A 72,089-nucleotide genomic window follows, 5' to 3' on the forward strand; every position below is an offset into this window, starting at 1 on the left:
AAATCAGCTTGAGAATGAAGCCAAAACCTAGAGAATTACAAAGAAATTAAGCCAGGATCCTGATGATTCATGAACTGTTGGATTAGGCTTTACCTAAGCCTAGACTTTTTAGTTACATGAATTAATAAATTGCCTTTATTATTTAAGCTCATGTATTACTTTCCAATAGAAGCTTCCTAACTGATACACTGTTGTCACCTTAAAATTCATGTAAATTATGCTTTTTTGATAGATTGAAGTTGTGATTCATCTTTGCCACTTCCTCTCTGTCTAATATGCTAAAGATACCAAGCAGATGAAGACTACAGTGGCGTGTATGTCTCTGTGTGTGTATTTTCCCAGATGATCAACTCCAACAATAGTCGTCATCCCTATCATCACAGCGGATGGGGCCATCATATGTAAATCAAACTCAGATGACCGAAGTTTACAGCAACACTTGAAATTTAGTGTCTCAGAAGCATTTCATTTCAGCCCCATAAAAGTTATGGTATGCTGATTAAACACCGACTGGAAGCTAAAAGAGTGCTTACTTGAGGTTTATAGGGATGGAAAGGATGCATTCTGTTGCCACCTAATTTTGTTTTCTAAATATTCTTGCCCAAAGGCAGCTGAATTCACGTATTTCATGTGTTTTAGGGGAGGGGGTGTGGATACTCTTTTTTTATAATAGTATTTTCTGCCAATAATAAAACATGAGGAAGAAAAAATCACAATAAAAGAAACCATATTCTTTTTCCAAAGAAAACATTTGTCGTCTTCAGTTTCTTCACTTCTGTATTTGAAGGGAAAAAAGTAATTCATTCCCTCTGGTAAACATTTTCATGTGGGAGTATCCCAGTTTTCCCCTTTGTAATTTCAGTCCAGAGCTTTGAATGTTTTGTACTTAGCTCCGTCTCCCTCCTCAACTCTCTGAGAAGACAAAGGACGAGAGCCGCCTGAATAGATTTTCAATTAAAAGAAAAAAAAGGAAAGAACTAAGAAGCTGTCTCAGCAGAGGAACGAGGTGTGTCCATAGCTCTTTCTGTGGGGCTGCTCCCTACACGGAAAGCAGGAATAAGGGAAGGACCAAGAAGGCAGGACCAGAAGCCGAGAATGACAGAGAGCAAGCTTTGAGGATAGGAGACTGAGTGGCTGCTGGGAATCTCAGGTGCTAAGGAAGCGCTGTACATGGAGAATTTTAGAGGAATTGCCATGGACCAATCTGTAAGGGTTTGAGTTGCTCCAGAACTGAACCCTGGGTTTCTCAGTTCTATAGGCAATAAATACATCCTTTGGTGACTTCTTTCTTACTTCCAACATTTTATTATGAACTTTTTCAAACATATAGACAAGTTGAAAGAATTGTGGAGTGTACACCCATACACCCACCATGCAGATTCTACAATTAACAGTTTGCTATATTTGCTATCCATTTATCTATCCTTCTATCCATTCATCCATCCATCTTTTTTAGTACATTTTAAGGTAAGTTGCAGACATCAGTATACTTTACTCTTAAACATATCATCATGCTTGTCATTAATTAGAGTTCAGGTTTCGATTACAGTATTTTTTCCCTAGGCAAAATTCACATAGAGTGGATTGCATGAGTTTTAAGTGTACTATTCAATGAGTTTTAACAAATGTACATGCCTGTAAAAGGAAAACCCCTGTTGAGACATAGAACATTATCATGGTGATTTCTTTCTAACATGAACTATCAAGAGTATTATTTCTCTGCTCCATTATTTTATTCAATGAATATTTTCTGAGCTCCTCTATGGTTCAGGTATTGTGCTAAGTGTTGGAGATAGAGAGGTAAATGAGATATAGCCCTTCATGGGAGCTGACTGTTTAGAGAAAGAGATCCCTGTACTTTAATTAGTTGTTTAATTAATTAAACTAGATAGTCACAGTTGCTGTGAAAATCTGTTCACACAGAGGAGAGGTTAGCCAGTGCACCTGAAGTGGGGTCAAAAAGGGCTTCATGCCAGGTATTCTGAAAGATGAGAAGGAAGTCCCCAGGTGGCTGGAGACTAGAGTCTGAAGCAGCCTGAGATGTATGACCTTGCACAGGGTCTGGCATGGCTGAGTTCCAGGATGAGGGGGATGAGAAGAGGTTGGAGACACAGTAAGGGCCAGGTACAAGAAGGCCTCAAATGTCCTGCTAAGAGTTAAGTTATAATCCAGAAAGTGAGAGGAAGCTGAAGAGGGATCTGCCAGACATGTGAGCCAAGGTGCTCTGATAAAAATCTACTCCACTTGGACCTTGAGAGAGACAAAGAGAGGGACCACCATGGAGGCTCTGGAGAAGGAAAGACAAACATTTTGGGATCAGATGTTCAATTATAAAAATTTAATCCATAATCCAGGCAGCTAGATCCTGAAGGTCATGGATGATTAGCTGGCTGCCAGCCAGAACATGTCTTCCATGCATTGTCAGAAACAGGAAAGGAGCCCCGGAGAAGTCTGGCCTCCAGCTGTTCCTCAACTCACATTACCAGAGAGCATTGTAGACTTAAGAGAACTGAAGTAGTCTGAGCTGGGAAACCCTACATTCCAACAAGATACAGTCATGTATCACTTGCCAACAGTGATGCATTCTGAGCAATGCATCATTAAGCAATTTTGTCACTGTGTGAACATCATAGAGTGCACTTACACACACCTAGATGGTTTAGCCTACTACACACTTAGGCTCTATGGTAAAGCCTATTGCTCCTAGGCTACAAACCTGTACAGCACATTACTGTATTGAATATTGCAGGCAATTGTAACACAATGGTAAGTATTTGTGTATCTAAACATAGCTAAACATAGAAAAAGTACAGTAAAATTATAGTATTATAGTCTTACGAGGCCAACATCATATATGTGGTTCGCCATTGACCAAAACGTCGTTATGTGGTGGAGAACTGTATTTTTTAATGTAGTCAGTTGCATTTCAATCACCTAATAATGTTATGGAACAACTCCTTTAAAAAGTGTTGTGAAGGGTCTTGCCAGACTCTATCAAGAGATAAATCTTATGGCTGAAAGAGTTCAGTCACCTTTGTTTATACTGAGAGAAAACTAAATGATCACACAAACACAAGGTCTGTGTAGGCACGTGTGAGTATAAGCATACGAACTCACAGGCATGTGCACACACACTTGCTACAATCAAGGCTGAATCTTCTTGTGTTCCAATGTCTCCCAGGTAAGAAATGTGAAATGATCCAGGGTAAAGCGTCAAATTCTCTTTCGACAGGATGGAAAATTAGTGTGCTGTTGTAGTAAAATCAAGAGTGGACCATGAAATCAATAGCTGTAAAATCCAGTAGAATACTGCTAAGTTAAAAAATAAAAATAGCCAGGGCCTCTCCATTGGTGGGGATGCCTTCCAAACTCCTAATAGATTTGATTTGTGATAAAGGTTGAAGGTATGAGTCACACAGTAAACAATATCAATAAAAAACAAGGCAAGAAGAGTGAATAAAGAAAGGAAGAGAGAGGCTTAATGAAGAACAAAGAAGAAATAATCTCAGAAGATATCGGGTCTTCATTTTTTCCTGGCCTTTTAACAGAGCTACAGTTTTGTAAATCAGATGGAATGATCTTGCTTTAACGGCCAAGCAGAGAATGATCAAAAAGGGTGAAAGTACTGATTTTTAGGACTTAATATCCTACACAGTGAAAAGCTGTCCTATCAGAAGTGTTCCTCTCTTTTCCTTCCCTCTCTTCCCCCACCCAACTTCCTCTCTTTGTCCATGCCACCCCCATTTTTTATCTTTTTATCTGTCTCTGTTTTAACTTTGAGATCCTCGCTGAACTCTGATGGGAGTGACAACAACTCCCTAGGTACTTGAAGAACTCTGAGAAATTGCTTCATGTTTACACCTCATTAAAACAGAGACCAGTCTTCATCAAGAACAAAATTCAAGCCCAGAGTGATGGCTCACGCCTGTTATCCCAATGCTTTGGGAGGCCAAGACAGGAGGATTGCTTGAACCCAAGAGTTCAAGACCAGCCTGGGAAACATAGGGAGACCTTCTCTACAAAAACTTTTAAAAATTGTCTGGGTGTGGTGGCATGTGCCTGTAGTCCTAGCTACTTGGGAGGCCGAGGTGGGAGGATCCCTTGAGCCCAGGCATTTGAAATTACAGGGAGCTGTAATTATGCCACTGAAGTACAGCTTGGGTGACAAAGCAAGACCTTGTCTCTAAACAAAACAAAACAAAAGAACCAAAAGGAAGCAAAAAAATTTTTTTTTTTTTTTTTTGAGACGGAGTCTTGCTCTGTCACCCAGGCTGGAGTGCAGTGGCGCGATCTCGGCTCACTGCAACCTCCGCCTCCCGGGTTCACGCCATTCTCCTGCCTCAGCCTCTCCGAGTAGCTGGGACTACAGGCACCCGCCACCACGCCCGGCTAATTTTTTGTATTTTTGGTAGAGACGGGGTTTCACCGTGGTCTCGATCTCCTGACCTCGTGATCCGCCCGCCTCGGCCTCCCAAAGTGCTGGGATTACAAGCGTGAGCCACCGCGCCCGGCAGGAAGCAAAAAATTTTAATATTCACGCACCTCTTTTATTAGCCGTGGAGTTTTCAGGTAAAAAATACATGTTTAATTAGCTTAAGTATATTTGATTGGTCCAGGTACACGTGTACAGGACTCAACCTGTCCTCTGCTCCCCTTGCTTCTCAACTGTGTGCTGACTTCTCTTTTTGGCTGTTGTCTCCAGATAGAATCTACAGCATCTCTAGCCTCACCTTCACATTCTGGGGACTGACAAGGAGCTTTTTGTCCCCAATCATTTAAAAATCAGTTAAGGTCACATAACTGAGCCCCTTTAGGCTAACTTGGTTTATATTCTCATCCCTAAATAAAATATGCTGATAGGCCAGGACTGGATCATATGACCACCCGGCAGTTGAAGAATGGAGTAAATCACATGGTTTGAGGGTTGGGTAACAGGTGTCCCCAAGGAAAATGGAAAGGTTATTGTTAGGATAGGAGGGAGTGGATTGGAGGCAGGCAAAGACAAGAGATGTGCACTAGGTTTCTGAAAACTCAAGGTTTGTGTCTCAGTCGGCCTGGGATGCTATAACAAAATACCATAGACTGCATGACTTACACAACAGAAATGTATTTCTTATAGTTTGGAAGCTGAAAAGTCCAAGGTCAGAGTGCCAGCATAGTTGACTTCTGGTGAAGGCCCACTTCCTAGTTTGTAGATGGCCATCTTCTCTTGTATCCTCACATGGTAGAGAGCAGAAAGAGAGGGGAAGCTAGTTCTCTGGGCTCTCTTGTTATAAGGGCACTAATCCCATTATGAGGTCTCCAACCTCTCTCCTGAAGGCCTCATCTCCAAACACCATCACATTGGAGATTGGGGTTTCTATGTATGAATTTTTGAGAGACACAAACATTCAAGCCATAGCAACTTGAAACACTAGTAAAAGCAGAACCCAAGAAACAGGCAGACACCACACCTGTATCTATACTGGTTAAAGTGGAGAAGGAGAGCATAGATCCTCCGGTCTCCACTGAGAACCACTGCTCTTGCAATGCTTCTTCCTGACATTTTATCTCCCTGCCCCATCATTTATACAAAGTGACCAAAGCCTCCTTGATGGTATCAGGAGAAGAACAGTGCTGAGAAAGACAGAATGACAAAGTACACCCATGACGTCTGGCCTCAAGCTTTGTTCTCAGTCTTGTTTCACAACTATTCTCTGACAAATTCATATTCTAGCACACCAAACTTTCGTTAACATGGCATACATGTTACCTCTTCCTGGAATTTTCTATTTCCTTTTCTTAATTTGTTGTAAGCCTTCTAATCCCTCAAGATGTGGCTCAAATGCCACCTCTTCGCTGAATCCCCAGTTCAGACGAATCCCTCCTTTGTGATTTCCCATGAATTCTGCTCAGACCTCTATTTACAAGCATTCTATTCACTCAAATGCCAACCCTGGAAAGTTCTTTGGTAATCAGTACAGTAATACCCTTCTTCTGAACAGAAATTCTGCAGGATATTAATAGGTATTTTGACTAAAAGGAATTCTGTGATCAAAAAAATATTTGGGCAACACAGGGTTGAAAAATGTTAAGCTTTCTTTAGTACAAGATTTCTCCTAGTCTTTAGTATGCATGTGTGTGTTGTAAATCTATAAGAAGAGGCTTTGGTAAGGAGCATTTTCCACATTTTTTGTTTGTTTTATTTTATTTTTAATTGATGGATAACAATTGTATATATGTATGGGGTTCAAAGTGATATTTCGATACATGTATACATTGTGGCATGATCAAATCAGAATAATTACATATTCATCACCTCAAATATTTATCATTTCTTTGTGATGAAAACATTGAAAATCCTCCTTTAGCCATTTTGAAATACATAATACATTATTATTAACTGTGCAATAGAACACCAGAACTTATACCTCTTATCTAACTGAAGTTCCATACCTGTTGATGAATGTCTCCCCTTTTCCCATCCACCCCACTTCCCTCATCTGCCTCTGGTAACCACCATTCTACTCTCTGTTTCTTTGAATTCAGCTTTTTTTAGATTCCATATATAACTGAGATCCTATGGTCTTTGCCTCTCTGTGCCTGGCTTATTTCATTTAATATAATGTTCTATGGGCAAAGAACTTGAATGGACATTTCTCAAAAGAAGACATACAAATGAACAACAGACATATTATAACAGTGTTCAACATCTCTAATTATCAAAGAAATGCAAATTAAAACCATAATGAACTATCATCTCACATCTGTTAGATTGGCTATATTGAAAACAAGGAATGATAACAAATGTTGGTAGAGATGTGGAGCAAAAGGAACCCTTATGCACTACTGGTGGTATTGTAAATTAGTATGACCATTTTGGGACATGTTATGGAGGTTTCTCAAAAAACTAAAAACTAAAAGTGGAATTACCACAAGAGCCAGCAATCCCACTACTGCATATATATTTAAAGAAAAGGAAATCAGCTGAAGGGATGTCTGCACTCCCATGTTCATTGCAGCATTATTCATAATAGCCAAGATATGTAAACAACCTAACTCCGTCAATGGAAGAATGAATTTTTAAAATGTAGAATATACATAAAATGGAATTCTATTCAGCCTTAAGAAAAAAACAGGAAATTTCCCACATTTGTTTAAGCAAAGGATTCTATTTGAGAAAACACCTAGAAAAGCCATTATTTCTACAGAATATACTATGAGAAAAGCTGACCTAGCCTAGTTCCTTTTATAAATGAATAAACCGATTCTCACAGAGTTTTAATGACCTGGTCAACCCATAGCTCGTCAATACTGGGGCCAGGATCACAAGACACATCTCTCATTTCCAAGTGTCAAGCCGTTGCCTTTACACTGCATCCTCGCAGGTGCACTGTAGGCTTCCAGAGCTGTTCATTCTCCATAGGAAAGATCAGGGTCGGCCCTGTGGCTGGAAGCTGGGGCGGACGCTCCAGGCAACCCTCATTCTAAGGCAGTAATACATAGTAAGCTCCCAAACATTACTAGTGAGAGTCAGGACCATGGACAACATTAAATATTGCCTTAGGTTGGGGTCCCCAGAGGTAGGAACAAAAGGATTTGAGTTCTGATAGTTTATTTGGGAAGTGATCCCAGTGTAGAGATGTGGAAAAGTGAGACTAGGAGGGGAAAGCAGCCAATATAGGATTTATTTATGTGAAGGTAAGTAAATGGAGTTGAATTACATAGGGTCATCTGTGTAAACAATATACAGCACACCTCAAAGATGTCTTGTCCAATGATCAAGGAACCAAACTATTTATCCACCAATTCTCATTCATCATTGGCTGAAGACTGTTTCCACAGGTGTTAACTCCCCAGCACCTCTGTCCTGCCCTGCAGCAGACTAGGCATGTTCCTGTGGTCACGGGCTGGGTACTGACAGCATCGATTAAGTACCCTGGGAAAATGCTCTGTACGTAACAGGTACCTGGGATCAGGTGCATTGTCTCACTCAGCACTGGCCTCATTAAGTCCATTGCCAAAGCTATGAGGATGCCTCTAAGACTTCTAAGTACAGGGCTGAGGCCACACTTATCATGAGCTTCCAACCAATGACTGAATGTGGTAGAGCTACTAAGGCAGGCCCATACACTGGAGATCTCATAGCTAACTTTAGCTCCAGGACTCACTGCTGGCCTAGCCAAACTTACACTGCATAGCAGTCTATAATACTTCCACCTTTCCTTCCCTCTCTTTTGTACTCAGGATGAACTTACATTGCGGTCTCATGGCACTCCTTGACATTCCCAACTCCTTCCCCATGTTCTCTCATGCAGGGGTTCCTTTAATCCCACATTTTAATCCCATGTTGGCCATCTCCTTCTCTGAAACACACATCCACCAAAACTCCCTGGTGATAGCCATTGGAGCTCCACTGCAGCATCAGGGAAGGCAACTTCCATACTGTATATTATTCATGAAATCCTTTTTTCACAAAGAATGGAAAATAATATTTCAATGGCCAGGAGAGGGTTACATGAGTTCAACTGTGATTCTCTCTTTCTGCAGCAAACTTTTAGCATTACTTCTCTTTTACTCCAAGACTAAATTTCTCAGTTGTCTTATTAACACCCTAGCATATGTTGGTGAGGATGTGGAGCAACTGGCATTCCCATACAATAATGGTAGGAATGTAAAATGGTTTAACTATTTTGAAAAAAGTTTGGTAATTTCTCGAAAAGTTAAACATACATCTATCAACGGATCCAGCAGCTGTACTCCCAGGTATTTATCCAAGAGAAATGTAAGTGTATATCCACATAAAGACCTGTATACAAATGTTCTTCCTATCCCAGCTAACCTGCCACACACACATACCACTTCCAGACCTACTTTCGCCAACAACACAGAGCAAATGTCAGGTGGTCCATCAGGCAGCGGGTGTGAAATGTTTAGAAATAGCGTTTAATATTAGCCTTAATGAAGAGCAACAAAAATAATTTGGAAGGAATTGTTATTGCAAAACTGAACTCAGTGAAACTTTGATAATTTGATTAATTAGTCATAAAGCCAGGCAGACTCTATGGCAAATCTGGATTCTAGAATGTGCTTAAAGAAATTTAATTGTAGTGCTTCCTGAGTTTCAGTACCCACTAAAATCTTAGCTATAAGGAGATACCTATTATAAGTTATACCCAGCCCCAATTGCTTAGTACAGTTAAAGGTACTTTGAATTTTTGATTTGAAATTGTTACTCATTACAGAAAAATCTCCTTAACTTTTGAGTAACAGTTTGCAATTTTCAGGGACAGAAATTCTGTGGTTTTTATCCAACAAGTGCCACATATCTTTGTCACTGTCATTATAAGCCCAGTTTGAATGAGGGAGAAGATTTTTTTTGGTGGTCAGTCAGGCAGCCCAGTCCTTGCAGAAGGTTCTCAATGTGCTGAGCAAGGCCTTCTGGAAAAGGCTCCCTTGGGCACTTATGTGTATAAGAGTTAGAAACAGTCAATTGTCCTAAAATAAAATGCCAGATTCCGTTCTTTCTGAAGGCCATGAGAGTTCATCCTGAGACTACCTTCTAATCAGGTGTTCTTTCCTTGGCTTTTTTCTCTTTTTACTCAGTCCTATGGAAACCTAAGCCAGACTCACTCTCCTGCTTGCTCGATCCTAGAGAGTTGGAGCCTGAGGCTGCTCCATGCTGTGAGTATTCTGTCTACAGTTAAGGTGTTGGCTGGGTCTACAGTCATATCAAGGCTTAACTGGGGGAAGATGGTGCTTCAAAATTCACTCCTGTGGCTATTCACAGACCTTGACACATAGGCCTCTCCATAGGACTACTTGAAACATGGCAACTTGCTTCCACCAAAGTGGGAACTCTGAGAGAAAGCAAGAGAACCAGAAAGCCAGAAATCTTTTTGTAACCTAATCTCAGAAGTGATATCCCATCACTTCTGCTGGATTATATTGGTTGGAGCAAGTCACTAAGTCCAGCTAACACACAAGGAGAGAGGATTATACAAAGGCAAAAAATATCAGGATGCAGAAGTCATTGGAGGCCATTTTAGAGGCTATCTACCACTGTCTGCCCTCTGGCAGATGGGACTGGCATCGCCTCACTTTTATGGACATTTCTGTTCAAGAAGGAGGAATACGGAAAGCACAAAAAAGTGACTAGTCTGTAGCAGTTATAAAATCTAGCCAACCAAATGCTGGAAGTTCCTTAAATAATTGTCCATGGTTCTTGGCTCTGTCCTTTGGGCTCTTGATTTTGCTCTCTGAGTTACCCTGCCTTTGTCATGAATGGTAGCATGCCTTTGCAGCTGAGTACTTTTCTCAGCTTGGCTCCTTCCAGTAGAATTTTGAGGGTCCCACAACCTCTTTTCCTTTTGTACCGATCTATCCTTTTCATTATAAGCTGGCAGTGTTATGCTGATTAGTTCACTCAAAAACTTTGTTAACCATCATGAATTTCACTGGGCTTCATCAAAATCAAGAACCCTGCTCTTTGAACGATACAGTTAAGAGAAAGAATATAAGCCACAAGCAGAGAGGAAATATTTGAAATCATACATCTGATAAAGGACTTGCAGCCAGAATATATGAAGAAATCTCAACTCTCAATAATAAAAAACCAATTTAAAAATGGACAAAAAATGTGAACAGATACTTCACCAAAGAAGATATACAGATGACAAATAAACACATGGAAAAAGCTAACCATTATTAGTTATTAGGTAAGTACAAATTAAAACACTGGGATGCTACTACCCACATATTAAAATGTCTAAAATTAAAATGGCTGAGCATAGCAAGTGTTGGTGAGAACGTGAAGCATAAAATGATGGTGGGACATGGTTCAACCACTTTGGAAAAAGTAAAAGTCTGGCAGTTTCTCAAACCCTTAAACATACACCTATCATAAGATTTAGCCATTGCAAAACCCCTAGATATTTACCCAAGAGAAATGAAAGCATATATCCACACAAAGACTTTTACACAAATGTTTACAGAAACATTATTTTAACAACAAAAAAGTGTGAACAACCCAAATACCCATCAACAGGTGAATGGATAAACAATTGGTGGTATATCCACACAGTGGAATACCACTAAACAATAAGAAAAGCGCTATTGATACACATACAAGAATCTTAAAATAATTAGGCTGAATGAAGAAAGCAAGGCAAAAAAAGAATGCACATTATATGATTCCACTTACATATAATACTAGAAAATGCAAATTTATAGTGACATAAAGCCAATGAATAGTTGCTTGGTGACAGTGGGAAAAGGAAGGGGAATGATGGCAGGAAAGGATTACAGTAGGGTTCCAGGACACTTTTGGAGGTGATGGATATATTTATTTTTTTGACTGAGTGATTGATAGTTTCATGAGCCTGGAATTTCCTTGCTGAACTTTGCTGGCCTCAAGGGAGGCACAGATGACTTGGAACTTGAGACTTGATAGAGCTCTCAGAAACCATGTATCTAGTTCTCTGCTTGATGCTGGATTCATCTCCACAGCAGCCACCTCTTTGTCCTCCAGCCTGTTCCCTCCTCTCTGCCAAGGCCAACCCATGTCCAGAATAGAAGCTTAGCAGTTGTTTAAATGTATTGTTCTCTCCCATAGAAGCTTTAGGCTTTTTCTCAATCACAGTGATTTTTGTAACATTTCACTAATTCAATTGGGTATTTGGCAAGAAAATCATCTACTTTAACCTTAAGCCAGTTCAACTGTGGGCAAGTGTTAATTTCTGTAAGCTTTTGGACTCTAAATTCATAGATCCCTTTGGGAAACTAGTGGAAGGCATATTCCACTAGCGTATAATAAATGGGAGTAGGATTATGGAACTTAACTGTCTTGGCAGGACACAGTCAGATGGACTGGTGGAGGAGGAATTATCTAAATTCCCTCCTTGAGCAGGACCAAGCCTTCTGGGAGCAGTACATAAGAAAGCTGCATGAAGGGCTTGAGGACATGAGGGGTTTGCCCCTGTGCAATGTTCCTTATTCATTTTTCAGGCTTAGGGAGAGATGAGATGACATAAGAGTAAACAGTTTGGATTTTGGAGTCAAATCATCTGGATTTGCATCCCAGCGCTGACTTGGCAGTATTATATCACATTAGTAATTGTTATTGTCACAAATTTTCTTTTAGGCTTGGGTGAGGCCCCAACTTCGCACTGTTAATATGTTGCAATAATTAGTTAGGGGAGCTGCCAGATGACAGTGCTGGTTCCATGACTGACAGATTAAATTTCAAGCTTTTTGCAGGACCTGTCATGCCTGGAAGACCACTAGAGAAACTTTTGTTTGCCCCAGGTAGTCTCCACACCTGCTGCCAGGCAGCTGGACCCAAAACTCTAATTGGTATATAACAATCACAGCTACTGTCATGGAAAATGAGAGGGAAAAGCAAGTCTTGTGACTAATCCAAATCACACTCCAAAAGATCTCCTGTAGGTTGCCAGCCCCCACGTGCAGGTTCCAGGTCTGAATTTTCTCTATAATCCAACACCAAGCAGAGCACTCGGCATACAAAGGTGCAATATGCACTGGACGTGGGTAAGTCCCATCTTCTCCCATACTTTGGGCGCTGCCTCAGGCCACAGATAACAAGTGCCATTTACTGTGTGGCACTGTGCCAAATGTTTTCAAAACAAGTTACAGAAAATTTTTTAAGCCAGTTGCAATCTTTCAGTTCCCCAGATGATCCTCCATTAAATGGATCTGGAAAGTAGGTGGCAGCAAACAAAGTCTTACCTGACAGCAGAGACCACACATACATCCCACCCTATGCTGCCTCAAGCATGCTTGAAAATGCAAGATGCAAAAAAGTCCCCTCATCTGCCTCCTTCATTCTCAAGGAAGTTGGAAGGTATACACCTTCTTTTTCTGGCCCCTAAAGTGCTCAGGATAAGGGAGCCACTGTCCCCCATATCCAGCCCCACCCTGGCATCCTGCAGAAACTACTGGAAAACCCACTCTAGGCTCTGAAGTCAGGCCTAACTCCATTTTGCATCATGGGCAAGAAAGCAATGGCGTGCAAGAGCCAGCTCAAATGGGCTGAGGAGAGTTGATTGTGTGCATCTCATCTCAACTCCTAAGAGTGGCTCAAAACTAGCCATATGGGAATATTTACACCAAGGGAATTGGTGAACACTACAAATCAGGGCTTTTCCTTTTCCCCTGGAGAGATGATTCTTACACATTTGCCAGCATGCCACTGTTTTGAAGATATAAACTCTTACCATTCTGAGACAATGCTCTCATCAGTGTGCAAACATTTTATACTGCTTTGAAAACTAGGAACATGTCAGATGGATTCATATGCTGCCTTTGGGAACACAAACCTTTCAATTGCCTTGCTTTAAGTATTACAGCTGTCATCTTTGAATTTTTCATTTACCAGTAGAACCTTTAATCTACCTATAAAATATGATTCACATAATGAATCCAGGTATTTCACCCAGTACTAAAATCCAAAAGCAATTAGCCTTTTTGTTTATTTCGCATGGGAGTTAGACTAAAAGCTAAATGAACATGCAAAAAAGAGCCAGGCATTGGTCCAAATGTCTGAATGATGTACTAATTAAATTGTGTAACAACACTGCTATCTTTATACATACACTTTATTACAGGTTGGGGAATCAGCTCGGGCCTTCCAAGTCAGCCTCTGAGAGAGCACTTCTTTAAAACTAGAGGACTGGTACAGGGTATACCTTTGTAAAGAAGATACAGCTATAATTCAGAGAGAACAGATAAGACTTTGGATGAGATTGAAAAAGCTTCGTTAATTTTTCTCCTCTCTCTGCTATGATATGATCTTAATCTGAGATAAGAGTTAAAAAGTCTGCTTATTCATGTATTCACAAAATAAATATGATGAAACTTGGGGTAGATGCTGGGGATAATATAAAATTAACAAGACCTGGCCCAGGCCCTCTAAAGTCCCCAGATAGCTCCAGCCTGGCAGGGAAGTGAAAGTTTATGAGGAAGATGGCCCTAAATGTGACCTAGGATTCACAGGTTCCTCATGGGTCCAGGGAGGTATTGTTAACATTGCCAGGGAATGGGGATGGGGTTACTGAAGTGCACTTGAGTGGATCTCTCATTTTGTTCATCCTAATCTATAGGCTCCCATGAAGAGTTAATGAAATATACATTGTTGATGTAGTCTGTTTGCAAAACTCCTGCTGTTTGCCACAAGGAAAAACAAGAAAGAATAGTAATAGCAATAACATGCACTGAGGTTTTCCAGATGCCAGGCATGGTTTCAAGAACTTTACTTGTCCTGACACATGTAATCTTCATGGCAACACTAAGATGACTAGATGAGCAAAGTGACTTTCACAAGTGATAGAGTTGGGATTTGAATCCAAGGGTCTGGTATGCCCCATCATACATCATCTTTCTGGGACTGCACAGCTAAGTGCAAGTATGCCATCCCAGGTCTCACCCTAGTTATCATTGCCTCATCTCTGTATATTTATTTTCTTTAAGGAGACTGTCCAGTGTAGCTACCAAGAGGAAGGGCACATCGATAAATAACATGAGCCTTGGAGTCAGTCATGAGTCCTCCTCCCAGCCACATCACTGACTAAGCTGTGACCTCTAGACAAGTTGTCTCTACAGTCTCAGCTGCCACCACTGCCCATCTCAGGTCATGAAATCCAAGCCCCCCTGAGCCACTCACAGTTTCCCTAATCATCAGGCCCTGCTTGATATCCAAACCTATGCAGGTTGTTTCTTCTCCCAAACAGAATCCCTTCCCCACAACCATCACCACCCTGCCCCACTTGATCACAGCTGCTCACTCTTGGATATCTCTTCCCTCCAGGAAGCCCTCCCTGACCCCTCAATACTGGGTAGCCTCCATGCTTGGGTGCCTGGAGGACCCTGCCCTCATGCCCAGGTTAGCATTTATCATTTTTCACATGTTAGGTGTAACTGCCTGTGAGTCTCATCCCATGGTCCTGCACTTACTAATTAGGAGAACCTCAGAACCACCTAGACAGTCTTCAATATTGCCTCTCAAACCCACCCTAGAAACTCTAATTCAGAAGATGCTAACAGTGACCCAGAATGCTGGATCTTTAAAAAGCTCCCAGGGGATTCTGATGTGCACCCAATTCAGTGCTTACCTGACTATAAAGTACCCTGGATTATACACTTTTAAAGGCTGGGGTTGTGCATTTGCCCACAGGTGTATACCCACAGCTGAATACATAATTTAGCCCAGAGTAAGAGTCTGTTAGTATGTGTTAGTTGACTTACTGAATGTGTGAAGTTAATCACTCTCACATATCCTCAGTACTTTAATTTGTAAAATGGTATTATAACATCCTTCTAGGATCATTCTCATGACTACCTATAATAAAGAAAAGATGAAGGAGGAAATTACAATAAAGGAATTCCTCATTCTAGTATTAAAGATCCTCTCTACTATCTGTTATCATGAAAACCCTCTTTAATGAGGCTCATGTTATATTTATATATATATTATATATATTAATGAGGCTCATGTTATCATGTGTGCTTCAGAAAGAAGAAACAATCCTTTGTTTAAGTAATCCATATGGTCATTCCACACTCTATATGCTACATTGCAGGAAAAATAATGAAGTCATTTCAGGTATATTCCTCAAATGACCCAGCTCCTCTTTAACACGGTATGCACCTGGAAGATTTTATTTCAAGTTCATGAGAGCATATAATCCTGTCTTTGTCCTTCCCAGTTGGCCACCCACTTTGCCAGGATCAGCAGCCACTTACCAAAGGACAGTCCCTGTCTGCTCAGAGGTTTTACCCACTTTCCACAGACCTTCTTTAAATTCACTCAATGTGACATGTTTGGGAGCCAACACTTTTGAGATGCACAGCACTTTAATTGTCCCCCTAGAGGAGAAAGAGCCAGCACATTTCCAAGTTCTCTCTCCTTGTCAGGAAACAGACCTAGCTTGAGAAGCAGAAGTTTTCACTCTCTCAGAAGAGCCCTGGGCAGTCTGTTCTAGCCACTCCTGGAGCCCCCTTACTGCCCTGTGAAAAGCTGGACCTTCTGGTCAGCCTGATCTGATGTGGTCTGGTGTGCATGAGGTTCCTACACATTCTCTTACAAGACCCTAGGAAGTAAACATGAAAGACACAATCAAGGCAGATTATTCCCATCCTTTTCAGGACACTGTCCTAGATGCTTGGCAGAACTGGCAAAAAGCAAGTTCTACAAAAGAAAATCATGAATGCTCTGGGCTGCCACATGTGCCTCAGGAACCCAGGGTAGAGCTGGAAGCTTAGGGAAAATGAAGGGATCACTGATACGTCCTCAAACATCCCCAGCCTGGGACACAAAAATAAGGTCTTCACGTTACAATGACTCTGAGAGCCCATCCTGCAGAGTGTTGGACATTCAAATTTTGACTAGGCTGCCTCAAGCCCCAAGTATTTTCAGGGATCCCCAAGAAGGACTCACATGTTCCCTATATCTGTCTCTGTGCTTGTCTGTTGCCTATGGCAGATGACATTACTCTAAACCACTGGTTTTCTTCAACTCTGCTAGTTCATTGCAATGTCTATTTGGTGGCTTCTCCAGCCATCTCAACTCCCCTTGCCCCAGTTCCATTCAAGAAGTGACACAAGCTTCTCCACTACTATTGGAAGAGCTCACTAGGACAAATCTGCCTCAGGGGTCCTGACCACATCTCACACATCAGGCACTACAACAGTCACCCAGAGGGATCTCTTGGCCTCTCCTCACCTCTGAGGTGAGCACCCCACTCTCCCTATCCCCAAGACAGACCATGATCTCCCTTTCCCAATCCAAGCTCTTGACAAAATCCCAGTGGAGGACCAGCTGTTCCCTTAAGGAGAAGGCTCACACATAGCCCAGACAAGCCAGTTTTCCTCCAAAAGCAATGCCTGCTCTAGGTTAATCCACTGAAAGTAAATTTGAAAATTTGTGCTGAAGGGATTAGCAGGACCCAGGAGGCTATTGGGAGCCATGACCCAATGTCTTCAGACTCTACAACCTGCCCTCAGCTTTCTAGCTCTCTGCGTTATCTCTTACCACCCTCACCCACCCATTCTGTCCTGCAGCCTCTGCCCTCTCAGGATCAGCAGCCTGTGCTGGGCTGGCCACTAAGTCACCCCTGCTAACTCTCTCCAAAAAAAGAGCCCCTCCTTCTGCCCCAACTGCCTCCAGCTGTAGCAGCACAGAATGGGACGGACACAAATGGAAGAAATATTGCTTAAAACACTGTTAAGAGGACAAAATGGGGCTAGGTGCAGTGGCTCATGCCTGCAATCTCAGCACTTTGGGAGGCCAAGGGAGAAGGATTACTTGGAGCCAGGAGTTCAAGACCAGCCTGGGCAACATAGCAAGACTCTGTCTCTACAGAGAAACTAAAAATTAGCTGAGCATGGTGGCACACAGCTGGAGTCCCAGCTACTCAGGAGGCTAAGGCAGGAGGATCACTTGAGTCCAGGAGTTAGAGGCTGCAATGAGCTATGATCACGCCACTGCGCTATAGCCTGGGCAACAAAGCAAGACCGTATCTCTCCAAAATAAAAAACAAAAACCTGCAAGTTAAGACTACAGAATTTTTCCAAAACTATTAAAACCATCTCAAATTGCTGTAAACTTTATAGTAAAAAGTCCTTGTAAATCAGTACATTTATCACTTGGTAAATTTAGTGAATTGGTCATTTGACGAAATTTGCAAAACAACCTATAAACGTTAAAATGTTGTCAATAGGGAAAACTATTTATATAATAGAATAACATATAAGTGTAACCTAAGAAAAATTTATAGAAAACTCAAAAAATTTAATTATGTTCAAGAAAACTATGCATTTATTCAACAATATCACTGTATATCTCTTATGAGCCAAGCCCTATTCTAGGCACTTGGGAAACATCAGTGAACAAAGATTTTTGCATCAATAGAATAATAAGCATATCAGTGTTATTGCGTGTCAAAAGACAAAGAGTACAACAGGAAAACAGAAATGTATAGCAAGATGAGGGAATCGGAAATGCAGGAGGAGAAATGGCAATTAGTTGGATAATTCAGGAAGACTATATTGACTGAAGGTATTCAACAAAAACATTGAAATTGTTCATTGACAATATTCAGGGAAAAAAATCACATTCATTAAAAAAATTGAAGAAAAATAATTCCCAAAATAAGTTTAAAAGACAAATCAATATACTTGGTAGATTCAACAAACTAGCCCTTCTTGCATTTGTGTAATAAAAATGACCCATTCTGGAGATTTTTCCCAAATGAACTCAAAGAAGGAGCTGATGACTCTACCTCTAGAACAAAATTGCCTGCAACTTCCAAAGGCATTTCTCTTACTAAGGGAAAAAAAGGTGAATTGTGCTATACCAGCACCCAACTGCACCCATGAAATGCCAGTGAGCATTCCAAGTCACTAATGGGTGCTCAGGAAGAGTTGGGGTGGTCCTTAGTGTGGACCCTGAAAAACAAGCAGGTTCACATGAGCAAAGAGGAAGGGAAGCCAGATAAGGAGCTCTGAGAAACAGAACTCCAGCTTATGCTTTCTTATACGAGGCCCAGCACAAAGGAATTGCTCAATGTAAGTTTATTGAATAAATGAATGGTAACAGAGGTGTTCCGCACAGGGGAAGGAAAGGAGGGAATGGGTGTGCTCTGCCTATGGCACAGAGAGAACACTGGCCTGGCTGCAGTAGAAGCAGGTATGTTGAACAGTGGGGAACAAGACTTGGACAGGTAAGCCTGATTCTACCAGCTAGAAACCAGAGACGGAACAAGAGAGAGAGAGAGAAGCGGATCTTCTTCATCTAGGGGCTGCAGATTCCTAGAGCAGGGTTTACTAGGAATCTTATCAGAATGTAGATTCTGATGTACCAGGTTTAGGTTAGGGCCTGAGATTCCACATGTTTGAAAAGCTCCCAGGTGATGCTGTTGCTGCTGGATCACAGTTGGAGGAGCAAGTCTCTAGAGAGTCCATGACAGGCTTTAAAGCCGTGTGACCCCACTAAAATCATGCACAAAATGTTGTATTCTATACACATATCCATTTTTCTGTAGAGAGGGACCATAGTTTTCATTAGATTCCCATAAGGGGTCAGTTATGGGTTAAATTGCATCCCCTCAAAAAGATGTGTTGAAGTCCTAACCCCCAGTGTCTATGAATGTGACCTTATTTGAAAACAGATCCTTATTTGGATCTTTGCAGATACAAAGACCCAAATTAAGTTAAAATGAGGTCATTGAGGTGAGCACTAGTCCAGTATGACTCTTGTCATAATAAAGGGGGAAATTTTCGACACAGACATATAGAGAGAATGGCATGTGATAAGGGTGGCTGAGTTTGATACAGCTGCAAGCCAAGGAACACCAATTCTGGTGACTGCCAGCAAATTGCCAGAAGATATGAAGAGGCAAGAATTCTCCCTTACGGGTTTCAGAGAGAGCATGGCCCTGCAGCACCATGACCTCAGGCTTCTGGCCTCCAGAACTGCGAGACAATAAATTTCTGTTCTTTAAAGCCACCAAATCTGTAGTACATTATTACAGGCGCCCTAAAACAGAATCTAAAACATGAATCTAAACAGAATGAATCTAAAACAGAATCTAAAACATGCACACACACACACACACACACAGAGACGCACACTTTTAAGAATTATCATAAAAATATAAGGAGTCTTATAAGAATATAAGTGTGCAATGGCTCACACCTGTAATCCCAGCACTTTGGGAGGCCGAGGCGGGTGGATCACCTGAGGTCAGGAGTTCGAGACCAGCCTGGCCAACATGGTGAAACCCTACCTCTACTAAAAATACAAAAAAGTAGCCGGGTGCAGTGGCAGCGCACACCTGTAATCCCAGCTACTCAGGAGGCTGAGGCAGGAGAATTGCTTGAACCCAGGAGGCAAAGGCTGCAGTGAGCCAAGATCGTACCATCGCACTCCAGCCTAGGTGACAGAGCAAGACTCTGTCTCCAAAAAAAATAATATAAGAAGTAATTGATGATTTGGAGACCAAGGTTCACAGCTGTCACTGTCAACATGAAACCGCTATGCCTCCACTTGAATTTCTTCCTCTCTTGAACCCGAAAAATGGCTTCTTTCCTAGTCAAAGCTCTTTCTCTGGGACCTTCAGGTTGTCTATCCCATTCGGCCTCTAGCAAGAGACACATTCTTTCTGGACTTCCGGACCCAAGGAAGGAACTTCTTTCGAGCTCCTTTCTTCTTGCCATAGAAGGTGGAGAAACTGAAATATGGCTTTTCTTTCTCCCCCAGGTTCCCCTGTGCCATTCTTTCTTTCTTCATCTTAGTCCACACAATCTGATTCCTCTTATTTATTCTTCTGATGCTGCTGCTATGAGGAGAAAGGCAGCCTTTTCTCTTTTGATGAGCAGACTTACAACCTTGACCTATTTATTTTTCTTGTTATACTGCTTCCTATGCCTTACCCAGATGCCAGATTCTCTGTATTGGGAGCCAAGACTCAGGTAACTTGCTGCATTTTTAGGGATTGCCCCTGCTGCCAGGACATTCCCTGTCCTCCGCTGGTGTCTGAGCTTTTAGGAACTCTGTTCCCTACATCTGTCATCAAGGTGGCCACAGATCCCATCACAATTCTCATTTTGTGCACAGGGAGAAAAGAAAGCAGAAGGAGAACTAGTATTTACTGAGCATCCAGTTCTTAGTTTCATATACATTTTCCCTCTGAATTCTCATATACACAATTACATATTCAAAGTGAGAATCAGTATCATTACATCACTGATCCCATCTTCCAAATCAGTACACAAAGTTACAGGGCTCTCAAGGAGCAGAACCAAGAGCCTAATCCTGTACTGTCTGCCTCCTAAACCCACGCTCTCCCTACCACTCTAGGCTGCCTGCCTGAGGCTGAGCAAAACAGTTAAATTAGGAAAATAAAAGCAGTCAAGCTCAATTCTGTCATTCCAGAATGTTGTCTTTAAGACAAATATTTTAGTGTCATGCAAACACAAGCACCATCTGTCTGTGTACATGCTATCTGTCTGATCCACTTACTCTATCTGACGCAAAAACCACCACCATCAGCTATTCAACAGACAAAACAACCAAAGAGGCACTTTCCACTGGTTGTTATGGACACAGTCATGGCTTTAGCTTCTCCACAATAATCCTCAACTCTGAATTTGCAACACCCCAGGGTATTTTCAGTCACTGTAAGGGATTTTGAAAGATTCTCAAAAATTCTCAAAACCAAATTAGTGTCAATATACTTTAAGAAATAAAGAGGCTCTGCACTCGACTTTTCAGAAGGCAAGGAGAAGGCTATATTGTGAAGCCCAGTAATGGTGAGAGGCTGTTAAAATGAGTACAAGGAGGAAGGCAAGTCTGTGTCCTGTTTCTTCACTTGGGCAGCCCTTTCCCCCAAGAAACAGATGAAAATGTCATTCTTGCTTATAAATAAGGATGAAGATCTTGATGTTCATATAGAATGTTTAGGGGAAAAAACCAGAAGCCTACAAAGATTTGTGGGTGAAAGGTAAAAGGACATGGAGCTAATTTTGTTTGGAGAAAGGAAAACTGGAAAGCAGGCATTATTATTATTATTGTTGTTGTCGTTGTTATTATTATTATTATTATTATTATTTGAGACGGAGTCTCACTCTGTCACCCAGGCTGGAGTGCAGTGGCATGATCTCGGCTCACTGCAACCTCCACCTCCCGGGTTCAAGCAATTCTCCTGTCTCAGCCTCCCAAGTAGTTGGGATTACAGGCACACACCATGACACCTGGCTAATTTTTGTATTTTTAGTAGAGACAGGGTTTCACCATATTGGTCAGACTGGTCTCAAACTCCTGACCTCAGATGATCCACCTGCCTTGGCCTCCCAAAGTGCTGGGATTACAGGCTTAAGCCACTGCACCTGGCCGAATTTGTTATTCTATATTTGAATAATGTAACATTCAAATATATTCAAAAGTGACACATGGCAGCACTGAAGCCCCCACTTTTGTTTCTCTTGCCTGTGGCAGACATCACTCACTGATCACAGCACTCTTTAGCACTGAGCCAGAGCTGAGCCTCAGAAGCCTTCTCAACACAACTCACTAGGGAAGCATGTGAAATCTGTTGGCCATATCCCCGACACAGAGCGGGCCACCAGTCAGGATACTGATATACACTGCCACATTATGAAAAACAAACATGATGGCAGAACAAGTACCCAATCTATCTCTCTGCCCCTTCCCTCAGCTTGTTTTTAACCTTCTAATTTTCCTTTTTCAGAGTTTCTACACAAACCTATCTTTTTCAAGGTGTTCTAAATCTGTGTTCATTTTTATCACTGGGCATCCACCCACCCACTCTCCCTTCTCATGGGTATATGACAGCTAAAGACTCATTTATAAGAACTGATTTTAGCCTGGGAGTCTGAAGACCTCACTTTAAATCTACCACATCTCAGCTGTTTTGACTTTAGGTGAATTAAATTACCTCTTAGAGTGCATTCTCTCATCTACAAAAAGAGGATATTTGCAGCAACTTCTTCATATGGTGATTATCAATATCAAGTGAAATAACATTAAAGACTTTGTACATTACATGGAATGCAATGGATATCCAACAAATGTTAGATTAATCTGAGGAAACAGAAAGTCTAGATATTTTAAGACAAATTCTCTACCAGAGAATTGAAGAAGGGCCCCAATCTACCATATTACAGCTATTTAACACTCTCTCTTGGAACGCAGAGTCCTCTGGGACCTCCCTGTTCTTTGAGATTTATGTAAAATTAACCTGAGCCCCACCCTGCAAAGCCACAACCTTTGGAAGTCCTACGCACTTCCTACGGCCTCAGTGGATTCTAGGGGCTCATGATCTCAGGATCTCCCCTCCCTCCCGGGCTCTTATGCCCTCACATGTAGAATCTGCTCAGTATCTCTTCAGCCCAGATACAAAGCTTAGATCCTTCCTCATCCGCCACAAAAGCGTGTGTGTGTGTGTGTGTGTGTGTGTGTGTGACTGTGTGTATGTATATGTTCCACAAAAAGTTTCTGGGAACAGCGGAGCCCTTCGGTCTTCCAGGTTATCACTTACCTGGCTGCAGCCCCCAATAATGTGGTTATCCATCTCCAGCCTCTGCTAACATTCTGCCTATCCTAGAGCACTTAAGCAACCTCCTGCCAACTGTTTCTCATGTGCCACCCTTATCTGGTTCACAGTGGACACTCACACCTTTTTGTTCTTTTAGGTTCCAGGATACATGTGCAGAACGTGCAGGTTTGTTACATAGGTAAACATGTGCCATGGTGGTTTGCTGCACCAATCAACCCATCAGCTAGGTATTAAGCCCCACATGCATCAGCTATTAGTCCTGATGCTCTGCCTCCCCCTCCCCCTCCCCACAGGCCCCAGCAGTGTGACACTCACACCTTTTTAACCCTGACTATCCATGGGAGTGAAGCTGATCCCAACGTGCAGTTCAGCCAGCCCGAACTTTTTCAATTTCTTTTACATTTCTCAGATGTAGACTGAGAAATTTGAAGCTCGGGCCACTATCCTCCCCAAGCCCCACTCCCACCCACCTCCAATTACAAGAAGCTTCCTTGAAATCCAGTCTCTCTTGAAATGAAGGGGTTCTATTTCCAAAAAAAAAAAAAGAAGAAATGGCTTCATCAATATCGTTGGTTCCACAAGCTCTTCCTGAACTTTACCACACCCTTATCAAGAAATACAGACATTTCCTCTCTTTGAAATTAGGCAAACCTTTGTGATGGCCTTGACCAAAAAAAAACCTGATAGAAGTGACATTGCATGATTTCTAAGACTGGGTCATAAAAGGCTACATGGCTGCCTACTAGCTGTCGCTCGCCAGGATTCTCAACCTTGGCATCCAGCCACCATGTTGTAAGGAAGCCCAGGCTACATGGAGAGGCCATGTGTAGGTGCTCCAGCTGACAGGCCCAGCTAAGATCCACGTCAACTGCTAGCATCAACAGCCAGACTTGTGAGTAAGCAAGATATGATTCCAGCCCTTTCTTCAAGTTGCCCCAACAGATGCCAAGTGGAAAAGAAAAGAGCAATCCCTGCCAAGCCCAGCTCCAACTACAAATTCATGAGCAAAACAAATGTCCTTGTTTTAAGCCACTCAGTTTTCAAATGGTTTATTTTGCAACATTAAAAAACCAGACAAAGTTTACCCATCAGCTGCTAGAGATTATATAAATGTTGACACCCTACACTTCTATACTAATTGGTTAGTCACCAACCAGTCCTGAAAGTTAGGAGTCAGTTCTCAGGCACCAAAACATATTCCAGCCCCTGAAATCCAAGGGCCAGAACTGCAGTTCATGAATTCATTATCTGACCCATGCTAGTTGGGATTAACCCAACCCTTAAAAACCAGATAAGAGTGGCCCCCATGCCCTCTGTTCTATACAAACTACCTTCTCAGAGTCCTTTCTGGCTCCATGCTCCTGTTTTTGCTGAATTAGTTCTATCAGTGGGTAATTTCTATGACTAGCATGTGCTGGTAGAGAATAGAAGTCAACATCTTTCTCTGATATTTGCAAGACTATTCACACAAGTCTTAGTCTGAGAATCAGACATTACTGGATGTCTGAGCAAACTAAAGTGATTTATACTACAGAACTAGATATTAGACTTCAGACATCCCTATTCCTTTCAGCCACCCATCATGGCCACCCCATCCCATAGTAAGACCTGAATATCTCCAGATTTTTGTCTTTCCCCTCTCACCTTCAACATTCCCCCCCCCCCCACGCTCTCTTTCCCTGTTGCCCCTAAGAATTCCATGTCCAAACATAGCACTTTTCCTTCTGTTGTATAGGTCAGTAGCTCTCAACTTTGACCATGTATTAGGATCACTTGATGAGTCAGTTGAACGCAGATCACTGGGTCCCACCTCAGTATTCTTTTTATTTAGGGTCTAGGATGGTACCTGAGAAGCTGTATTTCTAACAAGTTATTGGATAATGCTGATGCTACTGGTCTGAAGACCACACTTTAAGAACCACTGGTGTAGATTCCCCTTCTCTCTAGCCTTTAATTTCAAACTTGTCCCAGGTCTACCTTTGCTCATCAGCTGATCAGAAAAGTGCATCCATTCAGTTAGTGGCCTAAAGGATGCTTGATAGCATTCAGAAATCATTTCTGCTCTCAAAGACAGTTACAGTTTTAATTATGATGAGGTCCCCCCTCCGGTTAGTTAGTCTGACTGGTCCAAAGCTGGTTCTACCAATCACTAGTTGTATATCTATGGACCACAGTATTTAACTTCTTTGAGACTAGTTTTCTCATCTGTAAAACTGCAGATGATAATGCTTACTCCTTAAGATTGTATGAGCATTAATGGAGTTAATGTATATAAAGTACTAACCTGTTTCTGGGCATACAAAAAAGATACTCCACGTTAGTTATTACTTATTTGTTCCAGAAATCATGACCAAACCCCTGCAGTATTTCAGGAACTTGCTAGGCATTGGCATGAGGGATGAAGAAGTTGAGGCCCCTTATTATTAGGAAACCACATAATAGGAGAGAGGAGGGGCAGTAAACAGACACAAGTTGTCAGGTTTATGCCAGAGATGAGTTCTTGAAGCCCTCTCATAATTCAAGACTAATTGCTCTTAGAAATAAATGTAAAATGGAGGCTGCAATCTAAGGGCACATAAATCCACCAACATTATAGAAAAATGTGCTCTAATGCTGCTTTTTATTTTCTTAGCATTAGCTCTAATATTTTGCAGAAGGCTTGTTATTACATTAATAGCATATCATAGCAGTTGCTAGGTCTCCCTTGTAGTACTTTATCACCTCTAACTTCCATTCCAAAGTTATTGATTTTTCTGAAGTGTTTTTCATCACTTGTGCAAACGTTATCATCTAATAAATGCTTAGATGGCTTTGTTAAATTATAAGAAATTAATGTTAAAATAACAGGACAACAACTACCAAATTTCACTCACAGGAGTTCAAGCGCCTTTGAAAACAACAGAAGGGTCACAAAAAATGCTGACCCCAACAAAGACCAACAGAGATCCAATTTGACAGCTAAAGTGGCGCCGCCATGTGGCAGCAGCAAAAATATTTGCAATGTGCTGGGCCCTCCAGTCTGTGATGGCTATTTTGGTTTTGGTTGTTCCACTTTTCATTTTGGAGGAGCTACACTACTTCACATTTTGTGCTTAAAATGAAAATTTGTGTTTTTATGTTACACTGTTTCAAATCCATCAATCAGATTCCCATGAAATGTCTGTGCTCTGTAATCACAGTGGTCTGATAGAGACACGGTTGGAGACATTAAGAGAGTTGAGGAGAGATCAACCCTGGCAGGATCTGCTCCCGGCATGGGCAATTCCATCCTCTCTTCCTGCAGCCGCTCCCTTATGGGTGGGCTCATGTTTGCTGCCTCTGTTACTCTCATAAGGCAGGAACCCTTCCTGCCCAAACAAAAGCAATGATCCCAGGAGGTACCTCTTGTCATGGACTGCAGTCGCAGCCAAGATCTAGCTCCTGATGGCTGAGACAGTCCATCCCACAGGAATTCATGGAAATCAGAGAAAAACATGCATCCTTTCAAACACTTAAAGGAACAGCAAAAAAATATTTAAAGTGGCTACCCCTTTTCTGGTTAAAATATAGCCAGCATGACTTGCTTTTAAAAGAATGAAATATTTGTGTACGTTTTGGATGAAAGTTTAGGATTATGATCTGGAATATTGTCAATTATTTAGTAACTAAAATTAGAACAAGTCAAGCAGGACTCCAGAAGTTACATTTTAGAGGAGTTAGTAGCTGCCTTTCCATTGATGCTTTATATTTTTCTTTTTTATTATTATTATACTTTAAGTTCTAGGATACATGTGCACAACGTGCAGGTTTGATACATAGGTATACGTGTGCCATGGTGGTTTGCTGCACCCATCAACTCATCATTTACATTAGGTATTTCTCCTAATGCTATCCCTCCCCCAGCCCCAGCCCCACACCCCCTACAGGCCCTGGTGTGTAAAGTTCCCCGCCCTGTGTCCAAGTGATCTCATTGTTCAATTCCCAACTATGAGTGAAAAAATGTGGTGTTTGGTTTTCTGTCCTTGTGATAGTTTGCTGAGAATGATGGTTTCCAGCTTCATCCACATCCCTGCAAAGGACATGAACTCATCCTTTTTTACAGCTTCATAGTATTCCATGATGTATATGTGCCACATTTTGTTAATCCAGTCTATCATTGATGGACATTTGGGTTGGTTCTAAGTCTTTGCTATTGTGAATAGTGCCACAATAAACATACGTGTGCATGTGTCTTTATAGGAGCATGATTTATAATCCTTTGGGTATATACCCAGTAATGGGATTGCTAGGTCAAAAAGTAATTCTAGTTCTAGATCCTTGAGGAATTGACACACTGTCTTCCACAATAGTTGAACAAATTTACACTCCCACCAACAGTGCAAAAGCATTGCTATTTCTCCACGTCCTTTCTAGCATCTGTTGTTTCCTGACTTTTTAATGATCACCATTCTAACTGGCATGAGATGGTATCTCATTTTGGTTTTGATTTGCATTTCTCTGATGACCAGTGATGATGAGCATTTTTTCATGCACCTGTTGGCTGCATAGATGTCTTCTTTGGAGAAGTGTCTGTTCATATCCTTTGCCCACTTTTTGATGGGGTTGTTTTTTCTTGTAAATTTGTTTGAGTTCTTTGTAGATTCTGGATATTAATTAACCCTTTGTCAGATGGGTAGATTGCAAAAATTTTCTCCCATTCTGTAGGTTGCCTATTCAATCTGATGGTAGTTTATTTTGCCATGCAGAAGGTCTTCAGTTTAATCAGATCCCATTTGTCTATTTTGGCTTTTCTTGCCATTGCTTCTGGTGTTTTAGACATGAAGTCCTTGCCCATGCTTATGTCCTGAATGGTATTGCCTAGGTTTTCTTCTAGGGTTTTTATGGTTTTAGGTCTAATATTTAAGTATTTAATCCATCTCGAATTAATGTTTGTATAAGGTGTAAGGAAGGGATCCAGTTTCAGCTTTCTACTTATGGCTAGCCAGTTTTCCCAGCACCATTTATTAAATAGGGAATCCTTTCCCCATTTCTTGTTTTTGTCAGGTTTGTCAAAGATCAGATGGTTGTAGACGTGTGGTGTTATTTCTGAGGCCTCTGTTCTGTTCCATCAGTCTATATCTCTGTTTTGGTACCAGTACCATGCTGGTTTGGTTACTGTAGCCTTGTGGTATAGTTTGAAGTCAGGTAGCGTGATGTGTCCAGCTTTGTTCTTTTGGCTTAGGATTGACTTGGCGGTGCGGGCTCTTTTTTGGTTCCATATGAACTTTAAAGTAGTTTTTTCCAATTCTGTGAAGAAAGTCATTGGTAGCTTGATGGGGATGGCATTGAATCTATAAATTACCTTTGGCAGTATGGCCATTTTCACAATATTGATTCTTCCTATCCATGAGCATAGAATATTCTTCCATTTGTTTGTGTCTTATTTTGTTGAGCAGTGGTTTGTAGTTCTCCTTGAAGAGGTCCTTCACATCCCTTGTAAGTTGTATTCCTAGATAATTTATTCCCTTTGTAGCAATTGTGAATGGGAGTTCACTCATGATTTGGCTCTCTGTTTGTCTGTTATTGGTGTATAAGAATGCTTGTGATTTTCCACATTGATTTTGTATCCTGAGACTTTGCTGAAGTTGCTTATCAGCTTAAGGAGATTTTGGACTGAGACTATGGGGTTTTCTAAATATTCCATCATGTCATCAGCAAACAGGGACAACTTGACTTCCTCTTTTCCTAATTGAATACATTTTATTTTTCTCTTGCCTGATTGCCCTGGCCAGAACTTCCAACACGACATTGAATAGGAGTGGTGAGAGAGGGCATCCTTGTCTTATACTGGTTTTCAAAGGAAATGCTTCCAGTTTTTGCCCATTCAGTATGAAACTGGCTGTGGGTTTGTCATAAATAGCTCTTATTATTTTGAGATATGTTCCAACAGTAGTTTATTGAGAGTTTTTAGAAGGAAGGGCTGTTGAATTTTGTTGAAGGCCTTTTCTGCGTCTATTAAGATAATCGTGTGGTTTTTGTCATTGGTTCTGTTTATGTGATGGGTTAAGTTTATTGGTTTGCGTATGTTGAACCAGCCTTGCATCCCAGGGATGAAGCCGACTTGATTGTGGTGGATAAGCTTTTTGATGTGCTGCTGGATTCGGTTTGCCAGTATTTTATTGAGGGTTTTCACATCAATGTTCATCAGGGATATTGGTCTAAAATTCTCTTTTTCAGTTGTGTTTCTGCCAGGCTTTGGTATCAGGATGATTTTGGCTTCATAAAATGAGTTAGGGAGGATTCCCTCTTTTTCTATTGATTGGAATAGCTTCAGAAGGAATGGTACCAGCTCCTCCTTGTACCTCTGGCATAATTCAGCTGTGAATCCGTCTGGTCCTGGACTTTTTTTGGTTGATAGGCTATTAATTATTGCCTCAATTTCAGAGCCTGTTATTGGCCTATTCAAAGATTCAACTTCTTCCTGGTTTAGTCTTGGGAGGGTGTATGTGTCCAGGAAGTTATCCATTTCTTCTAGATTTTCTAGTTTATTTGCGTAGAGGTGTTTATAGTATTCTTTGATGGTAGTGTATATTTCTGTGGGATCAGTGGTGATATCCCCTTTATCATTTTTTATTGTGTCTATTTGATTCTTCTCTCTTTTCTTCTTTATTAGTCTTGCTAGTGGTCTATCAATTTTGTTGATCTTTTCAAAAAGCCAGCTCCTGGAGTCACTGATTTTTTGAAGGGTTTTTTGTATCTCTATCTCTTTCAGTTCTGCTCTGATCTTGGTTGTTTCTTGCCTTCTGCTAGCTTTTGAATTCGTTTGCTCTTGCTTCTCTAGTTCTTTTAATTGCAATGTTAGGGCATCGATTTTAGATCTTTCCTGCTCTCTCTTGTGGGCATTTACTGCTATAAATTTCCCTCTACACACTGCTTTAAATGTGTCCCAGAGATTCTGGTATGTTGTGTCTTTGTTCTCACTGGTTTCAAAGAACATCTTTATTTCTGCCTTCATTTCGTTATTTACCCAGTAGTCATTCAGGAGCAGGTTGTTCAGTTTCCATGTAGTTGAGCGGTTTTGAGTGAGTTTCTTAATCCTGAGCTCTAATTTGATTGCACTGTGGTCTGAGAGACAATTTGTTGTGATTTCTTTTCTTTTACATTTGCTGAGGAGTGCTTTACTTCCAATTATGTGGTCAATTGTTTAGAATAAGTGCGATGTGGTGCTGAGAAGAATGTATATTCTGTTGATTTGGGGTGGAGAGTTCTGTAGATGTCTATTAGGTCTGCTTGGTGCAGAGTTGAGTTCAGGTCCTGGGTATCCTTGTTAACCTTCTATCTCATTGATCTGTCTAATACTGACAGTGGGGTGTTAAAGTCTCCCATTATTATTGTGTGGGAGTCTAAGGATTTTATGAATCTGGTGTCCTGTTTTGGGTGTAATTTTAGGATAGTAGTTTTTTTATTGATCCTTTGCCATGTTTTTTTTTTTTTTTTTTTTTGCTTTCCATTTGCTTGGTAGATCTTCCATGCCTTTATTTTTAGCCTATGTGTCCCTTGCTTGTGAGATGGGTTCCCTGAATACAGCACACTGATGAGTCTTGACTGTTTATCCAATTTGCCAGTCTGTGTCTTTTAATTGGGGCATTTAGCCCATTTATACTTAAGGTTAATATTGTTATGTGTGAATTTGATCCCATCATTATGATGTTCGCTGGTTATTTTGCCCATTAATTGATGCAGTTTCTTCATAGCATCGATAGTCTACAATTTGGCATGTTTTTGCAATGGCTGATACCAGTTGTTTATTTCCATGCTTAGTGCTTCCTTCAGGAGCTCTTGTAAGGCAGGCCTGGTGGTGACAAAATCTCTAAGCATTTGCTTGTTTGTAAAGGATTTTATTTCTCCTTCACTTATGAAGCTTAGATTGGCTGGATATGAAATTCTGGGTTGAAAATTCTTTTCTTTAAGAATATTAAATATTGGTCCCCAGTCTCTTCTGGCTTGTAGGGTTTCTGCCAAGAGATCCGCTGTTAGTCTGATGGGCTTCCCTTTGTGGGTAACTCGACCTTTCTCTCTGGCTGCTCTTAACACTTTTTGGTTCATTTCAACCTTGATGAATCTGACAATTATGTGTCTTGGGGTTGCTCTTCTCAAGGAGTATCTTTGTGATGTTCTCTGTATTTCCTGAATTTGAATATTGGCCTGCCTTGCTAGGTTGGGGAAGTTCTCCTGGATAATATCCTGAAGAGTATTTTGCAACTTGGTTCCATTCTCCCCGTCACTTTCAGATACACAAATCAAACATAGATTTGGTCTTTTCACATAGTCCCATGTTTCTTGGATGCTTTGTTCATTTCTTTTCACTCTTTTTTCTCAAACCTTGTCTTCTTGCTTCATTTCATTAATTTGATCTTCAATCACTGATACCCTTTCTTCCACTTGATCAAATCAGCTATCAAAGCTTGTGCATGCATTGCAAAGTTCTCATGCCATAGTTTTCAGATATATCAGGTCATTTCAGGTCTTCTCTACACTGTTTATTCTAGTTAGCCATTCATCTAATCTTTTTTCAAGGTTTTTAGCTTCCTTGTGATGGGTTTGAACATCCTCCTTTAGCTCAGAGAAGCTTGTTATTACTGACCTTCTGAAGCCAACTTCTGTCAACTCATCAAAGTCATTCTCTGTCCAGCTTTGTTCTGCTGCTGGCAAGGAGCTGCAATCCTTTGGAGGAGAAGAGGCACTCTGATTTTTGGAATTTTCAGCTTTTCTGCTCTGGTTTCTCTCCATATTTGTGGTTTTTATCTACCTTTGGTCTTTGATGTTGGTGACCTACAGATGGGGTTTGGGTGTAGATGACCTTTTTGTTGATGTTGATGCTATTGCTTTCTGATAGTTAGTTTTCCTTCTAACAGTCAGGTCCCTCAGCTGCAGGTCTGTTGGAGTTTGCTGGAGGTCCACTCCAGACCCTGTTTGCCTGGGTATCACCAGTGGAGGCTGCAGAACAGCAAATATCGCAGAACAGAAAATATTGCTGCCTGATCCTTCCTCTGGAAGCTTCGTCCCAGAGGGACAGCTGCCTATATGAGGTGTCTGTCAGCCCCTACTGCGAGGTGTCTCCCAATTAGGCTACAGGAGGGTCAGGGACCCACTTGAGGAGGCAGTCTGTCTGTTCTCAGAGTTTAAATGCCATGGTGGGAGAACTACTGCTCTCTTCCGAGCTGTCAGACAGGGAAGTTTAAGTCTGCAGAAGTTGTCTGCTGCCTTTGGTTCAGCTATGCCCTGCCCACCGAGGTGGAGTCTAGAGGCAGTAGGACTTGTTGAGCTGTGGTGGGCTCTGCCCAGTTTGAGCTTCCTGGCCGCTCTGTTTACCTACTCAAGCCTCAGCAATGGCAGATGCCCCTCCCTCAGCCAGGTTGCTGCCTCGCAGATCAATCTCAGACTGCTGCATCAACAGTGAGCAAGGCCCCATGAGCGTGGCACCCACTGAGCCAGGCACGGGAGAGAATCCCATGTCTGCCAGTTGCTAAGACTTTGGGAAAAGTGCAGTACTTGGGCGGGAGTGACCTGTTTTTCCAGGTAGTCTGTCATGGCTTCCCTTGGCTAGGAAAGGGAAATCCCCTGACCCCTTAGACTTCCCGGGTGAGGCGATGCCCTGCCCTGCTTTAGCTTGCCCTCCATGGGCTGCACCCACTGTCCAACCAGTCCCAATGAGATGAACCAGGTACCTCAGTTGGAAATGCAGAAATCACCCCTCTTCTGCGTCGATCACGCTAGGAGCTGCAGACCAGAGGTGTTCCTATTCGGCCATCTTGGAACATACCCTCCCCCCCCATATTTTTCTTTAGCAGCATTTCAAATAGAATGGGAATACTTTCTAATACTATTTAAACCAAACATATTTAAGTTGTAGGAAAAAAGAAAATACTTACAAAGATTCCTGATATGGAGATGTATAGTATGGGTCTTACACTATATGATTCCTGAGATCCTGGACTTCTCGGAATATCTGACATCCAATTAAGGAAATTCAACAAGAGTGTGAGGCTGGAAAATAGTTGCTCAATTAATCTGTAACTGGTTCTCATTGTATCTTCCCCTCCTCGTTTCCGAGAAGGCCTAGTTTTTGTGTTCCCTTCTCTAAGGGGTGTTTGTATTATAGGGCAGAAAGCTGAAGTTGACTGAAAAGGTCCTCCTCCTAGATTCTGTCTTGAAAGCTGAAGCTCTTTCAAGAGAGCTTCAAGGAAGGGACAAGGGGGAAAGAAGCTGCTGCCCCTGGGGGTGGAAAGAAAGAGCAGCCAGAGCACTCACTCGAGGTGGGGCTAGGGACGGGATGCTCCCCTCAGCACATTTTCCAAAAGTCACATCTCTTCACGTTGTAAGGGTTTCTTAGAATAATATGTTAGCATGACAGTCATTGATAAAATGATGAAAAGATGCTATAGCAGGCAGGTGGAAAAGGTGATGAAAACATTAATGGTTAGACCCAAAGAGAAAGCAGACTCAAAGAGGAGCCTTTCATGTTTGTGTGATTGCTCCCATGGACCTGGGTCAGAAGACCCCATGGGTGCTGGGGGTTGCTGACAGCCTCAGCCCAGGTGCCTGCCACTGGTGTTAGAACCTGGCCCTGCCTCCAGGCAGAGCAGAAATAGGTTGGTTAGGACTTAGGTGTCTTTATGTAGAAGACTCTTCACCAAGTATGGCACAAGAGCAACTTTGACATCCACATTCAAGAAACCACAAGGGTTTGGGCTATGAGCATCTCAGTACCAACTAGGGCACTGAAGATCAAATCTCCCCTGATATCCTGGCCTTGGCAAGACCCATCCCCTTTGAACCCTAGCAGAGTGGCAAAAATGCCTACATATTTAACAACTGTCTCCTCATTAGGCACCATACATGACTACCCTGGTTATCCTTCATAAGAGGGATTGGGGCCCTTATTAGAGAGTCTATCAAAAGTGGCAAGACTAATTAACCCTAGAAACAACGCCAATGGCAAGTGCAGCTTATAACTGTCAGATGTATCAAGTATTGGTGATGAATTATGTATCCCTAGGAGGATCTAAACTATATTATTAAATGATTAATTTGAAAATAAGTGATGGTTATTCACTCCTCAAGCATTTGCAAGGGCTATGTGCCAAGTACCACACAATATATTTATCCTGAAATTATAAAAATTTTGTCCTGCCTTCAAGGAGCTCCCAATTTAGTTGAAGAATCAGGTTAAAATTCAACTGAACCTAGAAAATATATCATACAGCTATGCACATATTTCCATGGGAGCCTTTTTAGGAGCAGAATGGCCAAATGATTAGATGGACCAACTTATTTACTTTGGGGGGGCTATTAGCGAGTTCCTGGGTTTTGTTTAAACAATTATAGAAGCAGTGTACTATTCCCACTTGTTTTAGTTTCAACCTTTTCAGAATTTTCTCAGCAAGAGATACAACAGGCTAAGGGAGGAGAATTGCTTGAACCTGGGAGGCAGAGGTTGCAGTTTGAGCCGAGGTTACACCACTGCACTCCAGCCTGGGTGACAAGAGTGAAACTCTGTCTCAAAAAAAATAAAAATAATAATAATAATAAAGAATTTTCTCAGCAAAACAGGTCTTTCTCTGGATTAAGAGTTCATGAGGCCAGGTGCGGTGGCTCACACCTGTAATCCCAGCACTTCGGGAGGCCAAGGTAGGCAGATCACAAGGTCAAGAGATTGAGACCATTCTGGCCAACATGGTGAAACCCTATCTCTACTAAAAATACAAAAATTAGCTGGGTGTGGTGGTGCATGCCTGTAGTCCCAGCTACTTGGGAGGCTAAGGCAGGAGAATCACTTGAACCTGGGAGGCAGAGGTTGCAGTGAGCCAAGATTGTGCCACTGTACTCCAGCCTAGTGACACAGCGCGACTCCATTAAAAAAAAAAAAAAGAAAGAAAGAAAGAGTTCATGAGTCTTTGAATGGATTTTAAGGAGTCAGCAAAGTGGGGGAAAAATTTGTCATATTTGAGATCTTTCTTAATAGCTTGAAAATCGTCTCTGTGGAAAATATAAATTTTTGTTGATTTTTGTTTTTAAGGAATTGTTTCCTACTGCACAAGTGCAGAGTGTATTGGGATGTTACTACACATTGTCAGGTAGCAAAGTCATCACCATGAAAGTATTTTCCTCTGACATATTTTTTTTAGATGTAAGCTGCCATTATGATTATAGCCATGAATCTTTTAGTACATGGGCTAGCTTAAGTAGGAAAACATTGAGGAAAAATCAAGTAGAAGAAAGTTTGTTTCTTTTGGTTTCATCCCAAATGTGATGAATATCAAAAACATGGTCCATCTTGCGCAGCAAGTCCATTGCCAAATGCCTGGTGAAGAATAGATAATTTTCATGAGAAGATGGCTGAACTGAATAAAGCAAGATTTTATCAAAACTACAGAAAATTGCACCAACTCAACAGCCTGAACCTAGAGCCTCCTGCAACAATGCTCATCCTATAGCCAAGCAAAAGAAGCCTTGGGACTGGGCAGACCTTGGAGCCATCCGCCCTAAAGCAGTCAAGTGTGTTTGTACTCTGGGAGGAGAAATGATGCTAAATCAGTGCCTCTGTCAAGAAGTATTACCCGGGCCGGGCGTGGTGGCTCACACCTGTAATCTCAGCACTTTGGGAGGCCAAGGCAGGCTGATCGCAAGGTCAAGAGATCGAGACCATTCTGACCAACATGGTGAAACCCTGTCCCTACTAAAAATACAAAAATTAGTTGGGTGTAGTGGCGCGCATCTGTAGTCCCAGGTATTCAGGAGGCTGAGGCAGGAGAATCGCTTGAACCTGGGAGTCAGAGGTTGCAGTGAGCCAAGATCATACCACTGCACTCCAGCCTGGCGACAGAGTGAGACTCTGTCAAAAAAAAAAAAAAAAAAAAGTGTTACCCTATCCAGAGTTGCCAGCTTTTCCACCTTTTAAAGAAGGTCTCAGGGATACTTGAGCCAAATAAGTTCCCTTCAGCATGCAACTGAATGAACGTATTGGCAGTTTTCAGTGTGCCAGTTCTTCATTTTCCTGTCACATACATACTGATGCCCATTTGGTGAGCCCTCTTTGGAAGTATCATACACTTAATGGGATGCCTTTGGAATCATAAAAATATCTCTGCCAGGGAAAACCTTGAACAAAAAATGTTGGGGCCATGGGTAGAGATGGAGCACATTGCTGTTCTACAAAGCGTCCCACTTTATCATTTTTGTCAGAAAGAAACTCCACACTTCACACAGACATTGTTTTGTACATTCATGTGATATGGGTAATAATTCTAAAATAAGTCATGTCCACTTCAACTTAGAGTCAGGGCCTTGAATTATACTTTATCAACAGGATTTGTCAAGAAATAGTGCTGAAGTTCACTGGTTTTCTAAACTACAAGTTTTGAAGCAATTGATTGACTTCAGGCAGAATCCCATACCTCTCTCAAGTGATTCGCAAAGCCCGTACTCAGAATAATTTGACAAAAAAGAGTTCATTCGTGACAGGTTACTTGTTCACATTTTTGGCAATCTGAATGAGCCATTCTCTTCACTCAAGATCCGGACTCCGTTTTTGATGCTGCTACCAAGAAAAGTCTTCTGACTGGGTTACCACTGTGGAAGTGGTGTTTGGAAAAAGCTATGTACTCCTTGCATTGTTGGAGAAAGGCTATCTGAAGGCCAGAGCCAAGAGTAAAAAGGCTTTCCTGGCTGTTTTGCAGGACAAGTAGGCAAAGAAACCCTTGAAGACTACTTTTGTTGGATGGTCTTAAGATCTTTAAATGTATGGTACTAATGATTTTTTCCTTCATAACAAACATAACTTTTATGATTCAGACATCAGCAAAGTTGACCTCATTGAACTGAAAACAAAGAAAATAATATTATATGAATTCTATGAATTCAACTAAAAGTGTTTTAGAGAATTTTAGTGTTCCTCAACATAAGCCCATCCTCACCTGTCAGAGTAACCTGTAAAAACTCTCTTACTAGCAAATGCCATTGAAAGTTAGAATTTGCCACCCTTATTACCACCAAAAACTAATTGGATGTGAAAGAAAGATATTTGTACTATGTGTCAAAAAACACTCTATAATGTCAACCTCTTGTTCTAAATAAACAATAGCAATCTCCTTATGAAAGTTGCTTTTTAACTAAATTATATTTTACTTTTATTTGCACATTTTGATTTAGTGAGATTTTTCAGAATGTGACTTAAGTGTTGCATGCAAAAGTCAAATTAAGAGGATCATGAGTATTTTTAAGTATTGTTTTAACTTTCCAACTGTGGGAAAGATATGTTTGCAATGCAGCAAAATATATTGTATGCAGAAAATGTGTGTAATGTGGTCATATGTATTCTTCTTAATAAGACATCCATAGCTTTTATCAGATTCTTAAAGACTACCCACTAATTCACACACAACTCTAGAAAGGATGAAAATCACTAACCTAGTTAAAACTCTATTTTCTGATAAGCTCTCAACCAGCAAAAAGAACAGCCCAAATTCACATTTTGTGGCTTGTCATAATAAAGCAGACTTTTTTTCTTAATCAATAACCTATAGTCCTAGGTTAAAATAAAGTTTTCATTCTTTTATTTTCCCTCATAGTCCCCAGAGTCTTTGTCTCTATTTTTGAGGTACAAGGCAATACTAACAGTTCTAACTCTAAAATCCATTGAATACATATTTGGGGATCTTATCATAGCAAAATGTACTTTAAATAATTGGCCCTGAAAACAAACATTAGAGATTCATAATATATTGCCTTTTAAGTTCTCCAGAAGACTTACAGCTGAATAAGGAAAAATAAATACTTGAAGAAAATAAAGACAGATGAAGAGAAACATAGAGAAGACATCACTCAAGACAACTTTCCAGGGGACCGAGCACATGTGCACTTCTGTTAGGAGCATGCCGAGTGTCTCTTCGTGTGTGTGTGTGTGTATGTGTGTGTACCCACGAGTTTGTATAAGCATGTGAAATAAGCAAACAGCAGTGATTTCTTCCAGCCAAATGCATATCTTTTAAAGTGGAGAGTCAGCCCTGGTGATGCTAATGGAGTGGAACGTAAATATTGGCAAGCAAGTTGTCAAATAGAGGGTTTTAAAGTTTGGAATTTGTCAAGGAAAATGTTAACTGCAGTTAAAGGGCCAAAGTGGTCTTAACCTCATCTCAGAATCTAGAATTTTCACTGGAAGTTCTAAATACCCAGGACTCACGTGCTAAATTTAGATTTCCCAGCACTGTGACTGGCATTTTGGAACATTTGGTCCATAATGATAAACCACCACACTTGCTGAATACAGGGTTAGAGGGGGACTCTCGGAAATAACCAATTAATATATCAGCCTCCCTAGCAGCCTGGGGAGCAGAGGCAAGGGTGCAGGCCGATAATTTTGCCACATTTCCAATAGCAAATGCACTCATCCCTACCCAGAACTCCCACCCTCAACCCCACCTCACACACCCAAGCACATCCTTCTTGCTTCTCAAGATTATACCCATTCCAAGAACCAGCTCAATTTCTACCTTCCTGAGACTTTCTTACCCAACCCCCATAACCACATCAATATCTGCCTTCTCTAAATTCCTCTATATCCTTTATTCTCAATCCTGCTCTCTTGCTAACCCATGTTGTTATCTTCCCTATAATAATAGCTAACACTTGAATTTTTACTATGTGCCAGGCACTATACTAAATGCTTTACAGGAATGACCTCATTTAGTCCTCACAGCAATCCTATGATGTAGTTTTTATTATCATTCACAGAAGAGAAATGTTCATATGAGGAAACTGAGGTTTAGAGGGCTAAAGTAACTTTCCCAGGGTCCACATCTAATAAATAATGGGCCAGGCAATCCACCAGGTTGTCTGGCTCAAATCCTGCCCTCTTAATAGCAAAATGTATAGCCACTCATGTCTGATATGCATATATTGTCTACCCAGCTGGATTCTAAGTTATTCAGGACACCTGTATAACATTTCCTTCACGTGACCCCAGAGGTGGCATTGTGCTGTGCCCATAATGCCAGTACTTATTGAGGGAGTAAATGAATTAATACGTGAATAAAAGTCAATGCACCATCTGCAAAACCCAAGATAAATTAATTGATTTGGACTTCTAAATAGCATGCAGAATCAGGATAAAATGTTCCTGTTGCTACGTTTGGCAATGGAAAGCAGATAAATTACTGACTTGCTGCTCTTATGTTCAGCCCACATTAAAGCTGGGAAATAGGTCTCTGTTAACAACCATGTCATTGCTCAGCTTTGTCTCTGGCAGCCCCCCAACCCTAAGTCTATCCTGATCTTCAGAATCTACAAGGTTCACTAGACGAGAGGGGAACAGCACAGGAGTTTCCCAGTTCCAAGGCTAATTCTACCCCAATACTGCTCATATGCACCCACACACAAAAAGATGATTCCACTTAGTTCACTTCAATAAATGCTTATTGAGTATCTAGTCTAAAGATTCACAGACTTGGCTGCACATTTCAAACCATCTGTGAGATTGGAAAAATTGCTAAGTTCTGGGCCCCACACCAAGCCAATTGACGCAGAACACAGACTTTGAGATCCATTAACAGCCACCAATCTGAATCTTATGTGCAGTTGGAGTTAAGAACTACAAAAATGGATGCCAAACACTGTGTACCAGTACCTGTGCCACAGAGGTGTGAGTGTAAAAAGGGAAGTTTGCAGAATAGTAGGAAAGTCACAACACAATTGTAATAAATACAACATGAAAAAATAATTATAAGAAGTCCACTATGAAGTGCTCAGACAGTGGTAAACATAAGACACTATGGGAGCTCAGAAAAGAGGTGCCTACCCTCACTGAAAATCATTGGGAGGCAGGTGTGGAGGATGCGTATGAATGAGAGAATTTTTTTAAAATAATGAGTTACTATGTCAGGCTGTGGAGGAAAATTGAAACATTTTGCCTTCCTAGAACAGAAGGTTAGTCCTCTGTAACCTCTGATGACCTCCCTCTGCACATTCTCAAGTGCCCCTAGCTCCTGATGGCCCCTAAATCACCCAAACTCATAAACAGAATTGAAATATAAATTCTCAAATATTGGTCCTCAGGCTTTAAGATCAGTGTAACAAATTTTTGAGACTTTTAATCAGCAGTCAATGGAGATTGAGAGATTTTACCCTAAATCTGTTCAATCTGTAAAATTAGTATAATAATCTCTACCTTGCCAGTGATTATGAAGATTCATGTACTTATTCAATAGACATTTATTGTGCACCTACTGTGTTCCAGGCACAGTGTTAGATACAGAGATAGAATGATGATCACAGACCCAGACTGTGTTCTGTGGACCTCACAATCTAGTATGCAAGACAGACATTGAGGAAATAATCACACAATTACTATGTAGTTACCTACAGATATGAATCCTGTGAAACGTGTACCCCTAAATGCCATGAAAGCATGTAGTAGGGAAAGCTGGCCTGGTCTAGGGATCAGGAAAGGCATCCCTGAAAAAGTAACACTTAGAGATCTGAGAGATGCCTACTGTCTAAGAGAAAACTAGATAAAGAGAGAAGCAAGAGAAACCAGTTGCAAGGGCAGTGGGGTGGAGGAAGCCTGGGCAAAGGCCCTGTTGCAGAAATGAGCCCAGTGCAGAGAGTTAACCAAAAGCAGGCCACTGTGCCTGGAGCAGAGACAAAAGGCAGCATGTGCAACACAAAGTGAAAAGGGCGTTGGGACGCTGCCAGCCACATCCTTGACCCAAGAGCAAGGGGAGGCCCCTGGGAGGCATTCACACTATGACATAATCACATGTGCATTTCAGAAGCTCTTCCAGCTTCTGTGTGGAGAATGAATTAGAGGGGCAAGAGTGGATACAGATGGACCAGTTAGGTTGTTCTAAAGTATTCCAGGCACATGTGACCAAGTTTGGTTTTGAACAGATGAAATTTGATATGCCAGGGAGAAAAAAGAATTTAATTTGAGATAGCATATGGCCCATAAATGGTTACTACTTAATTAATATTATATAGACATTCAGACATACAGAAACATGGCTACTATTTGGGAGGGGAAGATTGAATGGAACTCTTATGATACTTTAACCCAGATCGACAGTGCAAATTCCATCTTCCTCAGACCACCATTTTGAGCAAGGCCATCATCCATCAGTGCAAGAAGGCTGAGCCAATAGCCCTGGACACACATCCAGAGTGCCCTTGGTGAGCAGAAGGTTGAACCCTGAGAAGGAACCAAGCCACATTTCTAACAAAGGATAGCTGAAAAGATACTGCCCTTGAGCCCAATAGGAAGGGATTTGGCTCCATGTGGCTAGACTTACATTTTAAGCCTACTTAAGGAATAATAAATTCCAGTCCCAGAAAGCCTTGACTGCTCCTGGCTGAAGAAGATGGGGAAGTCAAAGGCTGCTATCCCTAGTGAAGAGGGGTTTTGGTTGAAGAGCTAATTTATGAGGGCTCCTAAAATCATAATCTAGGAATGCCGCATGTGACCATAGAGCCATGTCCCACAAGAGGTAACTAGGAACCCATTTCCATTACAAACTGACCTGTCTTTTCATAATGAACTTTACCTTCTTGGAAAGGTGATTCCGTAAGATTGTGGATTGAGGCACCCACACCCCACAGGGGATTCATTGCACAGGAGCTGTCAGCAGTGGAAGATAGAGGGCCCAAAGGCTCCTGATACGGTCACCATGGCAACCAACCCAGATCTGGTCCATTTTATTCACAGACAAAACAAACCCAGTTCAGTGAACACCGTAGGGAAGTAGAAGCAGCTTAGATTAACCAGGCTATCTTCTGGCCCCAAGCAATCTGCAGGATAAGACCTTGCATTAGGCAAAGGTCTTCACTGTGACAAAGCTGAGGATTTTTTAAGCTCTTTGGATCTCACTGGGCCCATTTAACTTCTAGTATAGGATAAAAAATTACTCTCCTCCAGGTAGGAGGCCTGAAGTTTCACATGAGCTCAGTTTGAAGTGGTAATGGTCACACCATAATAAACAATCATCCTGAGCCATTTTCTTCCTCAACACCTGAGAGGTCAGAAGACTGTAAAATCAGCACCTTCTGATCTCTGACTTATCAGGTTAGAAAATACATCACATTTTATAAGTGGAAACATGTCTTGGAATTGACTTGAGTGTTAACATGTATTTCACATGTATAGTTTCCCTTTTCCCCCCAGGTAATGGAACAAACAATGTCTCTGAGAACTGAACTAGAAGCAGCAAGCATCTTTTCAAGTAAATGTGCAACTCATTTATTCATTCATTCATTCATTCATTCATTCCGTTTATTGGAAACTTACTCTGTGCCATGGGGCTACAGAGATGACTAAAGCAAGAATTTCGCTCATACCTCAATGAAGGTGGAAAACTTGATTAAGTAAATAAAGAGTTAAATGTGTTATAACTATATGTTATGTTAAAGTAAACCACAGTTGACTCAAGCAAAACAGAAGCAAAATCTTCTTTATCCAATAGTCCAGGATAGGTGGTCCACTACTATACTACTAACAAGAGTCTGCCATCTTCGACATATAGCCACCACGTCACTGTGGTTGCTATTTCATAGAAGATTTCATAGGCCAGGCCTAGAAGTGGCATGTATCACTTCCACTCACATCCACTGGAAAGAATTTAGCCACACAGCCATATCTTCCCACAAGGAATCTGGGAAATATAGTCGGCCACCCACATGCTCTGCCACAGTCCTGTTGCCAAAGAAGAGGGACAGAACAGAATTTGGAGAAAAATTGCCATCTCTAACAATAACAAAGATATGTACAAAGCTTTGTAGGAGCAGAGAAGAGAGAGTAACTAGGAAATATCTATCATACTCAAAAATATTTCAAATGCCTTGAAAGAAATATTTAATTTCACTTGTAATTCAATAGATGCTAATTATAGCAACAATGACGTGTCATTTTTCCTTATCGAATTGCCAAAAGTAGAGAAAGCCTAAAAATAGTGGTTAATTTTTGCAAGGTTCAAAAGAAAGGGGTACTCACAATTGCAAAAAGCACCAATTAGTACAATCTTTCTGGAGGACAGTTTGACAGTATGTATGTAGCAGATTTTTTTGAAGTCACAAGAATAAGGGAAATAAGGTGTATAATAATGTAACCTTCTTCATTTATCTATATTTTAACCTAGCTTCTAGCCCTCACTTACATTCAGTAAAGGGAAAATTACACCTGCCAATTCAAGGTACCAGTGACTTCCAATTTAAAACTCAACTCTTTTAGGGGAAAATTCATCAAATTTAGGATTTCCTTCTGCAGGTAGACTCTATAAACTGGAAACGGATTCTTCCCTGAAGCCTCCAGAAGTAGCACAGTCCTGCCAATACCTTGATTTTAGACTTCTGGCCTCCAGAACTTTAAGAGAATAAATCTGTGTTGTTTCAAGCCACTAAGTGTTTGGTAATTTGTTACAACAGCATTAGGAAACTCGTACATACCTGGAAGTGGGGGGCTGCTGTGACAAACGCATTAAAATGTAGAAGAGGCTTTGGAATTGAGCAATGGGCATAAGATGAAAGAATTTTGAGGACCATGATAGAAAACAGCTAGATTTCCTTGAAGAAATTGTAGGTAGAAATTTGGGTACTAAGGACTCTGCCACCAAGGGTTCAGAAGGAAATGAGGAATGTGGTAGAGAAAACCTGTATCATCTTAGAGAATACCTAAATCATCATAAATGGAATGTTGGTAGAAATATGAAAGTTAAAGGTGCTACTGGAGGGCTCAGAAGGAAATGAAGAACATCTTGTTGGAAATTGGAAAGAAGGAGATTCTCATTACACAGTGACAAAGCTTAGCTGAATTGTATCCTATCGTTATGTGACAAGCAGAACTTGTTAAGTAATGAATTTGGATATTTAGTTGAGGGGATTTCCAAAAACGTACTGAAAAGTATGACCTAGTTTCTTCTTGTCTCCTATAGTGAAGTGCAAGAGCAAAGAGGAAAATTGAGGGAAGAACTGTTTAGAAAAAGAAACTAGGACTTGATTACTGGAGAAATTCTTAGCCTGTACAGGTTGCAAGACAATTATGAGATTCACTATCAGGAAAGTGTCCTCTGGAGGAAAAGCCAATGGTGTGGCTAGACGATCCTTTTCTCACACTCCCAAACAAACAAAAAGTAACTCTACAGAGGAATCTTTGATGAAATTCGGAATGTGAATCATGGATCCCCTCAGCCATTTCATTAGAAGCCAGAAATAGAGTTGAGATTAGCCAGAAATGATCTGTGGAAGAGCACTTGGTCTACTGGAGAGAATTGCCGTAAATGACAAGTCACACAAGAGAGCCACAAGCCTTTTGGGAATGTTATATCAGCAAAAACACTGCCAGTTTGGACTGAAAGGACTGAGAGAGGATGAAATAAATGAAAGTTTTTACATGCCCAAAACTCTACGGGTAGGAAACGGGTCAATAAAACTGCTCAGTTACAAACATATGCTACCCTCAGAAAAAGGAAGAATAACTCAGAGGGCAGAGCTGAGGGCCTGCAGGGCAGAACATCAAATCAAAGAGGATTATTCCCAGGTTTTAAAATGGACTAGAGTTTTTCTGGTTGGGTTTCAAGATTTCTTGGGACCAGTGACTCATTCCATCTTTTCATTTTTTTCCTTTTTGAATGAGAACGTCTGCAACTGGTATCCTAGGACAGTCCCACCATTGTATTTAGGGAGCAGATAACTTGTCTTCTAGTTACATAAGCCCACAGGTAGAGACAAATTTTGATCCAGGGTGGATCATACTTAGTGTCTCACCCATACCTGATTTAAATGGTTTAGATGATGAGATTTGAGGCTTTTTAGCTAACAACATTTAGGTAAGATTTTGAACTTTGAGTGGATGCTGTAATGGGTTGAAACACTGGGGGATGCTGGGATGAGGTGAATGTCTTTTGAGTGTGGAATGGACATTAATTTTGGGTGACCAGAGGGTGGCCTGTGGTAGGTTAAATAATAGCCCCCTCAAAGGTGACCATGTCCTAATCCCCAGACCGCGTGAATATATTACCCTATATGACAAAAGGAATTTTGAATATATGATTAAAGATCTTGTGGTGGGGGAGAGTTATTCTGCAGTATATAGGTGGGCCTACTTATATAAGCCTTTATTAAAGAGAAGCAGGAAGCTCAAAGTTAAAGAAAATGTAAGGATAGAACCACAAGCTAGAGTGATGTCGTATAAGCCAAAGAATGCATGTGACCCCCTAGATACTGGAAAAGACAAAGAAACTGATTTTCTCCTGAAGCTTTCAAAAAGAACACAACCGTATCAATACTTTATGTTAGACTTCTGACCACTATAAGAGAATAAATTTGTGTTGCCACTAAGTTTGTGGTTTTAAGCTGCAAAATTTTTTACAACAATGAAAAGCTAATACATCCTCCCTCCTCTTTCTCTTCTCTTATTCCACAATGCCCTGAGTTCCTACAGCCTTGATGTGGGAGCGGAGGGTGAAGGAGTGGTATTTTTTTCTGAACATGGATCTTGGTCTTCACTGCACCCTGTGCGGGATGTAGATCCTTGGACCAGACCTGAGTATTGGTCTCAGTCCTGCCATGCACACTTGTTGTCCTCAGCATGCTTTTATCCACAGGACCAAACATGCTGAACATTCTTGTCCCAGAACTATGCCCCATTCCCTATGGGAATGGAACACAATGTAGGTGGAAAATTTTGCTATCTAAAAAATAGTTTAAATATGCACAGATATCTAATTATAAGAATAATCATCATGTTGTTTGTAATTATCAAGAAAGAAATACGTGGGGAATAATTAAATGTCACCTTAAATGGGTGAAGGAGGAAGAAGAATAGAAGACAGTGGAGGAGGATGGGCCTGTGGCATTAGGGAAGGAAAGCCTCCAAGAAAAGGGACTGTGTGTCTTCAGCAGCTTTGTCAGGGCATGGTTATGGCTTAGTCCTGTGGTGCCTCCATTTCTTGTCCTTCTCTGCTCTCTGTAACCTGCCCAAGGATGGCCACAGCCTATCCAATGTAATAGAGTTGGCCACCAAGATGGTGGGGTTTTTGCCCCAGGGCAGTGCAGAGCAGGTCTATAAGGTCTGAAAACCCCACAGTGTGAGTGCTCACGTCTCCTGAATCATGGTGACCAGAGCTGATGAGCACACAGAGAAGTTAATTGGAGTGGCAGCACAGCTAAGAGGATCAGACATGGCCTGGGGACCAGAACATTGGTGCTTCTTCCACACTTACCACACCTTTGTGTGATAATTTGAAGAGCATAGTCTTAATTGATGCCTCAGTTTCTTCATCAGAAAAATTAGAAAAATACATTCTTTTTCCCATCTCCCACAGGGTCTTGCATGAAGAATCATTAGTGTGTAATTAAGAAAATGTTTTCCAACAGTAAATGCATGTTAATACTTACATTTTGTTAAGTGCCTATGTGGCAAGGCAGAGAAAGTGGCAGGGAGGGGAGCATTTAGCCTCATTTTATTTAAAAAGCATTTTCTTAGCACTTTCAAGGCAGAGAAGAGACAAGCTTTGCATGCGCAAAGCAGCTTGGGATCAACATAGTGTAACATGTGACTCAGGCTGTTGTGAGCTTTTAAACTGTTACTGAGCCCATTCACTTGCTGGTTGCTTTGCATAGATTATCCCATTTGATCCTTGCAACTATTACCTTTTCGTTAAACGTGCTGTGATAATCCACTGGTCACAGCTGAGAAGATACAGTTTAAGCAACATGTCTGTAGTCACACTACTAGTAAGCGTTAGAGGCAGAATCTGAATCCAGTTCATTCTAAACTCAACCCAGGCCCTTTCCTTTTCCCACAGAGCCCTATGCTAGCACATTGAGCTTATAAAACAGACTGATCTGCTATAGGAATTTGGAACCAGGAGGAAGCAGTGTATCATAATATGGTCAGGGAGATACCCATAGACAAAGCCTCAGCCAGACCTGTCAGATCTGAATTCGCAGAGGTGGGAACAGACACTTGGATCACAAAGGAGAATTGCATATGCAAGGCAGGAAGGCAGGAATGATGAATTTATAGGTTATGCTATGTTAAGACAACTGGCCAGACCACAGCAGTGGCTTCAGTAGCTCAAAAGCATTCAATAGATCTGATGAAGAAAGCTGGCACCTTAGGTATTCCTAACTCTTTGAGAAGTTGGCTACAAATTTTCCATTCTTCCTTTTTATTTAATTACACATATTAAATTAAACAGCTAAATACAGCACATACTAATGGTGTAAATGATCACTGATGAAGATGTTTAAGAAATCAATTCCAATGTCTTTCAGGGCATTTCTGGGTCATCTTTGCCATTAACTACAGCTGAGTCTGACCCTTGGCACTTTGATGAGAAGGGTTAGAGAAGGATTGGATGGCAGGATAAGAAGGGTTAGAGAAGGATTGGAGGGCAGGATAAGATCCAGATATGTCCAACAGAGATTGAGTGGCAAGCAGAACCCAGATATCAGAACAGGTACCAAGTCAGAACCAAGCTAGCCAGACAGAAGTAATATCAAGCACAGGTCAACAGCATCATAAAGAGAATTTCTAGCCTAACCTGAGGGTGCCACATACTTCCTACTGGGGGTGGACCAAACCCAGGGTATGTGTAGCACGGGGTCCTCAAGTAAAACCAGGTAAGTGGCTGCACCTAAGGAATAAGTAGTGTGGTCATGTCTGCAGAGGATGTATTGTCACAAACCCTTTCTAATTCACCCTATATTTTACCATGTAATCAACTTTCATCAAGGCCGGGATAACATTCCTGAGGATTCAGGACCGTGTGCATCAAAAGCCCATCTGAGCCAGGCCCCATTGTTGCTGAGGACTTCTCTGCATCCTGGTCTTAATTACACGTATTAACTGTAAGAAGGAACCATCAGGAAGATGGAAAAGTTTCTCCTCTTTAGTTTCCTCTTGCTCTTCTTTTTCTTTCATTTGGCAGGAGAGAAAGAGGAAACATCATCCACCACTAACGTGGGAAAACTCCACAACTCATACTATTCTTCAGTGAAAGTAGCTGTCCTTCTCAACTCCTGGAGACATCTTTCCTCTAGTTAGATATTTCCAGCAGTGGCTGCTGACCAAGTATTATTTGAAATTTACATCCTTTGCCAACCAAGCAACCTGCACATTTTAAGCTGTTTCTAACATAAAGTTTTCCAGAAACTCTTTTATAATTCAGATAGCAGGGGGCAGTCAGAGGTAGAAGCAGTAGACCCATTAGGAGGCTAGTACAATAATCCAGGTAAGAAATGGTAGTGGGTATCTCTAGCACAGTCCCATATATCCAACTGCTTACTGCACATACTCACTTGAATGTCTCATATGATAATTCAAAATCATCATATCCCAAACAGGACTATCTCTAGAACTGCCCCATTTTTCTGGGATAGGGGGACACTGTCTTCTGGGTTCCCTAAGCCAGGGACCTGTATACATCCTTGATTCCTCCCTCTCTGTTAACTCTTACATCTGGCTAGCAACAAGCTTCTATTGATTCTGCTTCCTGGATATCATTCGGTTCTGTTTCTTCTCTCTATTGTCTGGGTCACTGCCTTAGGCCTGTTCACAGGACAACTGCAGGAGTCTCCATTCTGGCTTTCTTATGTCCAGTCTCAGACCCTCTTCTACTCTAAATCCATTCTCCAGGATCCTCCTCACTGGAGTGATCTTTATATAATCCGAAAGTAGCAGAACTTGAGTCACCCTTGATCAAGCCCTACCCACACAATAGACTCATCTCTGTACACGGTCTCATTTCCTCCTCAAACGTGATCCCACTCTGAAAGCCTTGATGAACAATATAGCATTTACAGGAGATTTTGTGGGGAGAGGAGGATATGGTTACATCCCACCAAGCAAATCTTCCAAAAAATCTCCTGTAAGCCCCAAACTCATCCCCACATTCCTCTTTTCACCTGTGGCAGGTGGCGCAAATTCCCTTTAACATGTTTAGCGAAAATAAAAGCTAACTTAACAGAAACCAGAGCTCCCATCTCCTCACTCCTCCCACTCAACCCTACAGAAAATAATACGGGCTGCCATTACACTCTATAAATCACAATATCTTAAAGGATGAAAAATTACCCATTGCCCCCAAGTAGTGAAAGTAAAGCTAAAAAAAAAAAAAAAAGGACATAAACTTTAGCATGAGACAAGTCAACTTCCAAAGCTTGTGATATACATATTCTAGGCAGCCTTAAGACCCAAGAAACCAAATTTTGATCTGGGATTAAGCCCATGACTGTCTTGAAATAATAACTTGCATTTATATTAATATAACAAGTCTTATGCATATGTTTTATATTTATACAATAATTTTACAATTTTAAAGTTGAATTTTTACAACAACCCTGAGAGACAGCAAACAGGTATTAATACCCTTCTTTTGGGGGATTGGGAAACTCAGGCCTAAGGCAGTTGAGTTGCTCAAGATCAATGGCAGGAGGCCAGAACACAGGCCGCAGCCTATTTGGCCACCACTTTCTACTCGCCCACTGATTGTTTTCTCAGCCTGATCTTGAGGTTCTTTTTTCTTCTTCTTCTTCTTCTTTTGTAAATGAAGGGTTCCTGCCAAAGAGGATGAGACAGACTGGCATAAGGAAGGACCTGACATGGGGCAATACTGAGGCAGGAGGTGAGACAGGAGTGGTGATGCGTGAGGCCGGGATTGCTGCCCACTGGCTGCACAGGGTGAGGCACATGAGAGATACCCAGTGACCCCTTGTTTAGAGCTTACTGAAGGTATCTGATCCCCACCTGAAGCCACTATGTCAACTTCCAGCTCAGGCCTGAGGCTTAGCCACACAGAGACTCTCCTAATGCATCTCTGACTTCTTATAAGCCCTCACAGATGTAGCAATGATGAAATCTTAACACATTTGTTCCCTAGCACTGAAATGTGTTTATGCTCCTGAATTTAAGGTTTGTAATGGGTTTTGCTCACGGGAATGATTATTTTAGTGCTGACTTTTAAAAAGGCAATTGATAACAAGTTTACACAGCCAAAAGAGCTCTGGCAATTATCTGCAAATTCAGACTCTGTGAAGAGCCAAACTAGATCATTTAAGACCCCCTGAATCCATTCCGGGGCCAAGATTATCCAAACTGACAAGCTAAAAATGAGATAATTTATGCTGAAATGGGGCTTATGAAATCAAGATGCTACTCTGGATGGCTGCTGCTGGGAGCTGCCACAATCCCTTCTTCTCTTATTTTTCTCCTTCATGAACTCCTTCTCTCCTCTATTCACTTTCCTAGTTAAGATGGCAGGAAATCAGAGTAAGGTTTAAAATGTTCTTTGCCTGAAAACTTCCTGAGATAGTTTTAAAGTTTTTCATGTGAAGCCTTGAACAATATGTACAGAATACGAAAGTCTCTAATATCGGGGTGTGGAGGACAAAGGGTTGGTGGTGGTGGTGGTGGTTGTTTTTAATTTCAGCTCTGGGCTGGGCCTGGGTTGTGCAGCAATCCTGCCAATGACAAAGAAAACAAGTCCTGAAATAGCCCATCTCTGCAAAGCTCTTCAGCTGAACCCCCAAATGTTCTTCCAGGTGGTCTTGGCCTTAGATCCTGACACCTAGGCTTCATAAAAAGCAGAGGAGGCTGGGTCATCAAGGGACCCTGGCTTGCTCCAAATCTTCTCTCCTGGATGCTCTCTGGGCTCAGAGCACTGGGACAGTCTGTGAAACTGAGGCCTACCTTGATGCCAGCCACTAGGCTGGTCAGAAACAAACTGCAGCAACCTAGGAGAAAATGAGCCAGAACCTTACACATATTTGACTCTGGTCAAACATGGTGGATTAACCACCCACATTGATCTCCTCCCTCCCCCAGCCTCATCTAAATGACAGTAAAGGAATTAAAAAAAAAAAAAATCCACCAACAAAGACCAGAAGAATAGGAAGGTAGATGAAGGTGGAAGACAGGGTCAACAGGTTTCAGAGGATGGAAAGCAGATGAATGAGTGGTAATTGCCCTAGGAGAGCAGAAAAAGTAAAAGCTTTCTGCCTGCAGGGGAGCTACACCAATGAGAAGCAAACCATTTGTCCTGCAGTCAGATGAAGGTATGTAGACCCTGGAAGCACCCAATACTTTGGAAGCAGGGCTGAGATGTGGGGCTGAGAACTGTGGGAGTTGTCAAAGATCTATATAAGGAGTAGTTGAATCCTCCAGGCCCCCATGCCCACCCTAACCAGCCAAACAACTGTCCCCATCCCCTTACCTCTGCAGAAGATAGAAGATTTATTCTCTGGAGAAGATAAGCAGAGAGTCTTCAGCTCAGAGGGCAGGGATTGGGTGTGAAGCTGAAAACAGGGGATTAATAAAGGCCTAGATACTGAACTATGGGGCACCCCCACCCTTCCCTTACTTCATTCTGAGGAAAAGTCAGCCAAAAATACACATGTCCTGGCAAAGAATAGGAAGATCATTCTCCAGGGGAAATTAACCCCAGAAAAAGAGTTCCACTAATTAATGTTTGGAGGCTCTCCCATAAGGTGGTTTCCTGCTCTTCTGATTCAACCACAGTGAGGACAACCAGTAGGGAAGCCCTACCCCTACCCCCACAGGGTTTCTAATTGCTTTAGTTCTTTGTTCCAACCCAAAAGAGAAACAGCAAGAAAACAAAAAAGAAAACTGGGGGAAAACTCAAGGAAAACCAAAACAAAAGCACTGGCACAGAAGGAAACTTGAAGAAAATAATCTCAGGGATATAGAAGTTGGGTGAGAGGGTAGGAGGGTGGAAGTGGGGGTGAGGAAAGAGAAATTACCAAATGGGTTCAGTGTACCCTATTTGGGTGGTGGTTACACTAAAAGCCTAGATTTCACCACTACGCAATATATCCATGTAACAAAACTGCACTTGTACCCCCTAAATTTATACCAAAAAAAGAGAGGGATGGAAGTTATTATCTACAATAAAGTTATCCAATGAAAAAGGAACAAACAACTAGAAAGACTTTGGGGGAAAAAAAACACAGAAAATATATGATAACAAAAATATATGATAGCAAAAGTAATATATGTAAAGTCAAGAAACTCTCCCAGAAAACAGAGCAAAAAATAAAGAACAGTAAGAGAAATTGAATAAGAAAGTTAGAGAATTAATCTAGGATATCCAGATAGAGCAAAATGAAAATAGAAGATATTCTCAGAAAAACTATATAAAAATTTGAGTTTCCAGATTACAAAGGTCCACTGACCAGCACAATTCAAGAATGAAAAGCATGTATCATCATATTTTAGAATTTGGGGTTAAATAGAACATCCTATAATATTCCAGGGAAATTAAAAAACCGTATCACACTGAAAGAAATAAAAATCCAAACAACATTCTAGTTTCCAACAACAAACCTGAATGCTAGAGAAAAGTGGGCAATGCTTTCAAATGTCTGAGGGAAAAGGTTTTCAACCTAGAATTCTATAAATAACCAAACCATCAATCGTGCGTGGGTGTACATGAACTAATCATAAGGGCAAAATAAAGATATCAGAGTCCAAAATTGTTTCTATTTACACCTCCCTCCCACAACTTAAGAAGCTAATAGAAGACATGTTTTGGCTATGTGCAGGAATCAACCAAAACATAAAACCAAAAAAGAAAGACATGGGGATCTAGGGAAGAGGGGACTCAGCTCAGAAGTAAAGGAAAAGGAAATCCCAGAATAATCTCCTTCAGCAGGCTGGGAGCAATTAATCCTGAGACAGCACAATAGAGGACTGAGGAATTGCTAGATACCTACTGTGTTTGAAAAGGTTAGATACAGTTACTGAGAAAAACAAAATGTTGCAGGAGAAAGCACATGTAGCAATGGTATCCTACTGCACTCAGCTGTGAACAATATCTGCAGATTCATCAAACTGTCAACACTGACCATTATGATATAACTACTTTGGAAGGGTGAGGGGTAGGGACACAAGGAGAAAGGGAAGAGAGCTAAGTCTAACTACCACAACAGAAGTGAGTGGATACTGTGTGAAATGGATCAATGAAAAAAGAAGAGAATAAGCACGGTGTTTACATGTGCGGAGCAAGATAACAGAAGAAACATCTTCAAGGGTAAAGGAGCTGGGGGATATTTTTTCAATAATTAGTAATATTTAACTATATTACATGGATAAAAATACATTTTTATTAATTTTTTAAGTAAATTCAATCAGTCCATTTTCCACTTGGGTAAGAATGGATTCAGTTTCCGTTTTATTCCATTATGACCTCTGAACATCAAAAAGGAGCTGGCACCTCTCCCTCTTTTCCACAACTTTCTGATATATTTTTCCATAGGATTCTTCATCAGTTTCTAGGAAGAAGCGTTTTTTATTTTGATTTTTTGGCTTTTTCTTCAGTAACAAGAGGAAAAGGAATATTGGTTGAAAATAAGTGAGGCCTAAAGCCAAAGCGAGATTCCAGGCCCCTGCCCCACTTGGCTACCTAATTGTACAGAACAAAATCAATAGGAAGCCAGTCTCCAACTCCTTTTCAAAAGAAGAATAGACTGCTGGATAGACAATGCATGATTGCCTGTGTGCATGAGACTGAATTGGGTGCTGGCGGCATGGGAAGAAAGAAGTTACAGAAACAGATTTCACCTCCTCCCTCATATCTTTCCCCTTTGTCAGAAACATCAACAGGAAAATGGCCCTAGAAGACCTATCCTTCCTGGCTCTGGTGATGCCCAGTGCAGCTGAACCCTTGCATTCATTGATGAAATTCACTGGACTGAAACTCTCCAGTCTCCAGAAAACCAGAGAGACATGGTCTAAAAAGGGGAATACAAAAGGAATTCTGTAATGAATTTGGGTAAGAAACCCATATGGGGGCCAAACTTATGCTAAGGGAAAGATAGGCAGAAGAACATTCTACAGAACCAGTAAGCAATATCCCCAACAGTCCTGAGTGGATGTGAGCCATGCAGTTAGAGCAAATGAAACACTTTCAGAATAAGCAATGAATGAAGCTGGGCAGCATTTGGGTACCGAGGAGGCCAGCCAAGGGCTCTGCCCAACCCTGATGGTGACAGAAATGGGCTAGAATTCCAGTCCTCCTACCAATAGTCCCTATTAAGGAGGCATTAGATTTGTTCCCCTTTTCTCATTTGCTCAGTCATGGAAGCTCTGTCCTCAAGTCTTTGTTCTCTGCTTTTTTGGCGGTAGGAGAGGTAAGTTGATTCATATAGATAACGAAATAAAAGTGAAAGCATAAAAAACTGAAGGAAATAAAAATAAATTATAAGGAGTACCCATTAAAGACCCTTCGAAAGGATAAAACGATTTCAATTTTACTGTCTCACTCACTTCTCCCCACTTCCTTCCCAGATATACCTGCATATCTATGTATTTATACAGTTTTTTCATTATTTAGTTAATATGAATTACAGGCCTCATGCTTCCTCCCTTCTAAATCCAAAATGAAGAAGCTTTCTCTTTTCTCTCGCTCCCTTTTTTTCTTTGCTCCCCCTCACCAACACGATTTACATTCTCAATGTAATGTATTAAAAAGTTGACAGGGACGAAAGGATTCACACGATGTCTGCTAAGAAACCCAATTTCCATGATGAATTGCCCGAAGCCCCTGAATCACAAACCATTTTTTCCGCTGCTCAGAAGTTGGGTTTTTTTTTTTTTTAAATCTTCTTAAAGCCTCTCTCCTAATCTTCAGCTAGAAGAGATGGGTAAAAGGATTTTTTTTCTAAACTAAGGAAAGTATTAGCATCTTGGTTGTTGTGCATCAAATTTGAAAATGCAAGGTTAGTAATATTTCAAATCAGCCATGGTCCAAACCTCTTGATAAGTGAGTGTGCTGTTTTATGTTCATTTTCTCCCTCTTTCTCCCTCTCTCTCTCTCCTTTCCTACCTCCCTCTCTTTCTCCTTTTTCTCCCCTACATGTCCCCCTATAAGGTTTATAGTCAGTAATAAGTAGGAGCTCCCAGAAAAAAGAAAAATTTAGAGTGATTCTTCATAGATCTATCCCCTTTTGGAAGGTTATAGAATTCCAAATAAAATATCCACTTTTCTGTACTTGACTGGATCAACCGTATCTGGGTAAAGAATTCAGCAGCGAAACCCTAACCCAATGCATGAGATACACTGTCAGCTCAGCAAGCAGCGACTCTGATTAGAACTGCATTTGCATTATATTGAGCATATTCTCCTAAGACGTTGGGTTTCATTTTCCCAGAAGTGTTCACCCTGGGCTGCTCATTATGAGAGGGGTGAAGATCGACATAGCATTCATCTGAGCTCTTGTCAAGATTTTTGGACCTTGAAGAAAACCCACTCTTTCCCAAATATTCTGGAAATTTGGAGCTCTCCTATCTGAGATTTCAACCTCACATTTTTTTCTGTGTGCTATAAAGAGGTCAGTCGGAGGCCTCTTCCACTCAGGACAGAACTGGTCTTTGCCTGCTGCCCAAGCACTCTGGCTTTTCCTAGGACCCACTCCCCCAGAAAACTTACCCTAATAAAACTTTAAAAGAAAATAATTAAGGAATTTTTTTTTCAGATAGTGTCTCACTCTGTCACCCAGTACAGAGTGCAGTGGCAGGATCTCAGCTCACTGTAACCTCCACCTCCCGGGTTCAAGCGATTCTCTCGCCTCAGCCTCCTGAGTAGGTGGGATTACAAGCGTGCACCACCACACTCGGATAATTTTTGCATTTTTAGTAGAAACGGGGTTTCACTATATTGGCCATGATGGTCTCAAACTCCTGACCTCGAGTGATCCCACCTTGGCCACCCAAAGTGCTGGGATTATAGGCATGAGCCACTGAGCCCGGCCAATAATTTTTTTTTAAGAAGATATTCAACATTAGATGGGAGACAGTGGAACTCTGATATTGTCTATAAATCGCTAAAACATGTGTTGAGATACAGAAAGCTGGTGGGCAGCATAGAGACAGACAATAAAGGGTCTATATGCTAGAGTTTAAGTCCGAAATCACAAGCCCCAAATTTGACTCAGGAAAGTTATGAATTAGCTCTCAAGAAAAACTTCCAGCGCAGATATTCACAAAAGTTTCATAATTTAAGAGAGGCCATGATCTTTGCCCTACAGCATTAAGAATATTTATTTTGCAGGAAGAAACTGAGAGCATTAGAGGGAAAGAGCCTGACCCCAGCTGCACAGCTAGTGAGTGACAGAACGACGACCTGGTTAGAATTGGTTACTGGTTCTTATATTGCCAGTTATGTTACTAACTATTATATATATTAGTTATATATATATATATATATTAGTTATATATATATATATATATATATATTACTGATCTTATATAGATAATGCATCTGGGTGACTGAGTGAGGGCTTTACAACCATGCAGTTTCCCCAAAGGGTTATTTTTCCTGAACATGTCCTGTGTCTTCCTAACCAAAGAGAAGCAACATAGCAGGGTATAGTTAGAAAGAGACGGGCACTCTCATTATCTTTCCAGACTGACTTTGACCAGAGGACTTAACGGGTCACTTGACTGAAAAGTCTTCAGTTTGGCTTGATTTAGGGCTAAGAGGATGTCATAGAGACTGACTGACTCTGCTTTGCTCAAGGAGGGAGAAAGGTAAGCTTCGCTTAAGTGTGTACACCACGTCAATTAAAGGAAAAGTAGTGGGCTTATCACTCATATATGTCTCCCCAAACAACCCTTCCAGAGACATTATTCTCACGCTACCTATGTCTATCCCTTAGCACATCCTGATTTTAAAATGAGCAAAAGACCTGAACAGACACTTCACCAAAGAAAATATATAAATGGCAAATTAGCATATGAAAAGATGCTCCACATCACATGTCATTAAATAAATGCAAATTAAAACAACGAGATATGGCTACACATCTATAAGCATGGCCAAAATCCAAAAACACTGAAAACACCAAGTGCTAGTGAGGATGCAGAGAAACAGGAGCTTTCATGCTGTATGTACAGCCACTTTAGGAGACAGTTTGGTGGTTTCTTACAAAACTAAACTTACCATTATTATTCAGTAATTCCACTCCTTAGTATTTACTCAAAGGAATTAAAAATAGATGTCCATGCAAAAATCTGCACATGGATATTTATAGCAGCTTTGTTCATAGTTTTCAAAACATATATGCAATCAAGCTGTCTTTCAGTATGTGAATGGATCAATTGTGGTATATCCATACAATTAAATATCATTCAGCACTAAAAAGAAATCAGCTTTCAAGCCATGAAAAGACATGGAAGAATCTTAGATGCATATTACAAAGTAAAAGAAGGCAATCAGAAAAGGCTAATACTGTATGATTCCAACTATATGACATTCTGGAAAAGGCAAAACTGTGGAGACTGTAAAAAGATCTTAGTTGCCAAGGAGTAGGGGGAAGGAGGGATGAACAGGCAAAGCACAGAGGATTTTTAGGGCAGTGAAACTATTCTATATGATGCTATAATGATAGATACATGCCATTATTCATTGGTCAAACTCATGGAACGTACAACACCAAGAGTGAACCAAATGTGAACTAAGGACCTTGCGTGATAATGATGTGTCAGTGTAGGCTCATTGTTAACAAATGTAAACAAATTGTTAACAAATGTACCACTGGCTTGGGATGTTGATAATGGGGGAGGCTATGCATGCATGTGGTCAGTACGTATATGGGATAGCTGTGTATCTTTCTTTCAGTTTTTCTGTGAACTCAAAACTGCTCTAAAAATAGTCTATTTAAATGGGAAATAAATAAATAAAATCAGCATACAGGACAGTCAAAGCCAATGGAATTGTGTCAAGACCACAGCAAAGACCAAACAAAAACAAAAATTTAAAGAAAAAAAAAACAAGGTGAAATTCAGAGATCGCATGATTACAAGAATAGAAAAGAAGTAAATGGAGGTACATTTGAAGCGGATTCAACCTCACTGTAATAAAACGGAGGAAACAGTCTGACTCTTCTGAAATTAACTTTTCTGTATAAATTAAAATTAGCTAAGGGTAAAGGATACTAGATAGAAAAAAAAAACTATAATGGAAAAGAAAAGGAAAGATCTTACCTCATTAACTGATAAATCTGTTCACTGTCCATTAAACAATAAGTTCTATCACGGCAAATAAATGGCCATACACAATGTAAGTTTCATGAGAGGAGGGATTGCTTTTTATTTACTGTTGTGTCCCCCGTGCCTAGAATAGTGGATGGCACCCAATAAATGTTAAATAAATAAATGATTTCATAACTCAGAATGCTAGAGTTGAGGGATAGACACAGGTGGTACAAAGAAAATCACCAGTGACCAAAAAATAGTAGGTGATTACTCAGGGTTTGCTAACTACTATAATGAATATCCCAAATTTTTAGCAGGTTAAACAATGAAGATTTATTTCTTATTCCCATTATAATTTGATGGTCAGGATTGGTAGAGACAACTCTGCTTCCACATAGTCATTCAGGAAACCAAGCTTCTTTTGTCTGTGAGTTCTATCACTGACTCCTAGAGCCCCAGAGTCCTTCATTAACTCATCTGTATCCAGCTGGTACAACAGAAAAGTAAATACATGGAGGATCACTGCCTTAGTTTGTGTTGCTATAAAGAAGTAATTTATAAAGAAAACTGTTTGTCTGGCTCATGATTCTGATGTTTGGAAAAGTTTAAGATTGGGCATTTGTATCCGGCTATGGCCACAGGCTACTTCCACTCATGGCAGAAGGTGAAAGGGAGCTGGCATGTCCAGAGATCACACGGCAAGAGAGGGAGCAAGAGAGAGGATGGAGGAGGTGTCAGGCTCTTTTTAACAACCAGCTTTCATGGGAACTGACAGAGTAAGAATGCACTCATTACCATGAGGATAGCACCAAGCCTTGATGAGGGATCTGCCCATATGACCTAAACACCTCCTATTAGCCCTCACCTCCAACACTGGAAATCAAATTTCAACATGAGATTTGGGGGTGGGGAGTATAAGCATCCAAATTATAGCAATCACATGGAGGTTTTTCAGGGGCCGGGTTTAGATTAGGAATCTATCACTTCTACCCACAGGACTCAGTCAGAGGTCCCAACTAACTGGTAGAGGAACCGGGAAATGTACTCTAGTTGTAGCCAACAACATTAGCAACATGCCAGAGCATCAAAGAGGGATTGCAGATAACATAAATGCTTGTTCTCTGGGTCACCGTTTGGGCAGAGACAGGGGGAGTAAGAGAGAAAGGCCAAAGTCCAGAATTCATCCAGGTATAGAGTGTTGTTTGAGACTTTCCCTATATTAACTTGAGATCCCAGAAAGATACACCTTCAAGAAAAGAGAAAAAATCAGATCTAGCTAGACCTGCCCACTGGGAATGGTGGAAACAGCTGCCTTGCTAAGCAGATCAAAAATGAAAAAAAAAAAATCAAAGAAGCTATCTCTGGTAGGTTTTAGCTGTAGACAGTTCTTATCTTCAATCAGGTTCTTCAAAAAGCAGACCCTGAGCAAGGATTCGATTCAAGTGATTTGTTTGGAAAACACTCTCAGGAGAAACTGGTGACTAGGGGAAGCATAATGGAAAAAAGGGAGAAGCCAAGCTAGGGAGAAAATTCAGGTGAATCCCAGCTTCAGCCTGATCCTGCAGGAAGCTCTGATGTATATATTGCATGTCAAGGTTTTCCCACTTTCAGACAAGGGAGCTGGGCTTCTGTACTCCTGCACCAAGCAGTCATTGACTACAGGCTTTCCTGAGAGGATATCAACTACTAGGTATTCTAGTACCAAGCAGTCATTGGTTATAGACAGCTCTGAGGGGTTGTGCTCCCAGAAACTTTCAGCTATCTCAATGGGCAAATTAAACTCAATAGTCCAAGCACAATCCACTGAAGAATATTACAGATCCCAGCTATTAGCCGCAAAACGGCAAAGCTGGGGCATAAACCCAGCAGCAAATCTGGGGCATAAACACACAGAGCCAGTAGCAGGGACCAGAGGGAATTTAAGTGGGGCACTATAGGCCCTCATGCACATTTATCTATGAACTTATTTTGTGGTGCTTGTAAAGGGTAGGGTATTTAGGCCACTGGCAGAGGCAAGCACAAAGTCTCTCTAAAGGTGAACACATGTATTCTAGCCTTCAACAAATTTCCACAAATTATGTTTGCAAAGCAATGACCAGTTAGCAATCAAAAATTACCAGGCCTATAAGAATACAAGATAACATGAATATATTCAATAACTAAGAGAAACCAGAGACAGCAGACACAGATCCACACAATTCAAATATTGCAGCTATCAGACACAATTTTTTAGATGATGATGTTTACCATAGCTATTTATCATGTTTACAGTGATAAATTGATAAATTGCCCATAAATGACAAACTTGAAAATATCTGCTGGGAACAAAACACTATAAAAAGCATTATAGCAGATTTAGAAACAAACTAAATAGAACTTCTAAAAATAAAATATAACCCAAATTTAAAGCTCAGAAAAATAGAAGAAAAAGGGACAGAGGCAATTTGCAAAGAGAGAACGCCTAAGAATTTTTTAAACTGATCGAAGGCAAAGATCCACAGATTCAAAGATCCTAGAGAATTCCAAAAAGGATAAATAAAAAGAAATTCACCTTTTATACAAATCATAGAAGCTGTTTAAAAATTATTTTGTAGAGATGGAGTCTTTCTATGTTGTTTAGGCTGGTCTCGAGCTCTTGGCCTCAAGCAGTTCTCCCACCTCAGTCTCCCAAAGTGCTGAGATTGCAGGCCTGAGCCACTATGCCCAGCCCAAATCATAGAAACTATTTTTAAAAAAAGATAAAGGAGGCCGGGCGCGGTGGCTCACGCTTGTAATCCCAGCACTTTGGGAGGCCGAGGCGGGCGGATCACGAGGTCAGGAGATCGAGACCACAGTGAAACCCCGTCTCTACTAAAAATACAAAAAAAATTAGCCGGGCGTGGTGGCGGGCGCCTGTAGTCCCAGCTACTCGGAGAGGCTGAGGCAGGAGAATGGCATGAACCCGGGAGGCAGAGCTTGCAGTGAGCCGAGATTGCGCCACTGCACTCCAGCCTGGGTGACAGAGCGAGACTCCGTCTCAAAAAAAAAAAAAAAAAAAAAGATAAAGGGAAAATCATAATTGCAGTCTGTGAAAATTGAGAGATTACCTGCAAAGAAGTAGCATTTAGATGGATAACTGACTTCTGAACATCAACGATGGAAGCTAAAAGACAATTGAATATCTTTTTAAAGTACTGAAGGGAAGAAAAAGGTAGAATTCTATATTCAGTAAAAAATCTTTGAAATGAGAAGATAAAAATATTTCAGAAAAATACTTTTGAAAAGCTCATCAACAGCATACCCTCACCAAAAAAAAATTCCGAAGGACATGCTGTAAGCAACTGATCCCAGATTGAAGATCTGAGGTATAGGTGTGTACAAAGTGAAAATTGAGTAAAAATATATGGAAATTGAAATAAACATTGATTGTGTAAATCAGCTAAACTACATTGCCTAATAGTGTTAAAAATTCAAAGGACATTTTACCAGATAGCAAATATATATAAATAAAAAGTATGATAAATGGAGTTAAAATGTTCTAAGGTTATTTGAAAGATGGACAACAGTTATTTCTTAAATTTGTTCTTTTATAATTTAAAGATACATTTTCGTAATTTCCAGAGTAGCTTCTAAAATAACATAAATAAAGCACATAATACACAAAACAATTAAGAGGTGGAACAAATATAGTAAAAATAAACAGGGAGGAATAAGCATAAAATTGATATAGAAAATGCATAGCATAAAAATTCCAAATATATCTGAAATTACAATTAATATAAACCCACACTGCTTCAATTAAGGAAAAAACGAAGTTAGAAAAACATAAAATCCAACTACATACAGTTTTCAAAAGACACATAAAATAGATATAGAAAAGTTGAAAGTAAAAGGTAGCATGACAATACAAATAAAAAGAAAGATGATATTGCTATATCACTATCAGATAAAGCAGAATTTGAGGCAAAGATCATTTCTAGAGGTGAGGACTATCACTTCCTAACAATAAAAAGGTTCAATTTATGAGGAAAACAAAATGATTTTTAAACTTATATGCATTTAATAACATGGCCTAAAATAGATAGTGCAAAATTAACAGAAGAGATGGAAAGGCTGGGCTTGGTGGCTCACATCTGTAATCCCAGCACTTTGGGAGGCTGAGGCGGGCGGACCACGAGGTCAGGAGATGGAGACCATCCTGGCTAACATGGTGAAACCCCGTCTCTACTAAAAATACAAAAAAAAATTAGCTGGGCGTGGTGGGGGTGGGACCTGTAGTCCCAGCTACTTGGGAGGCTAAGGCAGGAGAATGGCATGAACCTGGGAGGCGGAGCTTGCAGTGAGCTGAGATTGCTCCACAGCACTCCAGCCTGGGTGACAGAGCAAGACTCCATCTCAAAAAAAAAGAAAAAAAAAGAGATGGAAAAATAAACATGCACAATTTGTGAAGATTTGACACCTCTCTTTCAGTGACTGATAGAATACGCTGATAAAAACTAGTAAGGATATAGAATATTCAAAAAACAGTATTGCTATTGTTTGAATGTATGTATCCCTCCAAAATTAATATGTTGGAACTGAAACCCTAAGGTGATGCTGTTAAGAGGTGGGGTTCTGCCCTCATGGATGGGGTTAGTCCTTTATAAAAAAGGTTGAGGGAGCAAGTTCTTCCGTTTTTGCCCTTCTACTCCTTTGGCCATGTGAGGACACAGCATTCATCTCTTTTTCACCTCTTTCACTACATGAGGATGCAGCAAGATGCACCACCTCGAAAACAGAAAGTAAGCCATCATCAGACAATCCCAATCTACCAACACCTTGATCTTAGAATTCCCAGCCTCCAGAACTGGGAGAGAATTAATTTTTGTTCTCTATAAATTACCCAGTCTACGGTGTTTTACTATAACAACACTAGGGAAAGGAGCAATAAACCTGACCAAATAGACATCTAGAGAATGCTATGCCCCACAGCTGCAGAATATACCAATTTTTGCAAACATACACATATATTTACAAAAATAGAGCATATAATGGACCATGAAGCAAGTCTCAACAAATTTCTGGGACTGAGCACAATGGAAATAAATCAGAAATACTGTGAAAACAATTTTTAAGTTCTCAAACATTTGGAAATTAAGATGCATCGATCATAGATCACAGAGGAAATAATGGAAATTTAAAACATTTAGAGCTAAATGACACTGAAAATACTATACACTGAACAACTTGTAGTAAATATAAGCTTTAAAATGTATCTATTAGTAAAGAAAAAAATTGATTTAAGAATCCATCTCAAAAAATTAGGATAAGAAGGGAAGAAAAAATTGGAAGAGAAAATAACAGAAATCAATGATATGGGCCAGACATATGAAACAGGAAACAAAGCCAAAGCTGATTCTTTGGAATAAGAGATGGGACAAATAACTCATAGCAGGAATGAAAAGGAAATCCATGTAGATAAACGTTGAAGACATCTAACAGATAAGAGAAAATTTTGAGCAACTTAATACCTATAAATTTGAAAACATAAATGAAATGGACACCATGACATATCTGGCATCTTTGACACCCAGAGCAGATAATTCTTAACATTCTCATCTTCTATTCAACAAAATTAGTTTCAGGAATAATCACATAATCAAACAAGAAATAATAATGGGAAAAAAACAAAGTGAAAATTTTTTTATTAAATTTTGTATGCTAGTAAACATAGATATATGTTTGAAAAATTTAATAAAATACCTATTATAGAAAAAGGATGAAAACTGGATCAAATGCTTTTTAAATGGATGTATGTTTCACAGTAGATGTTATCTTATGCTGTCTCAATTATTTTTAAATTCCTATTCCTGGACTATCCTGAAGGCACGAATTTAGTAATTTCAAAGTATATTTTGAGGCTAGGGAAGGAAAACCAAAAAAAAAAGAAATAGGGTGAAAAAGTAATGGATTAATACTTTTCAATTGCCTTAATGTTATGTTGGTTTTGGGTTTGTTTGTTTGTGACAGAGTCTTATTCGGTTGCCCAGGCTGGAATGCAGTGGTGCAATTACGGCTCCCTGTAGCCTCGACCTCCCAGGCTTACACCAGCCTCCCAACTCAGCCTCCTGAGTAGCTGGAACCATAGGCATGAACTACCATGCCTGATTAATTTTAAAGTTTTTCTGCAGAGATGAGATATCTGTATGTTGCCCAGGCTGGTCTCAAACTCCTGGACTCAAGTGATCCTCCAGCCTTGCCCTCCCAAAGTGCTAGGATTACAGGTGTGAGCCACTGTGCTCAGTTGCCTTAATGTATTTTTAAAAGGAAAATACTTATGCTTACATATTTATGTCATAATAATGAACACACATATCATAATTTCCATTTTTGAGCCTAAACTCCTGTAATTTTCTCAATGACTTTATCGAAATTTATCTTCTCCTTATATTCATGTCCATAGACAATCTGGCCAGATTTGTCAATCTATTTCACTCAGTTGACCAAAACGTCTATTTATTTTAATTTTGAAAACTATCTTCCATATGAAGGAATAGATACATAAGTCATTAGAAAAAGTCTTAAATACAATATTGAATTCGGCTGCTATTCATAAAAATCTCACTTCACAATAAATTTCAGAAAAGGCAATACTGCCCATTCCTTTGTTTTTTTTTTTTTTCTTTTTGAGACGAAGTCTCGCTCTTTCGCCCAGGCTGGAGTGCAGTTGCGCGACCTGGGCTCACTGCAAGCTCCGCCTCTCAGGTTCACGCCATTCTCCTGTCTCAGCCTCCGGAGTAGCTGGGACTACAGGCGCCTGCCACCAAGCCTGGCTAATTTTTTGTATTTTTAGTAGAGACAGGGTTTCACCGTGTTAGCCAGGATGGTCTCGATCTCCTGACCTCGTGATCCGACTGGGTCAGCCTCCCAAAGTGCTGGGATTACCGCGCCCGGCCGCCTTTGTTTCTTTAGGATCCATTCTAGCCACTTTCAAATATCAATACAGATACTTGAAAACACCAAGTGGTCACAGAATTATAGAATTTATGTAATTCAAGTTATATTTCTTTTTCTAATCACTGTGCTAGCACTGTTAATTTCTAACATACACCTTAAGCCCAGAAACATGTAGTAACACAATACTTAGATATATTAGCTGCACCCAAAGCAGGTAAGCTCTAATAATTCCCAACTGTATAAACTTGCCCCAGAAACAAAGGTGTATAGCTGAGTCCAAGTGTTTCAAGAGCTAACTCTATAATTACGAATTATCCGAATTAACTTTTACATAGAATGTAGTGTGTTTTAAAGAATAAGTTTTTTAAAGTGCTTTGAAGCTTACACACATATCATGAAGATGCAACAGAAATCTCAGCCATTATTTTAGAACTTAACCCAAAAGATGTTGGGGTATTATCTGGAATTGCTGACATTTTCATCGATTGTACTGTTGCTTAAAAATTTTCTGCAATGAGCTCCCTTATTGCATACATCCATGAGTGCACAGCTCCCACCACCCTGGCCTTGGTTACTGAATGGACAAATTTGTAGAAAATTACAACTTATCAAAACTGCCTCTGTATACCAGAACACATATATAAGAATGTTCATAGCAGCATTTTTCATAATCACAAAAGAAATTGAAAAAAAAAAAAAAACATAATGTCCACCAACAATAGAAAGGTCAAATGGTGCATGTTACAGTCATACAATGGAATACTATACAGCCAACCCCCCAACCACCTTCTAATTGTATTCTCTTTCTTTTCTTTATAATATCTAGTGCAATTTGTTCAGTCTCATTTATTGCTGGTTTCCCCCACTGGCTGGTAAGGTCCATGAAGTCAAGCATCAAGTCCCAATTTATATCTAGCACTCAGCTTCATGCCTGAGACATGGTAGGCACTCAGAAGTCATTGAATGAATGAATGAATGAATGAATGAATGAATGAATGAATAATGAGTGGTTACAGTTGAGCCCTGCTTGCCCAGGAGCCATTCCACCACTTTGAGGTGACTTTGTTGTGATCTACTATGCATTTATCTTTTTGTTTCATTCTCACAGGAAAGCCTTATTTTCCTATTTCCAAAATATCAGAGGACCCTCCCTATATGCCCAAATACTGAAAAGATAGGCAGTGGTTGATGTGGAATTGATTTACTCCGAAGTCTTCTAACACTAATCAGAATACAACAAATATAAATGATTAGCATTTACAGAGTGCTTACTCTTTGCAGACACAACCCTAAGAGTCTCACATATAACTCCTTTAATATTCACATTGATCATATAAAGTAAGTACCAGTAATTATCATCATTTGCAGATGAGGAAACTGAGGCACCAGAAATAATTTTTCAAATCTCAGACAGCTAGGTAAAGTGGTGGAGCTGGATTCAAACCCAAGAGACTACACTGCACTATGCTGCATTAAATACCCAGGGTTGAAAATTAAATGATGATTAATTGCAGCTCACACCTCAAATTGGCTGGCAGGTTGAACAGCATGGTCTGGGTTGTGTGCTGAAGAAAGACTGAGCTGATGGGCCACCACATGGGGCCTGTGAACCCAGGCTTCAGAAAGCCAGTGCTCATGCAGCCTTCCAATAAAGAACCCTTCAGATCCCACTTTTTTCCTGTGCTGGGTAATCATAGGATTTACCTGAAGGAGCCAGGATTTTGTCTCTTGTGATCCTGGCTGGGGGCTCAGAGCGCCTGTTGCTACTGGAGTCATCTATAATTAGAGGATTAAACATCTCACATTTGGGCTGACTGCGGGCATCCTTGACAAGCAGTCTAACTGATGGGTACAATGTCTCTGTGGTTTGTGGCTCCATGCAGAGACGGACAGAACTTCAGAAAAATAGAACAGAAACATAAACTGCAAAAACCTTTCAAGTTTTCATTTCTGCCTGCTCAGGTTTTATTCCCCATTTTGAACATTTCATGCACCAGAGACACATGGTCCTCCTTCTTCCTTCCTCTGCCACCCTGCAGCCTGGCTGCAGCCCCACATCCACACAGCTCTTACCGCACTGTACTGGATTATATACACTCCAGGGACACTGTCGATTCATACCCACAGGTTTGTTTGGCACAAGTAAAAGCACTGGGGATTTCTTCCAAAGCTGCTTTTCCTTTCCCTGGCTCCTCTACATACACTGGCTTCTGAGCTGGGGCTGGTGGTTCTGCATTCCCTCAGGCTCCATTAGGTCCCTAGAAGGACTGACCCTTAAGTATTCAGCCCTCAGTCTTTCTGGCTTTTCTTCTGGTCAGCTACTGGGATACTGTCAAATTATAGCATGCCTGTTATAAATACCAAATAATATAAAAATATATTAAGGAGGAAGTGAAACTTCCCTATAATTCTACCCACATTCTAGAGGTGAATGCCATTATTAACTTGGTGCTGATACTCACAAACCCCTTGATAGGAAGGTAGATGTTAGCATACTCTAAAATATTTCTACTACTTTGCAATCTAATTTTCTCACTTAATTGCATCATATGGACATTTGTTAGTGTCTGAATAATTTGAAAGATTGATCTACTTGTCCTTATTAATAGCTGCATAGTATTTCTTTTTTTAACTTTTATTTTAAGTTCAGGGTACAGGTGCAGTTTCGTTACATAGGTAAACGTGTGTCGTGGGGGGTTGTTGTGCAGATTATTTCATCACCCAGGTATTAAGCCTAGTACCCACTGGTTATTTTTTCTGATCCTCTCCCTCCTCTCACTCTCCACCCTCTAATAGGCCTCAGTGTGTGTGGTTCCTCTCTATGTGTCCAAATGTGCTCATCATTTAGCTCCTGCTTATAAGAGCATAGTATTTCATAGCCCAAAAGCAAACCCATCTGAGTGAAGAGAATCATCACTCATCTAGATAAAAACTTAGCTGCCTTCCTTGAACCTCCCCAGATCCAATAACTACCAAATCCTGGTAAATTTTCTTTCAGAACTCACTCAAATGTACCCCTCCTTTCCATTTTTATTACCACCACTTTAGTCCAAGCTACCATCTTCTCTCATCTGCACTTCTACAGTTGTCTCTCAATTGGTACCTTTTCAAAGTAGAAATCTAATCAGATCACCGATCCCCAACATCCAGCCATTCTTGCTTTAAACACATTATAATAGCTCCCTGTACTCTTAACATATAAACAAGATGGCTTAACATAGCCCACAAAGCCCTTCTGGAAAGGCCCCTGCTGGTGCCAAAGGTAATACACGTTTAAAATTTTGATAATCATCATCAACTTGCTCTCCAAAAAGGTAGACAAAGTCATATCACCACCAATGATATTGGAAAGTGCAAGTAAGATGTGTTTTCATAACTTCCTCACCTCCCTGGCACCACCACCATTACCATACTATCAAAAAAAAATTTCAAGGCCTAAATGTTGATTTAGCCAGCATTATGTCTTTACATACATAAAATAATATGATTTGAGGCGATTTCAGATTAATACAGAAAATGTTGTAGTAGCTTCAGCTCTGCCAGCTACATTACCACACAAAGACTCAGTTGGGTGGTAATTACAAACCTTAGCATCCAGGGCCTCCCACAGACCTGCAAGTGGGTGGGTCTGCTTGGCTACAGAGTATTTCCAATTTCAGTGTCTCCAGGGCAGCCAGCTGGAGGCTGCCATCTGGTTTGTGGGAGGAGGTCTCTGGATGGTTCTTTCTTCAATCTGGAAAAGGGCTTGCTCTCCATTTCTTCTTTTCAACTCTTCTCTGCATCAATTTGAGGCCACGCCCTCCTCACATTTTTCCCAGGGTTAATTCTTTATTAATGCTCAGCAAATTGTGAGATTTCTGATCTAACAAGAGAGTGACATTTTGAACCCATTTTTTACACTGGATGCTTGTTCAGTCCCAACTTACTACTGCCTGATTATCCATATTTTTTTTATGCAAGCCAAAGTTAAAAAAAAAAAAAAGCTTTAAATTTTCCCCAAATACAGCTTCTGTATTTTATTCATTCAGTCATTTATCCAATAAAGAACTGTCAGACACCTATTATATGCCAAGCACTGAAATAAATGAGACGAAAATACCAAAGAAAATGACAGAAATAATCCTTGTTCTCCTTAGGATTGCAGCCTAGCAAAATAGTGTGTGAGGTAAATAGGGCTCTAGGACAATGAGTTATTTCTGACTTTCATAAAGGCCACATTTCTATCCTCACCATTCAATGTCAAGTCTCATCTAGAAAGGTCCTTGAGTTAACTATAGAGCCTGTACTTTGTTTTTCCAAAGATAACATCCTCAAACAAGACAGAACCTCTCAATTTAATGTCTTTAGTTCGCAGGGTTTTTCTGCTGTTTTTCTTGTCTGCTTTTTAAAAACCTTCCTAGTTCCTGTGGCCAATTAAATTACTGACCCCAGTTCTTTACCCCCTGTCCCTCGTACTTATGCCCTTTGCCAAGTGACTTTGCAAACTTCTACTGGAGGGCCTTGACCCTGGGCTCAGCCATGTGACTTGCTTTGTTCATGGAGATGTTAGCAAACATGACTTGGGCAAAAACAATGTGCTTCCTTGCATGGGCATTCTTTCTTACACTTCTACTGTAACCATGATAAGAACATGCCCCAGGCAGTCCACTGATGTCAGGAGGGTGAAAGGTTAGTGGAGTAAACCTGGATCCAACCTGGAGTCAGCCCTGTTGGACCCAGATAGCCCACCCCAGCCTATTGTCAGATGTGTGAGTGAGAATAAATAATTCTTGATTGAAGGCACTGAGTTTGAGGTGTTTTATCACACAATAGGTGATTCATACAGTCCCCTACAATTTGTATAAACATCCCTAAGTCTCTCCTCTCTAAAACTCCATTAGCCTCCCTCTGGAAGCCCGAACAAAAACATGACCGCACTTTAAGTTTTTTGAGGGGAACCTACCCCTTGGGGAACTATTGAAAATCTGGTATTTTTACTAACAGATTGAGCTGTCCCTCTGTTCTCTCTTTGTCTGGTAAAGCTGCTGTCTCAGCTACCTTCTGCACTCCCTCCAATCAAGTGGCACAGGAATTCTTCTAGGCTGTTTCCTGGAGAAGTCCAGGGAAGGAACTTTAGGTCTAGAACAACACATGCCTGCATTCGAAGTATGACTCTGGTGTTTATTAGCTGTGTGACCCTGAGCCTCAAGGTAATTTAAAGTCTCTGAATCTCATTTTACTTATCTGAAAAAATGAGACTATTACTCATCTCACTCATCTCAAATTAAGCAATATTATCCATGTAAAAATCTTGGCTCTGGGCTCAATTTTGATATTCAATAAAAGTTGTATGGTGTTTTTTGCTTTGTTTAATATTGTTTTATAACTGTCATTAATTTTGTGGTTTTCTTTTCTATTCTTAGCTATCACCAACCTTTACTGTGTCTGGATAATTATCAGAATTAAAGAAGTAAAAAGAGGCTTCCTACACTTTCTAGAAGAGAACAAAAACTGGGGGGAAATGCCTTATATCACCACTTCACAATCTCAAAGGAAGCAATCAACATATATGACTATGTAAAAATAAAGTTCTGTCAGAGCTCTAGAGTAAAGATGGCAAAAAGTAGCCAGACATGGTCTCCCTCTCTTGTGTCTGATGAAATAATCCAAAACTAGTAAACAATAATAATACCAGCAAAAAAAATTCATCAACAACAACACCAATACCTACAAACTTCAAAAAGTGGTGACCAAGAAGTTAATCAAGTTTTTATTGTGACTCTGTAAGTTCCACACTACAAAGTAACATTGCCCTCAACTCCTAGAAAACAAACTGGGGAAAAGGTGAAACAAAAAAATCCTGAGACTTCCTCCAATAGCCTCCAGTGTAAAGAGAAGACCAGGGTCTGAGCCAAGTAAATATCATGGTAAAACCCTCAAGATATCAGTAAAAGCCCTATAGCACCCAGAGGGGAATCTTGAGGTCTCCAAAGAAAAAGGAAAATGGCCTTCCAAGGTACCATGCTGAATTTTGAGGATAATCTGAAGCCTGTATCTTCCCTAGGAAACAGACACACTCTGACTAGAAAGTGTAAATACAGAACAGGGTACTTAATAATATTCCAGAAGATAGCCTAGAGCCCAGGTCATGCAGCCCCAGGAGAATTCTCCTCCACTCACCACCCTAGATCCTGCTCTGTGCTCTTGGGAAAATCGAAAAGTGAATAAAACTGCAATTGCCCAGCCTTCGATCTGTAGCTGAGGCAAAAAACAGATCTCAGTTATTATAGAAGGAATGGAGCCAAGGAGAATTCAGACACAATGGATCAGAGAAAAGAGAGAAATGAACAAAGCTGCCCACATCAACAGGAATAATAAAAGGAAAAGGGGCCGGGAGCAGTGGCTCACACCTGTAATCCCAGCACTTTGGGAGGCCGAGGCAGGCAGATCACAAGGTCAGGAGTTCGAGACCAGCCTGGCCAATATGGTGAAACCCCATCAGTACTAAAAATACAAAAGTTAGGCATGGTGGCGGGCGCCTGTAGTCCCAGCTACTCAGGAGGCTGAGGCAGGAGAATTGCTTGAACCCAAGAGACAGAGGTTGCAGTGAGCTGAGATCGTACCACCGCACTCCAGACTGGGCGACAGAGCGAGATTCCATCTCAACAAAAAAGAGCAAAAGGAAGAAGGAAAGAAAGAAAGAGAAAGAAGGAAGGAAGGAGGGAGGGAGGGAGGGAAGGAAGGAAGGAGGGAAAGAAGGAAGGAAGGAGGGAGGGAGGGAGGGAGGAAGGAAGGGGAGAGGAGAGGAGGAGGGAGGGAAGAAAGGAAGAAAGGAAGGGAGGGAGGGACAGAGGGAGGGAAAGAAAGAGAAAGAGAGAGAGAGAGAGAGAAATTAAGAGAAAGAAAGAAAGAGAGAGAGAGAGAGAAAGAAAAAGAAAGAAAGAAAGAGAAAGAAAGAAAGAAAGAAAGAAAGAAAGAAAGAAAGAAAGAAAGGGAAGGAAGGAAGGAAGGAAGGAAGGAAGGAAGGAAGGAAGGAAGGAGGAAGGAAGGAAGGAAGGAAGGAAGGAAGGAAGGAAGGAAGGAAGGAAGGAGGCAATTATACATTTACCACAGCAAAAGGAATACAA

The sequence above is a fragment of the Hylobates moloch genome, unplaced genomic scaffold, assembly GCF_009828535.3.
Source record: "Hylobates moloch isolate HMO894 unplaced genomic scaffold, HMol_V3 SCAFFOLD_22, whole genome shotgun sequence".
NCBI classification, from domain to species: Eukaryota; Metazoa; Chordata; class Mammalia; order Primates; family Hylobatidae; genus Hylobates; species Hylobates moloch.